This window comes from Zea mays, chromosome 9 (assembly GCF_902167145.1).
Source record: "Zea mays cultivar B73 chromosome 9, Zm-B73-REFERENCE-NAM-5.0, whole genome shotgun sequence".
Classification (NCBI taxonomy): domain Eukaryota; kingdom Viridiplantae; phylum Streptophyta; class Magnoliopsida; order Poales; family Poaceae; genus Zea; species Zea mays.
The window spans coordinates 50,970,323-51,041,994 of NC_050104.1; the positions used below are offsets into that span (position 1 = coordinate 50,970,323).

Here is a 71,672-nt window from a genome sequence, read left to right on the forward strand (position 1 = left end):
CGCCTCGGCAACGAGCACCACCGCCGCGACCGTCGAGCCCACCTCGACGAGAAGGTGCGCCGAGGCTACCACCCCAGGCGTGGGGGACGCTACGACAGCGGGGAGGATCGGAGCCCCTCGCCCGAACCACCCGGTCCGCGAGCTTTCAGCCGGGCCATACGACGGGCGCCGTTCCCGACCCGGTTCCGAACCCCGACTACCATCACCAAGTACTCGGGGAGTCGAAACCGGAACTGTGGCTCGCGGACTACTGGCTGGCTTGCCAGCTGGGTGGGACGGACGATGACAACCTCATCATCCGCAACCTTCCCCTGTTCCTCTCCGACGCCGCCCGAGCCTGGCTGGAGCACCTGCCTCCTGCGCAGATCTCCAACTGGGACGACCTGGTCAAAGCCTTCGTCGGCAACTTCCAGGGCACATACGTGCGCCCTAAGAACTCCTAGGATCTCCGAAGCTGCCGCCAGCAGCCGGGAGAGTCCCTGAGGGACTACATCCGGCGATTTTCGAAGCAGCGCACCGAGCTGCCCAACATCACCGACTCGGATGTCATCGGCGCGTTCCTCGCTGGCACCACTTCCCGCGACCTGGTGAGCAAGCTGGGTCGCAAGACTCCCACCAGGGCGAGCGAGCTGATGGACATCGCCACCAAGTTCACCTCTGGTCTAGAGGCGGTCGAGGCCATCTTCCAGAAGGACAAGCAGCCTCAAGGGCGCCAGCCGGAAGACGTCCCCGAGGCGTCCGCTCAGCACGACACCAAGAAGAAGGGCAAGAAGAAGTCGCAAGCGAAACATGACGCCGCCGACGCAGACCTTGTCGCCGCCGCCGAGCACCGGAACCCTCGGAAGCCTCCCAGAGGCGCCAACCTGTTCGACAAGATGCTCAAGGAGTCGTGCCCCTATCATCAGGGTCCCGTCAAGCACACCCTTGAGGAATGCGTCATGCTTCGGCGCTACTTCCACAAGGCCGGGCCACCGGCGGAAGGTGGCAGAGCCCACAACAACGATAAGAAGGAGGATCACAAGGCAGAGGAGTTCCCCGAGGTTCATGACTGCTTCATGATCTACGGTGGGCAAGTGGCGAACGCCTCGGCTCGGCACCGCAAGAAAGAGCGCCTGGAGGTCTGCTCGGCAAAGGTGGCGGCGCCAGTCTACCTAGACTGGTCCGACAAGCCCATCACCTTCGACCAGGGCGACCACCCCGACCGCGTGCCGAGCCCAGGAAAGTACCCGCTCGTTGTCGATCCCGTCATCGGCAACATCAGGCTCACCAAGGTCCTCATGGACGGAGGCAGCAGCCTCAACATCATCTACGCCGAGACCCTCGGGCTCCTGCAGATCGATCTGTCCTCGATCCGAGCCGGCGCGGCGCCCTTTCACGGGATCATCCCCGGGAAATGCGTCCAACCCCTCGGACAACTCGATCTGCCCGTCTGCTTCGGGACTCCCTCCAACTTCCGAAAGGAAACCCTCACGTTCGAGGTGGTTGGGTTCCGAGGAACCTACCACGCAGTACTGGGGAGACCATGCTGCGCTAAGTTCATGGCCGTCCCCAACTACACCTACCTCAAGCTCAAGATATCGGGCCCCAACGGGGTCATCACCGTCGGCTCCACGTATTGACACGTGTACGAATGCGACGTGGAGTGCGTGGAGTACGCTGAGGCCCTCGCCGAATCCGAGGCCCTCATCGCCGACCTAGAGAGCCTCTCCAAGGAGGCGCCAGATGCGAAGCGCCACGCCGGCAACTTCGAGCCAGCTGAGACGGTTAAGTCCGTCCCTCTCGACCCCAGCAACGACGCCTCCAAGCAGATCCAGATCGGCTCCGAGCTCGACCCCAAATAGGAAGAAGTGCTCATCGACTTTCTCCGTGCGAACGCCGAAGTTTTTGCGTGGAGTTCCTCGGACATGCCTGCCATACCGAGGGATGTCGCCGAGCACTCGCTGGATATCCGAGCTGGAGCCCGACCCGTGAAGCAGCCTCTGCGCCAATTCAACGAAGAAAAGTGCAGAGCCATAGGCGAGGAGATCCACAAGCTGATGGCTGCAGGGTTCATCAAAGAGGTATTCCATCCCGAATGGCTTGCCAACCCTGTGTTGTGAGAAAGAAAGGAGGGAAATGGCGAATGTGTGTAGACAACACTGGTCTAAACAAAGCATGTCCGAAGGTTCCCTACCCTCTGCCTCGCATCGATCAAATCGTGGATTCCACTGCTGGGTGCGAAACCCTGTCTTTCCTCGATGCCTACTCAGGGTATCACCAAATCAGGATGAAAGAGTCCGACCAGCTCGCGACTTCTTTCATCACACCCTTTGGCATGTACTGCTACGTTACCATGCCATTCGGTTTGAGGAATGCGGGTGCGACATACCAAAGGTGCATGAACCACGTGTTCGGAGAACACATTGGTCGAACGGTCGAGGCTTACGTCGATGACATCGTAGTCAAGACGAGGAAAGCCTCCGACCTCCTTTCCGACCTTGAAACGACATTCCGGTGTCTCAAGGCGAAAGGCGTAAAACTCAATCTTGAGAAGTGTGTCTTTGGAGTCCCCCGAGGCATGCTCCTGGGGTTTATCGTCTCCGAGCGGTGCATCGAGGCCAACCCGGAGAAAATCGCGGCCATCACCAACATGGGGCCAATCAAGGACTTGAAAGGAGTACAGAGGGTCATGGGATGCCTTGCGGCTCTGAGCCGTTTCATCTCACGCCTCGGCGAAAGAGGCCTACCTCTGTACCGCCTCTTAAGGAAGACCGAGCGCTTCACTTGGACCTCCGAGGCCGAGGAAGCCCTCGGGAACCTAAAGGCGCTCCTCACAAGCGCGCCCATCTTGGTGCCCCCCACTGCCGGAGAAGCCCTCTTGATCTACGTCGCCGCTACCACTCAGGTGGTCAGCGCCGCGATCGTGGTCGAGAGACGAGAAGAGGGGCACGCATTGCCCGTCCAGAGGCCGGTCTACTTCATCAGTGAAGTACTGTCCGAGACCAAGATCCGCTACCCGCAAATCCAGAAGCTACTGTACGCGGTAATTTTGACGCGGCGAAAGTTGCGACACTACTTCGAGTCTCATCCGGTGACTGTGGTGTCATCCTTCCCCCTGGGAGAGATAATCCAGTGCCGAGAGGCCTCGGGTAGGATTGCAAAGTGGACAGTGGAGATCATGGGTGAGACAATCTCGTTCGCCCCTCGGAAGGCCATCAAGTCCCAAGTCCTAGCAGACTTTGTGGCTGAATGGGTCGACACCCAGCTTCCAGCAGCTCCGATCCAACCGGAACTCTGGACCATGTTTTTCGACGGGTCGTTGATGAAAACAGGAGTGGGCGCGGGCCTGCTCTTCATCTCACCCCTCGGGAAGCACCTCCGCTACGTGCTGCGCCTCCATTTCCCGGCGTCCAACAACGTGGCCGAGTACGAGGCTCTGGTTAACGGGTTGCGCATCGCCATCGAGCTAGGGGTCCGACGCCTCGACGCTCGTGGTGACTCGCAGCTTATCATCGACAAAGTCATGAAGAACTCCCATTGCCGCGACCCGAAGATGGAAGCCTACTGCGATGAGGTTCGGCGCCTGGAGGACAAGTTCTTCGGGCTCGAGCTCAACCACATCGCCCGACGATACAACGAGACTGCAGACGAGCTGGCTAAGATAGCCTCGGGGCAGACAACGGTTCCCCCGGACGTCTTCTCCCGAGACCTACATCAACCCTCAGTCAAGACCGACGACACGCCCGAGCCCGAGAAGCAGCCCGAGGCACCCTCGGCTCAGCCCCAGGCACCCTCGGCCCCCGAGGGTGAGGCACTGCGCGTCGAGGAAGAGCGGAATGGGGTCACGCCTAATCGAAACTGGCAGACCCCGTACCTGCAATATCTCCACCAAGGAGAGCTACCCCTCGACAGAGCCGAAGCTCGACGACTGGCGCGGCGCGCCAAGTCGTTCGTCTTGCTGGGTGACGAGAAGGAGCTCTACCACCGCAGTCCCTCAGGCATCCTCCAGCGATGCATATCCATCGCCGAAGGTCAGGAGTTATTACAAGAAATACACTCGGGGGCTTGCGGTCACCATGCAGCACCTCGAGCCCTCGTTGGAAATGCCTTCCGACAGGGTTTCTACTGGCCAACCGCGGTGGCCGACGCCACTAGGATTGTACGCACCTGCTAAGGGTGCCAATTCTACACAAGGCAGACCCACCTGCCCGCTCAGGCTCTGCAAACAATACCCATCACCTGGCCATTTGTTGTGTGGGGTCTGGACCTCGTCAGTCCCTTGCAGAAGGCACCCGGGGGCTACACGCACCTGCTGGTCGCCATCGACAAATTCTCCAAGTGGATCGAGGTCCGACCCCTAAACAGCATCAGGTCCGAACAGGCGGTGGCGTTCTTCACCAACATCATCCATCGCTTCGGGGTCCCGAACTCCATCATCACCGACAACGGCACCCAGTTCACCGACAGAAAGTTCCTGGACTTCTGCGAGGATCACCACATCCGGGTGGACTGGACCGCCGTAGCTCACCCCATGACGAATGGGCAAGTAGAGCGTGCCAACGACATGATTCTGCAAGGAGTCAAGCCACGGATCTACAAAGACCTCAACAAGTTCGGCAGGCGATGGATGAAGGAACTCCCTTCGGTGGTCTGGAGTCTGAGGACAACGCCGAGCCGAGCCACGGGCTTCACGCCGTTCTTTCTAGTCTATGGGGCCGAGGCCATCTTGCCCACAGACTTAGAATACGATTCCCCGAGGACGAGGGCGTACGATGACCGAAGCAACCGAACCAACCGAGAAGACTCACTGGACCAGCTGGAAGAGGCTCGGGACATGGCCTTACTACACTCGGCGCGGTATCAGCAGTCCCTGCGACGTTACCACGCCCGAGGGGTTCGGTCCCGAGACCTCCAGGTGGGCGACTTGGTGCTTCGGCTACGACAAGACGCCCGAGGGCGCCACAAGCTCACGCCTCCCTGGGAAGGGCCATTCATCATCGCCAAGATTTTGAAGCCCGGAACATACAAGCTAGCCAACAGTCAAGGCAAGGTCTACAGCAACGCTTGGAACATCTGACAGCTACATCGCTTCTACCCTTAAGATGTTTTCAAGTCGTTCATACACCTCGTTTACATACGCCAACAAAGTATAACCATCAAGGAAGGGTCAGCCTTGCCTCGGCAAAGCCCGACCCTCCCTCGGGGGCTAGAAGGGGAGGCACCCCCTCTGCGTCAAAATTTTCCTCGGAAAAAGTCTTTCTGCCAGAACATCTTTCGTGCTTTTCGACTACTTCGAAAGTGGGATCCTGAAAATGACGGAGTACACGTAAGCAGGCAAGGCCGACCGAGCCGAGGGACTCCTACGCCTCCGGGATACGGATACCTCACTCATCACCTTCTGCGATAAGTAACTCACGCTCGGATAAGCGATTCCGCTGGCCGAACAAGTCTTAACGTTCGAAAGCTTTTCTGCCAAAACGATTTTTCGTGCCTTCTCGACTATATCGATAACAGAATCCTACGGACGAGTAAGAGTACACGTAAGCGGCAAGGCCGACCGAGCCGAGGGACTCCTACGCCTCTGGGATACGGATACCTCACTCATCACCTTCCGTGAAAAGTAACTCTCGCTCGGACAAACAATTTTGTTACCGACAAATAATTCCTGATACTCGAAACAAGGGGAAAAGAAACACAGCTTTACAACACGACGACGATATGTTTGGGCCTCGGCGGCCGCAAAAAACATACGCACACTACAGATAAACTGTTCCTGCAGGATCAGACATCAGTGGGGGAGCAACATCACCCTCGGCGTCGACTCCACCTTCGGCGGAATCCGACACGGCCTCGGACGACGACACGGTCGAAGGATCTCCACCTCGAAGGAACCTGTCGGCACCACACCTGGGCCATCGCCGCTAGGGTCTCCTCCGGGAACCCGGCCCAAGCAGACGGCTCGATCGGCTGCTTCGTAGCCTCAGCCAGCTGTCCCCCGAGGACATCAGACCGGCTCATGGCCTCGGCAACCCAACTCCGGCGTCGGTCCTGCTAGTGGATGGCCCGGCCAGGCTCCGACTGACGAAGCTTCTTTTCGAGCCAACTCTGCCTCTGTCCATGCTGACACCGCTGCCTCCGGCTCCGGCTCATCGCAGAGCGGCCAAGGGTTTTCTTTAACTAAGCAAGAGAAGCCTCGGGCAGCAAGGCCGACCGAGCCGAGGGACTCCTACGCCTCCGGGATACGGATACCTCACTCGTCACCTTCCGCACGAGGCAACTCACACTTGGTTAAGCGGTTCAGCTAGCCGACAGGCGAGTCCTAGTGCTCGAAATGAGAAAAAAAACACGGCTTCACGCCAAAATACATAAACGTTCAGGCCCCGACAGCCACGATGAACAGACACCGGCACTCAAGGTGCCATTACAAACGGAACTCCGGTTCCGCCCCCGCGGGTATGAACAACCTCCACATCGGAGAGCCTGCGGGGCGACAAACTCCCGGTGACTCGCCAGTGACCTCTGCAGCAGCAGCGACGGTCCCAGGACGGACGCTGCTGCCGGAAGGCTCTTGTTCGCGTCCCCACTCAAGGGACGAGAACCAGACATTAAAGCCAAAGAGCCGGAGGTCGGTCCGCGGGTAGCGGTGATGGGCTCGTCGGCGGAGAAGCTTTCTCCAGCTGCCACCACATCAGCACCGACGGCGGCATCCACCTGTCCACCAACACCGCACCAGCGAGCGTCGGCCGCCCCAAAGCGCACCGGCAGGTCCTCACTCCCGTCCTCGCCATGAAAGCGAGGATAGAGGACAAAATATTGCACCCTGGCTGGGCAGCAACAGTTCGCCTTCCCCGGCATGGCTGGAGGGCGCCTCCTCCGCAGAGCTGGAGGATGGTTTCCACCCCCAGAAGCTGGAAGAAGAGGTGGCCAGCCGACCCGTGCGGGAGGTAGAGCTCCGGCTCGCCTCGCTCTCCGCCCTAGCAAGGATGATGAAGATCCTTGAAGCTGAGGGCGGGGCAGAGGCCGCAGCCCAACTCGCTTCTCCCCACCATCAAACTGGTGGTCCCCGTCTTGGGTGACCACCGGCGAGGGGATGCAGCCGGGTTGCCTGATGAAAATCCTTGAAGCCGAGCGATGGCTGAAAGGTACCAACTTCCACGAAGTTGCGTTCCTCCAACGACGACAAGACGAAAGCGACATGGGCGCTCCCCATCCGGGGGCTCGGAAGGTGGAAGGGCGCGATGCATGAGGAGAGTACGAAGACATGGTTGCCATCCAAGGGGGTCACCCTCCTTTTAAAGGCGACTCTCCCCACTTGCGTTCTCAGCCGTCGCGGACTGAGTCTTCACCAACATGCTCCAAGGTCTTCCCCCTACGACAAGGGGGCTGGGTCCCACGCGTCATGCAAGCTGGCCTAGGACAGAAGAGGCCAAACCGCCGCGCGCGGTGCGCGTAACTGCCCAGCGGTTACAAGCGCTCCTCCACTTTCGCCCAAACCAGCGGGTGAAAGGGCGGACCGCCATGCAGGCGGCATGCAACCGCACCAAGGGGGCGCACCCTTTCGGCTTCGACGCGTCCAGCATGGAGGCCCAGGCCCACACGTCATGTAACCGGCGCGCCGGTTACTACGTGTGAGAAACTGCACCGCCACTTGTGCCAGTACCGCGCCTTCTCGACTGCGAAACCAATGTCGTGACTCGAGGCAACCCTGCGCATGGCCCGACAGTGCCAACCGAGCACATCGGTCACGGGTCAGTCAGCCGCGGAGAAGGCGCGACAGTCGATATGGCCAAAAGTAGGCCGGCAGTAATGGCGGCGGCAGGCGGGCGGAAGCAGCAGTCAAGTCGTCTGCAGGCTCACGTCCCCTTCTGGGACAGCGAGAGAGCCCTCTCCCACGGTGTGAAGACGACGCGCCCGTGTTCCATTCCTCGAACGGCTCGCACACGCACAACGGCTGCCCCGCGAACCACTCGTCCCATCGCATTAACTCTGCGGTAGGACAGGTGGCACCTTTGGCAGGCGAAGCAGGCGGCGCTTCACCTCCGCCATAATGACCGTGTCAAAAAAAGGTGTGCCACGTCGTTCGATTTCGTATCCTTTTCCTCTTCCTCTTTCTCTCTCGCTACAGGGACCGGGAAAGGGGATACTCCGAAAGGGATCCTTCTCCGCGAAGGAAGCGGGCCCCGAGCCCCCCTACTGATCAGAGGTTCAAAGGCTGGCCCCTTGGAAGGGTTCGACAGTCGCCTCAGAGCACTCGGGCTCCACGCCCACCACTGGTCAGAGGTTCGAAGGCTGGCCCCTCGGATGGGTTCGACAACCGCCTCAAGCCACTCGGGCTCCGCGCCCACTACTGATCAGGGGTTCGTAGGCTGGCCCCCGAAGGGTTCGACAGCCGCCTCAGAGCACGCAGAGCGAGGGATGACTCTGGGTACGTCCGATACATGGCCGAGGCTCGGGCTACGCTCCCGAGGTACCCTAGGACATTTCCGAGATCAGCAGGAGCGATTCTGTAACGGAATCCCATCAGAGGGAGGCATCGAGCCCTCGGACCCTATCAAACGGGACCGGGTCCGGCAAATCACCTGTAGGTACTTTTGGAGCGCGCCTCTGGGCCATTAGCCAACCCTTATCGAACGGGGCACGGGCGTCCACTCGGATCACCCATTAGCAACTCACTGGAGACACCATGTTCGGCGCCCTCCGAGGGCAACATGGCGCTTTCCCCCCCTCCTCCTTGCGGAAAGGCGACACAGGGGCGTATGAAAAATGCCGAGTCTGTCCTTGACCATCCTCTCGCTCTGTGCGGAGGCTCGGGGGCTGCTCTCGCAAACCCGGCTCTGGCCAAACCGTTGACAGCGTCAACATACCGGCCCGAGAACTTGGAACCTGACTGTGCACCCGGGCTACGACCAATTCGCATGAGGGAACAACCAGACTGGCTGAAGCATCACGAAACGCGCTAAGAGCTCGAAGGAGTCAAACCACTCCTCCGAGGCCTCGGGGGCTACACCCGGCGGGTGCGCTCGCGCGCACCCACCGGAACGAAACGCAACCGAGAAAGGCTGGTTCCCTTGCAAAAAAGTGCGACAAAAGCCTCCAAGCGAGTATCAACACTCCCTTCGAGGCTCGGGGGCTACTGTCGGGGACCATAATTAGGGGTACCCCCAAGACTCCTAATCTCAGCTGGTAACCCCCATCAGCACAAAGCTGCAAAGGCCTGATGGGCGCGATTCAGGTCAAGGCTCCGTCCACTAAAGGGACACGATCCCGCCTCGCCCGAGCCCAGCCTCGGGCAAAGGCAACCGACCCAGGAGGATTCACGTCTCGCCCGAGGGTCCCCTCAAGCAACGGACGCACCTTCGGCTCGCCCGAGGCCCAGGCTTCGTGGAGAAGCAACCTTGGCCGGATCGCCACGCCAACCGACCGTATTGCAGGAGCATTTAATGCAAGGGTCGACTGACACCTTATCCTGACGCGCGCTCTTCAGTCGACAGAGCCGAAGTGACCAAAGTCACTTCGCCGCTCCACTGACCGACCTGACAGGAAAACAGCGCCGCCTGCCCTGCTCCGACTGTTGTGCCACTCGACAGAGTGAGGATGACAGCAGCTGAGTCCAGTCTCGGGTGCCATAGGAAGCTCCGCCTCGCCTGACCCCAGAGCTCGGGCTCAACCTCGACGCTGGACGACGGACTCCGCCTCGCCTGACCCCAGGGCTCGGACTCAGCCTCGACGCCGGAAGACGGACTCCACCTCGCTCGAACCCAGGGCTCGGACTCAGCCTCGACTCCGGACGACGGACTCCGCCTCGCCCGACCCTAGGGCTCGGACTCAGCCTCGACGCCGGAAGACGGACTCCGCCTCGCCCAACCCCAGGGCTCGGGCTCTACCTCGACCTCGGGCGACGGTCTCCGCATCGCCCGACCCCAGGGCTCGGACTCAGCCTCGACCTCGGAGGAGCCTCCGCCTCGCCCGACCTCGGGCTCGGACCTGCCACGTCACAGGGGGCGCCATCATTACCCTACCCCTAGCTAGCTCAGGCTACGGGGGACAAGACCGGCGTCCCATCTGGCTCGCCCCGGTAAACAAGTAATGATGGCACCCCGCGTGCTCCATGACGGCGGCGGCTCTCAGCCCCTTACGGAAGCAACGAGACGTCAGCAAGGATCCAACAGCCCCGACAGCTGTACGTCCACAGGGCTCAAGCGCTCCTCCGACGGCCACGACATCACATGAACAGGGCGCCAAAACCTCTCCGACTACCACGACGGCATGTACTTAGGGCTCTGGCTCCTCTCTGCCGGACACGTTAGCACATTGCTACACCCCCCATTGTACACCTGGGCCCTCTCCTTAGGACTATAAAAGGAAGGTCCAGGCCTCTCGTACGAGAAAGTCGGCCGCGCGGGAGAACGGGCCGCCACACAGTCTCTCACGCTCTCGCTCTCTCCCACGTGGACGCTTGTAACCCCCTACTGCAAGCGCACCCGACCTGGGCGCAGGACAACACAAAGGCCGCGGGTTTCCCCTTTGCTGTTTTCCCCCCTTTGTGCTCCGTGTCGCGCCGACCCATCTAGGCTGGGACACGCGGCGACAATTTACTCGTCGGTCCAGGGACCCCCCGGGGTCGAAACGCCGACAGCTCCGGGCTTATATGTATAGGGGTCTGAACTTACTGGGATGTGTTGTCTTCTCTTGCCAAGTGGCGCCCTCGGGCCTGCCCATGCGGTGGGGTCAGGCGCCGTCCCCCGCGTGGCTAGGAGACGTTGCATGGGTGCGGCGTCTTCATGCTGTAGAAGAGGGTACCTCTAATTTAAGGTATCAACCGTGGCCCCCAGGCCCGCCTCAGGGGAGGATGCGAGCCTGCAGGTGGGACCAGAGTCTGCTTGGCGGTTGGACCGCTGCTCCTGCGCGCTTGTTGCTGCAATTACTGTCGGCCCGCCTATGGCCATGCCAACTGCCGTGCCTATTCCCACGGCTGACTGGCCTATGACCATCGTACTTAATGGCGCTGTTGGGCCATGCGCGGGGCTGCCTCGAGTTGTTGCACTGGTTCTGAAAAATATACCTTTTCAGACTCCCGTGACGGCCCCGAGAAGACGTGGCATTGGCGCAAGTGGCGGTGCGGTTTTTTCGCACATGATAACCGGCGTGCCGGTTGCATGACATGTGGGCCTAGGCCCCCGAGTTGGACCGCTAGTTGCAGCGGAGCTGAGGGGGCGTACAGCCGTGGGACGGTTGTACGCTTCTTGCGCGGCGGTTCGCCTCTTTGACCGCTCGATACGACGAAAATGAAGGGGCGCTTAATCATGGGGCAGTTGCATGCCCCTTGCATGGCGGTTCACCTTCCTGACCACTGGTTGCCCCGAAAATGAAGGGGCGCGTAACCGCAGGGCAGTTGCACGCTCCTTCTTAGGATTAGTCTGTATGACATGTGGGGCCTGGCCCCCGTGTCATAGGGTGTACGCCGGGGGAGACTTAACCCATGACGCTTCAGGGGCGCGAGTGGGGGGGTCTGCCTTTAAAAAGGGGTCGATCTCTGGGGCAGTAGACATGCCTCGCTCCGCTTGCGACCATCGCGCCCTTTCGCCTTCCAGGCCTCCAGATGGGGTGCACCGGTGTTCTCTGGAGGGATCCGCGTCAAGGTCGTCCCTTCCGGCGACATCACCGTTGGAGAGCGCGTGCTCATGGTGGAGCCGCTGGTCTTGTTTTCTTCTTGCTGCTGTTGGAGGGGTGCAACCCCATGGGAGTCGGCATCCTTCCACCATAATTCGGCTTCAAGGATTTTCATCACGTAGCCCGGTCGCAACCTCCGGCCGATGGTCATCCACAAGGATGACTACCAGCCTTGTGGTGGAGAGAAGTGAGCCGGGCTCCGGCCTCCCCCTGCCCTCAGATTCAAGGATGTTCATCATCCGCGCTGGGGAGGAGGGTGAGCCGAGTGGGAGCTTCGCCTTCCGCGTGGGCTGGCGGCCTGCTTCTTCCTCCAGCATTCAGGGGAGAAGGGCGTCTGCCAGCCTTGCGGAGGAGGCGAACTCCGGGTTCGCGGGGCCGATCGTCTGTGGCGCCGTTAGCTGCCTCGTGTCTGGCTCCTCGGCCTGGGTGGCTCTTGCGCCGCCTCTAGCGCTGCATCCTGCCGCTGGGGCGGAGCGTGGCTGCCCGTCCAATGCACGGGCGATGGTCGCGCCGTGCGCGGGTCGACCACATCCACAGCTTCTCCTGCGCCACCGGCTGCACTGGGAGGTTGTACAAGATGTCGTACGCTGCGGGGGCAGCGGCGGCGTTCTTGGATGGTCTTGTCCTCACTCCCGCACTGAGGACGAGAGCGAGGACCTCTTCATGCGTGCTGGTGCAGCCGCTGCCCATCGGTGCAGAGGTGGTCACTGCCACTGTTGGGGCTGATGTGGTCGCCTCTGCTAGTGAGGCTGTCCACTGCAGAGGTGGTTGCCTCGGCTGACAAGACCGTCAGTGCCACCTGCCGCCGGACCACCGGCTCTTTGGCTTTACTGGCCTCGCTGCCACCCCCCGTAGGAGGATGAGGGCGAGGACCTATTTGCAGTAGCACTCACCCTGAGGTGATCGCTGCTGCTGGCGAGCCGCTCGGAGCGGAGGTCGTTGTCGCTGCTGGTGCAGAGGTGGTCGCCGCCGTTGGTGGGGCTGTCTGGAGCCAGCTTCCAGCGTGACTCTTGTTGGTGCAGCGTAGGTCATTCCTGCAGAAATGGAGCTAGGGTTCCAGTTGTAAGGGAAATGTAATGACATTTGCTTGAGAGCAGAATGTAATAACATATGTACGCAGGATTTTAGCCTGGGAAGCCAAGTTATGTGTTCGGACCCCCTGGATGGTGGCTTCAAGTACTAAGACACCTGCCGCAGGGTGGTGGAGTATGCAGGCTCACGGTACGGGACCAGGCTGAGCGGCTACATGGTTTCTGAACCCCCCAGGAGACAAGTGCCCGTTTTTCAGAGCCGGACCTCCAGGTTGTTGGATGCACAGGACTATAGTTTTAAATACTAGGACACCCACCACAGAGTGGTGGAGTGTGCAGGATTTTGGGTACGGAACCAGGCTAACCGGCCACACAGGCTCCAGACCGCCCTATGGAACGGACATCCGTTCTTTAGAACCGGCCCCAGGCCTTCCCCTTCATTTGTAAAGTAATAAATATTGTCTTCTAAAATAGCATTTAACACTTATCTGTGTATCGTCTGTTCCTGCTGTGCGAGATGTTGCGGTGTTGAGTCCCCCTGGTACCTGGCCCCCCGCCTGGGATGCAGGCTTGATGTGTCGAGGTTGGATACCAGCGTGATCTGGAAGAGTTGTCAACAATTCTCGGGAGGGAGCCTCTCCGTGACCTGGATCTGTGCACAGCTTTTAGCTAGGAAGCATTAGTAATACACCTCATAGGGTTCTCCGTCTAACATTAGTCGCCCTTTGATATATGCTCGGGACCTGCAGGTTTTAGTCCGGGTGGCCAAGTTGCGTGTCCGAACCCCCTTGGGTCGCGGTTCTAGATACTAGGACACTTGTCGCAGGGCGGTGGAGCATGCAGGCCCACAGTATGGGACCAGGCTGAGCGGCTGCACGGGCTCCAACCCACCCTAGGAGACTAATGTCCGTTTTCTAGCTCCGGTCCCGAGGTTGTCGGACCCACAAGACTTATAACTCCAGATACTAAGTTCCCGTCACGGGGTGGCGGAGCATGCAGGCCCACGGTACAGGACCTGGCTGAGCGGCTACACAGGCTCCAGACCACCCTATGGAACAGGATCCCGTTCTCTAGAGCCGGCCCCCAGGCTGTCGGACCTCCCTACTTTCATATTAGGGGCCCTAAACTGCAAGCCTGGCTGCTCAATTCGGATGTCGCCATGTTAGACAGATGGAAACCGTACGGGTGGGTTAGCTAAAAGGTATTATCTGAAAGACTGCAAGGTAGGACCATGGAGCAGCAAGATGGAACTATCACAAGAGCACAACTGAGGGGGGTAGTTTCTCTTTATAACTTGTCGGGCATGTGTGCAGAGCAATAGTCCGGGTTCATGGGGGCGGACCCCACCGGGTTGTCGTACACGTATGCGTTATCTAGTTACAAAAAGGGAAATATATTCGACCCCTTAGTCTTACTCTATGGATAGAACTTACAGAGATGTTCGGCATCGGGGTAAGGTACTCCTCCAGTCGTAGCTAGATGGTTGTCCCTGGGTCGGTGCTTTCTCGTTACCTCGAAGGGTCCTTCCCAGCTGGGGGAGAGTTGCAGAGCCCTCCTTGGTATGGTACTTGCCATGGGGCTAGGTCCCGACCTAGGGTTCCCGTCTGCATTTGACACGGGAGCCCTCATCCCTGGCTGTGGTCACTTCTGCATGTACCTGCCTGCAGCCCGGACCCATGGGGGATCCGGAAGGGCCTCCGGAGGAAGGCGCGCTTCAGCTCCGTAGACCGGGGAACGCGGGGTCCCTCTAGGGTCCGTCTAGTTGTCTTCACCAGAGTAGGAGCCTCCAGTGAATATATCCTTCAGGTCCCCCTCGGGCGACTGATACCCGAGGTCCCGCTCAGCCGCGGCTACTTCGTCGTCGTCCACCTTTTCCTTGCCGGGGCGGCGGCAAGATGGGGAGCCGTCTTTAAAAGACTGCTCGTGCCACTCGCTGACGCGTTTTGCGAGGTCAATGATCTCGCGACACTCCGCGGTGCTGTGGCGACCGTTCGGGTCCATAGGGCATGAACCGCTGCTACCCCTCTTCGACCGCGGGCGTTTGTTGCGGTCGCCCTGGCCTCCGGTCGTGGCTGCGACCACCAGAGCGGTGGACCGCGGCTTTTGGTAGTCGCAGTCCTTCTTCTTCTTCTTCTTCTTTCTGTCCCGGAGGACGGCCCTCGAGCCACCCGACTGGGCAGCTCCAGTTTGTGGGGCCGAGTGTCATGCACGGCCCTCGTTGGCTTTGGCGCACTTGTCGGCCAGAGCGAAGAGCGTGGGGACAGTTTCCACGTCATGTGTGGCCAACTTCTCCAACATGTTTTCATCTCGCACTCCCTGTCGGAAGGCCGTGATGATAGAAGCATCAGAAATATGAGGTATCGTACCTCGCACCTTAGTGAAGTGGGAGATGAACTTCCGGAGGGTCTCCCCGGGCTCCTGCCTCACCGCATGGAGGTGGGCCTCCACACCGTGCTGCTAGTAAGCACTGGCGAAGTTCGTGACGAACCGCGCATAGAGCTCTTCCCAGGAGTAGATGGATCCTGGGGCTTGGTTCATGAGCCAAGTCCGGGCTGGTCCAGATAGGGCCACATGAAAATATGTTGCCATCACAGCGGTGTTTCCACCCGCTGCCGTGATGGCGGTAACGTACACCTGTAGGAACTCCGATGGGTTTGATGTTCTGTCGTGTTTTTCCGGCAAGTGCGGCTGGAACTTGGGTGGCCAGGACGCCGCGCGGAGATGATCCGCAAGGGCGGCGCAGCCCACACCAGCCAAGGGGACACCCGTCTGGGACCGGGTGCCCATCGGTGTCGACGGTGCAACTGCAGCGAAGTCTTGATCGAGGTCGCATCCATCGATGTTTTGGCGGTGCTCGCGCGCCCTTCCCAAGGAGACCCAGGCATCTTCTCCCGCACGCCTACGGTTGAGCTCCGCCCGGAGGTCGTTGGTCTGTGCGCCCCTTACTGAGGGCGAGCGCACAGATGCTGACGCCTCGTGTTGGCGCTGGGATGACCGCGTCTTCGACCTGGTCGAGGTTGAATGTGCCATACCAAGTAGTCGGTCGACGTTGTCCCACCATTGCTTCATGCCCCCTGGTGAAGCCGTGGAGCTTGGAAGGTGCCGCAACAACTCACTGGCTGCCGACAACGCCCCCGGAGACGCCTTTGATGGAGTCTGGGACGTTTGCGCTGCTGTGTGCTGCCGTGCGGCGTGCACAGCAGGAGTGCCTGGTGCTGGGCGACTGGGAACCTGCGGTGTGGAGGAAGCAGCTTCTCCCTCCACCGCAAAGTCAACCGAAGTCTCGGCGCGGTGCTCAATGATCTGCACCATCATGCTTGGGCAAGGGATCAAGCAAAAACCTAATGCCTAGGCCCCTACCTGGCGTGCCAAATGTCGGAGAGTAGATCTCCGGCCGGGTGGCGGAGTGCACCCGCCCTAAATCCTGAGATGAGGAGGGGCTTAGGCGTTTTGCTTGATCGTTGGAATGAACGGGAAGAACGCAAGAACACACAAGGATTTAGAGTGGTTCGGGCTGCCGGAGCGTAATACCCTACTCCACTGTGGGATGTATTGCTTATGAGCTTGTATGAGCTTGCAAGTCTGAGGTGTGGTCTAAGATTGCGTGTGTGTGTGTGTAACGTCGCATGCCTCCCCTTTTATAGCTGAAGGGGGCATGTACAAAGGGACTAGGCCCCGACATGTGGGCCCAGGGACATAAAGAATATAGTGCTTGGAGCCTACTAATGTCTGTTGCTGAGACAATCTTCTTGTGCCCTGACGCCCGAGATCTGCGTATCCTCGGCGTGCAGGGGAAGCTTCTTGTAGAAGGGAGGATGAGTATAGCGTGCCGCTTGGCACGGGAGTACTGTTTGCCAGCTGACCCAGCAGGCGCGCCGCCTGCTGGATGACCTTGACGCCGCCTGCCAGCGGATGGGACGGGACGCATTAAATGCTGAGAGGGCACGTCGCCCGTCAGCGCAGTGGCAGGCGGCGCGTCCTCTCCTCAATAAATGCAAGGGCTGCACGACTTCTCGTCAGGTTCGGCCCGATAGCTTATGTCATGGGTCACAAGCAGCGGGTCTCCGCCTGAGCGGGAAGTGGAGGGCAAGGCCCGGACACGTGTCAGCACCGGACCCCTGCTCATACCAGAGTCCTCCTCGTTCCGGGACCCTACTGAGGTTTGGACCTACCCGGAGGCTCCGGACTTATATGTATAGGGGTCCAGTGTCCTTCTGTGGGGGCCCGAACTTACTGGGACGTGTTGTCTTCTCTTGCCAGGTGGCGCCCTTGGGCCTGCCCATGCGGTGGGGTCAGGCGCCGTCCCCGCGTGGCTAGGAGACGTTGCATGGGTGCGGCGTCTTCATGCTGTAGAAGAGGGTACCTCTGATTTAGGGTACCGACAACTAATTACTTTCATTCAATTAGCCTTGAATTGTGGTGGGTCATGTATGTATGCTTTTCAAAGCTCTTGGAGAGAAAAGAAAGAGAGTAAAAGTTATTGTCATTGTTTCACAACCATACTTGGCCCTCTATGATCTACTTTTTCTTGCCCTATACAACAAGAATTTAGTGCACTAGAACTATATCTATCCTAATTCACTTGAGTGCTCCTAATTGCTCTTTACAAGCCTTGATTGCCCATGTGTTGGCTTGGTTGATGCCTATGGTCTCTACCTATTTTAAATATGGTCCCCTCTAAGAGTTCCCATACATGTAAGTAGGAGTTCTACTTCTAGTAGGATTCTACCCTTAAGTACAAATAGAATTATACGTCCTAATAACATACATCTATTGGGTACTATTACAATAGGATTTGAGTCACCACATGATAAAAAAATATCTAAAGAAGAAGCAACTCACATAAGGTATATACATAATGTAATGTGTGTTGGGGGCTAAGCCTTGAGCCCGAGGGCCCACTAATTACACTTTCTCTACTTACTTAAATATGAACACCTTTGTGACTTGTAGGGAGATGGGAACCAGTCAACCCACCTTGAGGACTTTTGATAGATGTGTGAAGGCCTCCGACTCACGAAGATCCTAGAGTGTTCAAGTCCAATGTAAGGTCAGAAGCTTCATGAGGAGCTTTTAGGAGTAAGACAAAAGAACCTCCAGGTCGGGACATCACCAAAGCCATCCTAGAGACTTTGGGAGGAAGCATCAAAAGACCATCCCACATACAAGGTAAGGAGAGACCTTCAGTGTGGGACCTTCACTTCCCTGAAAGAAGGGAAGTGTCAGGTAGCTACCTGGCCCATCGCTGACTCAACAAGGGCCCATTTGATAAGATGGTTAGAAGGATAATTCCTATTTAGAACTTACGACTGTAACCATCATAACTATTCTCTAGTATAAGAATATTTTATTGTAGATGGAGAGAATCTTTGTATGAGAAAAATGTGTAATCATCCCCTATACAAAGGCTAGAATACTAATAAAGGAAGAGAGTGAATTGATCAACTAGAGTTGGTACAGACCAGTGATGTGGCAGCACACGCGATTGGTATCGACCAGTGTGGCCACATCGGTAGTTGGTTCTGCCAACAAATCAGTGGTCCGGTTGATCGATTGGCCTAGTCGGTATCAACTGCGTTGGAACTGAACCGGTTTATACTGACTGATTGGTACCAACAATGGCATGAAGACTGGGTTAGTATTGACCTCGACTTGTTGGTACCGACCGCCTCTTACAGACATAGCAACTCTTAATTGATTGATGACATTTTAACCATTTAAAGTTCAAAAATTCAAAAAAAAAACAAAATATTCAAAATAAATTCTAGATCCACCATATAATTATAGGGGAAGTTTGGGGGTCCATTCACACCCTCACTCTCTAATTCACTTGGCTTCTCCTCTATTCGTGGCCACCTACTCTCTACTTCCATATGGTTCCAATGTGGAGTCTAAACTTTGATGTGTTCACTGACTTACTCAATGAGCAATTTCCACAACGTCCTGATACCCTGTCGGTGCAGGGTAGGTCTTCTTTGATGGTCTTTCTCCTCTCCATCTCCATCATCGATGGGAGGATATTCTTGCTCATCCCTGTCCCCTGATTATGCAACCTCTATTTCCATATACATATACTCCTCCTTTGCATCCATATTAACCATTTGTTAATGCTTCTCCTCCTACCACTAAAGCTCCTACCATCGATGCTCCTTCTACTATTGAAGCTCTTACCACTGACGCTTCTCCCTCTCCTCAACCTTTTTCTTATCCATACCTTCCTCCATACACATATGTGTATCCATACAATGCTCCTTATGTATCATATGATGCTCCTCTTCCGTTCCCTCTCCTATTTGGTGCCTCCCCCATATGGTGCTCGTTCTCTATTTCATCCTCTAGCAGACATGATACTGCACCCAAGCAGCAACAACGATGCAACCTCGAACCACTCTACATACTCCATGCTACTCAATTCCAACGATGAAGGGGCTGTACTAAGATGGAGGACAAAAGACTAGTAAGTGCACATATATTTTTATGAATCTAACATAATTTTTTGGTCGATAACAATTTTTTAGTTCATAAAGTTATAAGATCACGCATGGCTACTGCACTCTATGGATCGCATTGAGGGCAACAACATTAAAGGATCAACATTCTAGGGTCAAATAGCTAGTACATACAACTCCATCATGAAACCTCCTCGCCATTCTACCCCAAGAAGCTGAAGGATTGATGGTGGATAAGTAACTGCATGGTCATCCCCTTCAATGACATCTACAACTACTTATATGTGGTCTAGCCGAGCAGAACAATTGACACTATGCTTCCCGAAGTGACAAAGGAGAGCTTCCACAACAAGCCTGGCAAAACCAACTTCAAATTTGAGCACATGTGGCGCGCTCTTCACCATCAGCCCAAGTGGATGCAACACGGTGGTAACTGGTAACAACTCCAACAATGGGAGCAAAAGATCTCGTCTTAACTTGGATATTGATTATAGCTCCATATCACCGAACAATGTTGGTCGAACACACCCTATTGGCACCATAAGGCACATGCTTAATGCATATGGAAGAGCCCAACAAAAAGTAGTAGTAAGTCCCTGTCATGGAGAAGAGCATGTTGTACGAGGCAAGCCAAATAATGACTCAATCAAAATTATTTGAGCAATTCACCAAATTGTTAGATCACTCCACCGCTCACATGAGCGATGACATGAAAAGACCCCTAAGTTGATCTAAAAAAACTTGACCAAGCAATTAACATTAGATGAGAAAAACCATGAAAGATGGAAGAGAAAGATTACAAACTAGATATATTTTATTTTTAAAGGTTTTTACAATTTATTTGTTTTATTTGAATTATATATATTGCATAATTATATAATCAGATGGATTTTATTTTAATAAAACACTATATTTCATTTTACATAAAAGTCTAGAAAATAAAGGTTGATGTGGTTGTAGGGTGCAGGTAAAGACCATGCACTAGAACACTACGATAGATAAAGACTAACCATGGTTGATATTGTGATCGATAACATGACTAATAGATGTCATGATGGTCGATAAGGGCTACTTGCACTAAAACCAGCCTCATATGTTCATTGCATCAGTATGCACGCTAGTTAACATCTGGGCCAACTGTGTGGTATAGGGATGGCAACCTGTCGCGTACTATCATTCCATAACTGTATCTGTCAAAAAAAAGGTCTACCCATCAGATACCCATATCCGCTTGCGGGTATAGAACCTTACCCATACCCACGTAGGTAGTTTTACCCATCGCGTAACCCGTATTTAGTGTTGGGAATTGGGCCGGACCGAGCCAGTATGGCTAGGCCCAATGTCCTTTGGGCCAAATAGGCTTGGACCGAGAAGGCCCAAAATTTTTTTGGGTCGTGCTATGCTAGCCAAAGAGTAGAAACAATGGTTTAACCCGATCCTAAAGCACGTCAGGCCTTCATCAGGTCATGCCAGCCCAAAACTGACCCATATATTTAAATCACATAAATTATAAATATTACAACCACATAAAGTTCATAGCTTACTAAATTAAAGAAATTAAACATTGTGGGCTTCATCAAGCCGGGCTGACCAAAGCCCGACCTATGTGCGGGGATCGTGGCGGGGGCTGAAAAGTCCGACCCATGTTTCCAGCACTACCCTACCCGTTAGGAAAATCTCAAATTCTAATACGTCAATCACTCCAAGTATCATACAGACACACAAAAACAAGCTCAACTTAAAATGTAACAAACCATATAATTACATACTTGATAGTTAAACAAACAATAGCCAGAGAAGGATTTTCTTTTAGCTAAGATATAATTTATTAGATAGTAAGAGTGGTGATGCGGGTACATTTACCCACGGTTACACAAAGTATCCACCGGTACGCATATCCATCTATCCAATCTGTAGAGATTCTTGCCCATTAATGGACCTATGAATAAAGAAATCATTGCATAATCGCTTTCATATATATATCGGGTAAAACCCTTCAGCTATTTGGGTTTTGTGTACCCATTTACTCCATGTCATATACCGTACCGAGAATTTTGTGGTTTTTTTTGTTTTGAAATTCGCAAAGTTTTGGCGTGGGATTTGATGAATTGTGCCTAAACCGTTGAGAGAAACATGTCATCTAAGAGCCGTCGTAATGGCTATGCACGTGCCATATAGTATTCCAGCAGGTAGAAGATCCAGAGACTGCGCGCACGATTCACTAGTCTACACCAGACTGCCCCTACCTGTTTTGTTTAGTAGAGTAGCGGTAAAGATAATTCATAAGCTGGGTAAGGGTTGCCGTAGACGTGGCGTTTGATTGGTTTCGCAGCGATGGCGAATTGGCGATCCCAAATCCCAATCTCTTGCTGAGCGTCAGCAGTGTGTGTACGTGGGGCCCGGCCGTATATAAATGGAATTTGGATGAGCATGGGGCCTCAGTTCCAAGCTGGGGATCGTCACCACTTGCGGTGCGCCCATCGACCACCGCTCCCTCCTTAATTCCGCCTCTCATCTCACCAAGTCACCATCCACCCACCTGCTCGACCCGCCTCCGTCCGCCTCTCTCCATTCAATCACGCCATCGCCACGCCTCCTCCGCTTCTCAGTTCTCCCTCTCTGCGCCCACAAGCGCCAAATCATTTTCACCGGAGGCCATGGCCCCGCTGCCTCCGGGCCCAGAGGTGACCACACTCTGCTCTACTCTTCCCCCACTGCTTGCTTCTTCCTCCCTCTTCTTCCTGACGACTCTCACTGCCTCCTGATGATAGTGCCTTTTTGGTTCATGTTTGATTTGCTTGTTTTCTTCTCTACCATGATTGTTTCTTATTCAGTGCTAGCATCAGCGTGCTTCGTTCTTCTCCTCACTTTGGAGATCTACATACACAGAGGGCCCATGTCTTGCTTTAAGAGGTATCTCGACTTTCAGGGTGTACTTTACGGTGGAATTGAGTGTCCTTTCTCCACTGTGGGGAGCAGACAGGGACAAGCCCTTATTCTCTTTCTGTGTCGAGGAGAGCGACAATAATTTCGGGACTGGGATTTCGAAATTCTAGGCTCCGGTTTATCCAATTTCTAGACGGTTTGGTCGGTTGGATTCTCACGGTAATGGATTCAACTGTAGCCTCGGAAATTTCCATCACTCGATGCAATAGCTAGGCGTAAGCGCGAATGCGCCATAGCGCCTGAAATACTTAATCCTTATCTTTTCCAGGTCGGAGAATTTAGAATCTACCGTGCTCTGCTTTAAGACTAATTCGTGGATTAGGGTTCAAGATAAGAAATTAAAAATAGGGGGTAAGCAAGAAAGCAGTTTGAAACACCGAAAGTTCTAGAAAAGGGCAATCGAAGGGCGATGTGCGGTTAAACCTTGGTGGAATTTTAGGTGTTACTGCACATATTATATAGGAGTATTATATTATATATACTACTTTTTCATCTGGCGCCTACTTCGTACTGCATAGTGCTTCGATAGTGGCAACTGGCAACGGTGTCGGACTCTCGGTCAACGGTCGCCTCTCACCAGGGACTCTCCAAGTCATGCTCACTTTGAGGTTTAGTCAAAAGAGTTGATGCCAACAATGTGTGGTCCATTCGTTTCATGCTTTTTGGTGGCAATTTGGTTGCAGATAGATAGGGAACTGATCATTGCCTTTGCTCTGATTTTTCATTCTTTCCTTTTTAGACAAAAAAAGAAGAAGAAATGCTCCTTGGTCACTCTCAATTATGTTGTTTGTAGATTACCAATTTGCCATTATTCATTCCTTGTATCTGTTTCTGGAAGGTAGTCTGTCTGGGACTCAACTGAACTGTAAAATGCTCCTAAAGGAGGTTGACAAACAAATACAAAGCTTTATCACGAATCGCTCCCACCCAAGGTAGCATAATGAGCTCTTGTTCTGGATTCTGACGAGGGTAACTTTTATGATGACGATTATTTTACCCTCATGAGAGGCTAGGGTTATGGTGGTGGTGGTTGTTGGTTATTGAGATTCTAGGGCCTCCAAACATGCCTAGAGAAACACCTCTTGCTGGGTGGGAAATTTTTTTGTTACAGCCCGGATGCAAACTAGGATTTCTACAGCCCCTCACAAACAGGAGGGTAGGCTCGGCATGCAGCAGCAGCAACAACAACTAGAACACTATCCCGTAACAGCTGGTGGACTTGCACGTGGGACCTATTCTCCAGTTTGTGAGGGGTTGCAAAGATCCCTGTTTGCATGTGGTCTGCAAAGAAAATTTACTGCTGGGCAAAGTGGGTCAGCATCTTGGCGACGGAATCCGGTGACAGCTCATCGGAACCTGGCATCTTCGATATCAAATGTTATGGTGGTGGCTCGTATTGAGGGAGCGCAAGGGGGTCAGACGAGGTCTTGTCCATGACCAGTAAGAAGAAAATGTTTTTTCTTCTTAATTATTGCTAGATTAGATTGATATATCTTCTCTCATATATAGAGAGGCTTACTTGGTCCCTAAGCAAGTGATTGTTATCTCCAATTAACCCTAACACCATTGAGCTATACTGTCAGCCTAAACCCCGTGACATATGTCTACAACAACAACAACAACATAGCCTTAGGATTCTAACAACAACAACAAACCCCATGACATACGTCTCTAACATACACTTTTCCATCTATACTAATGATCTTAGAAGCATGATTAGTTTTGATATCAGCTTGCATCTGCCATGCCACTTAAGGCCATGTTCGTTTTGTGTCAATCCATAGGGATTGAGGGGGATTAAATCCCCTACAAGTCAAAATCCTCTCCAATCCCTTCCAATCCCCCTCAATCCCTATGGTTTTGGGATTAAACGAACATGGCCTAAAGAAAATAAAACATCTATCGAAAGCCTGCATTACATTCTAATTATACTACATAATTTTCACGCGCAAGCTGTTACGGATTCCCTTAGGATTTTGCATGCTTGCTTCTGAATTTGCTGTAAATTAGTGAGGAAACCTGTTGCAATATATGTCGCGAGATGCAACCTACAAAGCTGTATTGTTCAATCTAGTAGTCTAAGGATCCAAGACTTCATCCGTTCCCAAATCCCAACTGATTTTCTAACTGTGCACATTCTTAAATGCTTCAGATGGAGGTAATGAGTGGATGGTTGTGGAAGACTGCGCTCATGGAAGTTCCCAGAAAACATCACAGCCCACCAAAATGGTCAGTCATACTATGGATGCTTGTCACAGCCAACCTCTGGATAATGTGCAGCAGCAGTACCCAGAAGAAAGTTCTCATGCCAGGGTTCAGCGCCTCGGAAATGGATTACATTGATAACGATGGGAAGTTTCTTCTCTCCAATGGCTATGTCTTTGGCTTTGGCTTTGCCACCGTCAGCGTGTCAGACAGCACATACTACGTTCTTGCAGTAGTCCACTTGCCCACCACTTCTATTGTCTGGTCTGCTAATGCTAACTCTCCAGTTTCTCATTCAGACAACTTTGTGTTTGACAAGGATGGCAATGCCTACCTGCAGTCTGGAGGTTCCACGGTGTGGACTGCCAATATCTCCGGCAAGGGGGCCACCTCTATGCAGCTGCTAGACTCGGGCAATCTTGTAGTGTTTGGCAAGGACGGCTCTTCTCCTCTGTGGCAGAGTTTCAGCCATCCAACAGACACACTTCTGTCTGGACAAAGCTTCATCGAGGGGATGAGTTTGTTGAGCCATTCCAATGCACAGAACATGACCTATACACTTGAGATCAAATCTGGGGACATGTTGTTGTATGCAGGCTTTCAGTTGCCCCAACCGTACTGGTCCGCTCTGCAGGATAACAGGGTGATCATCGACAAGAATGGCAACAATAACATATACTCTGCAAACCTGAGTTCAGGTTCCTGGTCGTTTTATGATCAATCAGGGCTTCTTCAATCACAGCTTGTCATTGCACAGCAGCAGGGTGATGCTAACACCACACTGGCTGCTGTCCTCGGTAATGATGGTTTGATTAACTTCTATATGCTCCAGAGTGTGAATGGCAAGAGTGCTCTTCCTATCACAGTTCCACAGGACTCGTGTGACATGCCTGCCCACTGCAAGCCGTACTCCATTTGCAACAGCGGGACAGGGTGCCAGTGTCCTTCAGCCCTCAGCTCCTATGCAAACTGCGACCCTGGCGTCATATCACCATGCAACTCGAAGAACAAGTTTCAGCTTGTTCAACTGGACAGTGCTGTTGGGTATGTCGGCACTAGATTCACACTGCCTGTGCCCAAGACAAACCTCACAGGATGCAGGAATGCCTGCATGGGTAACTGCTCATGCATTGCTGTATTCTTCGACCAGACTTCAGGAAATTGCTTCCTTTTCGACCAGATAGGAAGCTTGCAACAGAAAGATGGAGGTAAGAGTAGCCTTGCATCTTTCATTAAGGTATCAAGCAGTAATGGCGGGTCAGGGCAAGGTGGCAGTAGTGACAATGGTAGGCTCACCATCGTAATTGTTGTCATTATAGTTGGAACTTTGGCTGTCATAGGGGTCCTTGTGTATGTTGGTTTCTGCATTTACCGGAGGAGTCACCATACACCCTCGCAGGATGGTGGTGGTTCGTCAGAAGATGATGGTTTCCTGCACACTATATCAGGAGCACCGACACGGTTCACTTACAGGCAGCTCCAGGATGCGACAAACAACTTCTCAGACAAGCTTGGCCAGGGAGGGTTTGGATCTGTGTATCTTGGTACGCTGCCTGATGGCAGCCGCATCGCTGTAAAGAAGCTAGAGGGCATGGGACAAGGGAAGAAAGAATTCCGTTCTGAGGTGACCATCATTGGCAGCATACATCACATCCATCTTGTTAAACTCCGAGGCTTTTGCGCTGAAGGAGCGCACAGGCTCCTTGCATACGAGTACATGGCAAAGGGGTCTCTAGATAGATGGATTTTCCAAAGGAACGAGGATTCCTCCCTGCTTGACTGGGACACGAGGTTTAGCATCGCCCTTGGAACAGCCAAGGGGTTGGCGTACCTCCACCATGACTGTGAGTCGAAGATCATTCACTGTGACATCAAGCCTGAGAATGTTCTCCTTGACGACAACTTCCTCGCGAAGGTGTCAGACTTCGGCCTCGCCAAGCTGATGACCAGGGAGCAGAGCCATGTGTTCACGACGCTCAAGGGCACTCGGGGCTATCTTGCACCCGAATGGATCACCAACTATGCCATCTCAGAGAAGTGCGACGTGTACAGCTACGGGATGGTTCTCCTCGAGATAATCAGTGGGAGGAAGAGCTATGATCCTGTGGAAGGTTCGGAGAAGGCTCACTTCCCCTCCTACGCTTTTAAGAAGCTGGAAGAAGGTGACCTCCGCGATATCTCCGACTCCAAGCTAAAATACAAGGGCCAGGATAGCCGGATTGAGATGGCAATCAAGGTCGCCTTGTGGTGCATCCAGGAGGACTTCTATCAGAGGCCGTCCATGTCCAAGGTTGTCCAGATGCTGGAAGGCGTCTGCGACGTGCCCCAGCCACCAATGTCTTCGCATATTGGATACCGGCTGTACGCGAATGCCTTCAAATCTAGCAGCGAAGAGGGCACGTCGTCTGGGATGTCAGACTACAATAGTGATGCCTTGCTTTCTGCTGTGCGGCTCTCTGGGCCCAGGTGATATGGTTATGTACATTGCTCTGCTTTAGTTAGCATGGCGAATCGATGATGTCCAATTTTTGGGGAAGGCCATTCGTTTGTTCGTAGTCATGACATATATGTTGAAAGCTTGAGGTGTTTAGTTCGAATTTTCTGAAATGCCCTAAATGGGGCACAATTTCACACCTTAGAAAAGTCAGTTTGCAATTTCACAAAACACCAAAAAAAAATCTATCTCGAAGCTACGACCAGGTGTATATACCAGGATTTGGAAATTGCAATACTGGCTGACTTTGATCATATTCATGCTAGTGTATCCCTACTAATCTAAAAGCCTGTAACATGGGCGTCCATGGTTGCGCCACAATGCCCTGCCCCCATCTGCGACCCCCCCTCCCCTGCGACGGTGACTGATAATTCAAACGGGTTCCCGATCTTTCGATAAGAGCTAGGGTAACTCGATTTGGATAGAGCAAAGAACAACCCTGAACTTGCAAGCAAATCGAAGAATAAGCAAGAACGAGCGTACAAGCAAACAACACATAGACCTTGCGCCAAGCATGAATCTCTCAGTCACAAAATGAGGTTATCAATCGAGTAGAACAGATGCTTAGCTGAGTCACGAGTTTATAAGGAAGAAGCTGCAACTTTCTTTCAACAAAACAAAACCTGGGGTTCAAGGTGATGGCTACAGTAGCATTTATAGGTGGACAAGTGAATTGGCGGTGGAAAGCCTAAAGGGGCGCCCCCTAATGGGCTCTAAAGGAACAACCTACAACCTAGGTTGGATGGCTCGACTTCCCCTAGACTACTCTGATCTGCTTGCTTCGTATCTCACTAGCTCATTTGAAAGTAGACTTTCTGATCTTTCCAACATGTCCTTAATCACCTTCTTTGCATCTCGTATGATGAAGTTATGGTCACATTGATGAGTTTATTGTTGTTGGTTTCGGGAAGAGCGGGGAACATCAGTGCATTGGAACTTGGACTTAATGATGCTTGCTAGCCAATCTTGACCCTCCTTTATCCTTTGTCCGCAACCATCTTCATCCTCTCCATCATTCCTTAAGATGATCATCACAAGACTTTAGTAGCATCCAATCTTGAGGTGAGGTTACATTGTTTGCTAGAAACGATTTTACCTGATAATTAAGTCGACGAGCGCGAGCACGTGTCATTGGTCCTTGCTGCCCATGTATGGTTGTCTCACTTGAAGAAATGTCCTCATCGCTGACCGTGACCCAACATTCTCGCGCCCCTGTCCACGTACGAGATCTCCCCCAGCGAAGCCGACACTGCCTCCTAGTATCGCTACGCCCATGCCTCCCACCATCCTCGTGCCCTCGTCCACGTTTGAGATTCTCCCACGAAGCCGACCACGCCTCCTAGAATCGCCGCGACCGCGCCTCCTGCCATCCTTGCCGCCATCCTCGTGCCCTGTCCACGTCCAAGATCCTCGTGCCCTGTCCACCATCCTCACGCCAGTCCCTGTCCGCCATCCTCGTGCCCTGTCCACCATCCTTGACCCGCAACACATAGGTGTCCTTCCATCCATGCCCTCAGTCCGCGCCCTTTCCCCCCGAGAATCCCTTGCCATCGAAGGCGCGGGCTTTCCATCGATGCCGATCCACACCTCGAAAACTGCTATTTAAGAAACCCAAAGAGAGGCCGCCACCCCACCCCCATCCTCGGATCTTCCCCGCCCTTCGATTCGCACACTTGAGTTCCTCCATCCTTTATGCTCTTGTGATTTCTTTTGGTGGCATTTTTAGTTTCATTTTCATGACTGACTATATATGTCCACCTTATCAGTTTGGACCACTGTCAGTTTTGGAACACAAAATAATATTGATTTCCACCCATAAGGTGCGTCAACTCTTTTCTTGATATTGTTGTTTCACATGGTTATGCTGTTTTGTTTCACCAGTAAGAAATAATATTGATTTGTCACATGGTTATGCTGTTTTGTCAACATATTCTTTACTGTTAGGTAACTAGAATTTGGGTCATTTGGGCTTGTTTAGTAGCCTGCAGTTTTACAAATTATTTTACTACTTCATGACACCACATTGTTCATTGTTTCATGCCTGAAAACCATTTAGTTTTCTCAGAGTTAATCCCAATCGGTGCGGACTCATAATGAATATCTTTCATATTCAATACATTTCATTGTTTGATAGCATGTGGTTGAAGCTCCTTATACTATCCATAGGCTTGTTTAGTAGCCTGCCATTTTTCAGATTTTTGTAGGACATTTCTTGCAATATAAGATTCAACTTATTTTTTATTTTGGTTTTAGTAAAACAACACAATTTCCTTCGCAGTTTAAAACTAATTTGCTCCTAATTGTAAGAAATAATAAGAATGACACAACTTTAGTAGATAACTGAAAGCCCCTATAACTCATTGGATTTTACAGTTTGAATCCTCTAGTAAAAAATGAAAAGATGATGATTAGGTGTGTGGTATAAGACTGGTTTCAATGGTAATTATTCATGGCTACATGTTTTTTAGCAAATGAGCTGTTTTTCACAATTTCATGGTGTTGACACCTTTTTCGGGCGCCAATCACTCAACACGAACTATGGCGGTGCTCTCTGCATAGGGGCGGAATGTCCGCGGCCAGGGACCGGACGGTCCGCGGCTAGGGATCGGATGGTCCGCGGCCTGGCGCAGGGCTAGGGTTTACTGCCTGACGGCCGGACGGTCCTCGCCCTAGGGCCGGACGGTCCGCGCGTGTGTAGGGGCGGCGGAAGTCGCCGGCGGCGCCTGGATCTCGCTCCTAGGAGGGACCCCGCCGGGGAGGAGAGATCCTAGGAGTTGTCTAGGCTCGGCAAGCCGACCTAGACTCCTCTAATCGACGTAGAGTCGAAGAGAAGCGAAGAATTTGGGGATTGGAAGACTAACTTAGAACTAGAATAGAACTACTCCTAAGAATAAATGTAAATTGTATTGACTGAGGGTTCGATTGATTCATTAAATCGGCTGTATTCCTCTGCTTTTATAGAGGAGGGGGGCTGGACCCGTTACCAACAAAATTCTGAGCTAATCCCGAGATTCTCGCCAGTAAACATAGCAAGAAACTCGGAACCCTAATCTGTTCTGCGCTTGCGCGGACCGTCCGGCCTCAGGGCCGGACCGTCCGGTGCTCTTTTTAGTGCTCAACATATGCCCCCTGCCTTTTGGTGGAGCTGAGCAAACCAAAACAACTAACTCGATGTGATTACATCGGTTCTCTTAGGCATCTTGCCACATACTAGGATGGTACTGTTTGAGGAAACGCCCATTCAAAGCCTTGGTAAATCCTTGCCTTGTAATGTTTGTAGTAAATAGGCGTTACCAGACATTACCTGTTTTACTTTATAAGGACCCTCCCAGCTTGGCGATCATTTCCCAAACTTCCGGTCTTTATTCCTTAGAGGCAGGATGGTCTTCCACACCAGGTCCCCTACTTGAAATGACTTTGCTTTGACCTTCTTGTTGTAGGCCCTGGCTACCATGATCTTGTCCTTTTCTATTGCTCCCAAAGCTATCACCCTCTTGTCGGTCACCTCATCAATATTATCCATCATTGAATTATAATAATCAATGACGGTTAGATCATTTTGTCTCGCGAACCTGACAGCATTCAAACTTATTTCCACAGGCAACACTGCTTCCTGATCATAGACAAGCTCAAAAGGAGATACTTTAGTAGCACTACATTTAGATATTCTGTGAGCCCATAAAGCTTCGGACAAAATCTTATGCCAATGCTTAGGATTATCAGATATCTTCTTTTTTATCAAGTTAATCAATGTCCTATTACTAGACTCGGTCTATCCATTGGCCTGAGCATAATATGGAGATGAATTAAGCAACTTAATTCTATATAATTCAGCAAATTCACATACCTCCTTTGACATAAAAGAAGTTCCTTGATCTGTAGTTAAGGTCTGGGGAATGCCGAATCTATGAATAATATGCTCAGTTATGAACTCAATTACCTCCTTGTGTGTCATGTTCTTCAGAGCAACGACTTCAGTCCATTTGGTAAAATAGTCAGTGGAAACTAACACGAACCGATGCCCCTTCGATGATGAAGGATGAATTTCTCCCATAAACTCTAATCCCTATCCTCTGAAAGGCCAAGGCTTGATTATAGGATGTAATTCGGCTGTAGGGACCAACTGTAGGTCGCCGAATTTTTGACACACTTGGCATCCTTTGTAGTACTTGAAACAATCAGCTATCATGTTAGGCCAATAAAAACCAGACCTTCGCAGCAACCACTTCATCTTTGGAGCCGATTGATAGGTACCACAAATTCCTTCATGTATTTCGGCCATGGCTAATATAGCATCATCTGGGCTCAAGCACTTAAGCAGGACGTCGTTGACTGTTTGGTGGTAGAGTTCATCACTCATCAAAACATACTTGAAAGCTGTACGCCGAATGTTCTTATCTATCCTGATATTGAGATTTCATAAATAATTAGTTATGGGCGTCCTCCAATCACTTGCATCGGCTTCATTATTAGACGAATCAATTAGGAGAACTTTCCGGGTAACCCCGGACAGTCCGGAGTCTTTACTCGGACGGTCCGCGACCTGGGGAATTGGCCCTGCACCGATTATTAGATTTTCAATGTTGTGAAATCTCCCTCGCTTTATCCGATAACCTGGTGCATCTTGTGCCAAATTGTTAGCTCTATGATTCTCAACTCTAGAGATATGCCGAATACTGAATTCGTCAAAAGAATGAATTATGCCTCAACATTTTTCAAGGTAACTATTTAGAGTATCATCAAAACATTGATATTCTTCTAACACCTATTGGACGACCAGGTGAGAATCACCAAATGCCTTCACATGTTTTACTCCCATACAATTTAAAAGTTCCAAGCCGAACAAAAGGGCCTCATATTCGGCTTGATTGTTAGTGCAATAGGTTTTCAATCGGCTAGAGAAGTCGAAGGAGACATCACTTGGTGAAACAAGTACGATGCCAATTCCTTGCCCTTCATTGCAAACCGATCCATCAAAATATAAAGTCCAAGGAGTAATAGTGAGGTATGACATGTCTAGTTTATGAGTATCATTAATCCGATGTTCTATGATAAAATCCGCTATGACTTGGCCTCTCATAGATTTCAATAGTTCATAGGCCAAGTCATATTCTGAGTGCATAAGACCACTTACCAATTCTACCACTCATAATTGGGTTATGCAACATGTATTGGATCACATCGGCTTGAACAGAAACAGTGCAATGAATAGACAGTAAATAACATCTACACTTGGTGCATGCATAAAACAAGCATAAGCATAACTTCTCAATAAAAGTGTACCTCGTTTCAGTATCCACCAACCTCCGACTTAGATATGTCACCACATGCTCCTTTCCTTTAGTTTCTTGTGTTAGAATAGCCCCAATGACCTTATCTTCAGCTGCAATGTATAATCGGAATGGTACTCCTGCTTGTGGTGCTTTTAATACGGGAGCCGAAGACAAGTATTTTTTAATGAGATCAAATGCTTCCTGCTGCTCTGCCCCCCCAAGCGAATTCGGCATCATTCTTAAGCCGAAGGATAGGGGTGAAGGCATCAATCTTCCCGGCTAGGTTAGAAATAAACCTTCGTAAATAATTCACCTTGCCGAGAAACTTCTGCACTTTGACCTTACAGGTCGGAGGTCCCACATTCTGAATAGACTTGATTCGGTCAGGGTCTATCTCTATACCATGTTCATGGATGACAAATCCTAAAAACTTACCAGCCGACACTCCAAAAGCACATTTACGTGGGTTCATTTTCAAACCATACCGACGCATCTTATCAAAGGCTTTGCGCAAATCAGCTAAATGAGAACTAAACTCAGCCGATTTTACTACAATATCATCAATGTAGACTTCCATAGTGTTTCCCAACAGCTCGTGAAAGATCAAATTCATAGCCCTCTGATAAGTAGCACCGGCATTTTCATACCAAATGTCATGACAACCCACTCAAATAAACCAATGAAGCCTGGACATATAAAGGTCGTTTTAGACGCATCTTCTTCGGCCATGAAAATTTGATTATATCCGGCATTACCATCAAGAAAGCTAATAATTCTATTCCCTGATGCATTATTGATTAATGTATCGGCTATGGGCATTGGATACTCATCTTTAGTAGTTTCTCTATTTAAATTGCAAAAATCAATGCATACTCTAAGCTTACCTGACTCCTTCTCCACCGACACAATATTGGAGACCCACTCTGCGTATCTGTAAGGTCTAATAAAATTAGCTTCTAGTAGCCGGTGGATTTCGTCCTTGATTCGTGGGAGAAGGTCTGGACGAAATGTTCTAGCTTTCAGCTTGAAAGGTCTGAAACCGGACTTAATGGGCAGCCAATGCTCTACGATCTCTCGGCTTAATCCTGGCATCTCAGTGTAATTCCAAGCAAAGCAATCCGAATATTCCTTCAATAGACCGATCATTTCATTTCTAGGATCGGTCTCCAGGGTCTTGTTTACAAAAGTCGGCCTTGGAGTTTTACCATTTCCTATGTCGATCTACTCCAAAGGATCGGTCGATGTAAACCCCTGTCCTAGTTTATTGAGATCTCTGAATTCCTCTATCATGTCCCCCACAGAGGAATCAGATGATCTTTGTGTGATGACGGACTCTCCGGTCTCGGGGGCTGGATCATTCGTGATACTGTCTTTACGTTGTGGTAGATGTTCGGTCTTAAAGACCGAACTGTTTTGTGAAAGATCGGACCATCCGGCCTCAGAAGTCGAACTGTTCGTGACCAAGGACTCATGAATTTTGTTTGTACTCATCATTTAAACTTTATTTAGGATTTAGCCGATTCTCCATCGGCTCTAACATTATAGGAATGAAACCCTTCTTATCTATACTTATGAACTGGTAATCAGAAAAATCTAATCCTATGAGACATGTAGCAGTCTCATAAGTCCAGAGTACAGGGGTGTCGGCCACAGCGATACAAGCCGATACATCAGCATGTATTTGCTCTACATCATCGCCTACCCATTGTATTAACATTTGATGTAATGTAGAAGGTATACATTGGTTGGCATGAATCCAATCTCTGCCTAGGATTAGACTGTAATTTCCTTCTACATCAGCGTCGAAGAATGCAACAGCAAGGGTCTTAGTCCCGATGGTTAATTCAACGAATGTGACTCCCCTGGCTTTGATCGAACTATCAGTTCCAACACCGCTGAGGGTCATGTTGGTCTTGACAAGTTCGTCATCTTGTTTACCTAATTTTCTGTACAATGAATAACAGAATAAGGCATTAGATTTAAAGCCGCCCCTCCATCTACCAACATTTTAGCAATCAGTATCCCATCAATGTGACAGCGCACGAAGAGAGGCTTTAAATGATTTACTGATTCCTTTGGTTTAGTAAAGGCGGCTTCTTTAGGACCAAAATCAAACTATGCAACAATAGGTTCATCGTCGCTGACAATAGTACAATCGGTGGAAAATGTAATAATATTTACATCCATACCTGGGCGCTCTGGAGAAGCTTTGTAGTCGACTAGGCCTTCTCCCAGTAGGCCGTCCTCCTCCATTGGTGTTGGCACGTCGTCAGAGGCGTCCTGGTGTGGTGCGGACGGTCCGGACTCAGGGGTCGGACGGTCCGCGCCTGGTGCAGATGGTCCGACCTTGTTAGCCAGGTTGTCTGCCATACCTGCAGGGTGCTACACAAGTGTTGTTTTATTTTCTATTTTTGTGGTCGTTTGCTTTTCCTCAACGGCCTTTGGTCTCCATTTCTTTTGCGGTGGCAGGTACTGTGGATGTGTGTCATTGAATATCTTTTCTGTCTCTTTCTCCTGGCTCTCCTTCGCTCTTAGGCACTATAATTTTCGCTTTTGGGATCGTGTCAATCTCGATGGGCGCTATCGAGGCATGGAGTATTTTGGATCGGCTGTTTTGATGTCAGTCGCATCCTCTTCTTTGGTTGTGTTGGCCGATCACCAAAAATCATCGGCCCTTCATTATTTTCCTGTATGATGACATCTGCAGTACCTATTTTGATGATGTCCTTTTTTGTTGTTCTTTCGGTCGCTGTAGGTATATGCCCCCCTGCCGGATTGGTCGGCCTTTGAGGCCGAGTAGTCTGGAAATCTTGTTGGGCCTGTGCCTGGTGACCGGATTGAGCGGCGCTCAATCGGTCTTTTACTGGAGGTGCCAACCTGTTGAATACAGATGTTTGGGGTGCCCCCCAAGTGGGGTACTGTGGCATCCCAAATGGATATGGTGGCATTCCCCACATTTGATTTGGGACATATGGTAGAGGTATGTATGTGTATGGATATGGCATAGGTGGATATGGAGGTGGAGGTGTCCATGCAGGTATATTAGGTCTTAATTGGACAATATGACCTTCCATTTCTTCCAATTGGTGAGGTGGTCCAATCGGTCCTACCTGATGTTGCTCATGAATGGGCGAGCGAGGTTGCTTTGCTGGCCGGTTACTGTAGCCAACCTTCTTTTTCACATACTTGGACAATAATTGATCGAAGGTCGGGTCAGTTTTGACCAGCCGACCAGCTGCTTTAAATGTATTTGTTTTCTACGTACCTATCTCTGGTCGTCGTGGTTTGAAGGTACGCGGTCGTTGCGGGTCTTGAGTATAACTAGACCGTCCGCTGGAATTCTCCAGACCGTCCAGCGTGGTCCTGGACCGTCTGCGCCTATGTGTCGGACCGTTCGAGATGCGCAGCACGGGCTCCTGCTCCTGTCCCTTGGTCTGCGCTTGCCCCCAGTGCCGGAGGTCGTGATGGTCACCTTAAGAGTTTCCCCTCCATTAGGAGTCTTTTCGGCCACCACCTTCCTGCAAGAAATCTTATGATTCCCATCGGCCTCTCTTGCGTTGTCGATGATTATCTCTTTGTCTTTGCCTTTATCGGCTGTGTTTGGCCGAATCAGGACCCTCTTGCCCTCGAAGTCGATCATGTTCTTCGGAAAGGGCTTCGTGTCTACCTGCATTTCCTGAAATTTCAATCATCCTTCGTTAATGGCCGATTGAATCTGTCGACAGAATACATTACAATCATTTGTGGCATGAGAAAATGAATTATGCCACTTGCAGTATGCACGACGTTTTAGCTCGTCGGCGGATGGAACAGTGTGATTTATTTTAATGTTGCCATTTTTGAGTAATTCATCAAATATTTTATCACATTTACCAACATTAAATGTAAACTTAACTTCCTCTTGCTGTTTCTTCTGAACCGACTGCAAGGAAGAACAAGCCAAAGATTTGGTCTGCTTTAGCCAAACCATTTCAGCAGCATATACCTCTGTTGATTCGTCGTCCGAGCTACTTTGGTCGCACTCTACTATATGGACATTGTGACGAATGGTTTTGGCAGTCTCTTTGCTTCGGCTTTCACAAGCCAAAGCTCTCTGGTGTAATTGTGCTAGCATGAAAAACTGGATGCCTTCTAATCTTTCTTTTAAATAATATCTCAGTCCATTAAAGGCTAATCCTGCTAGTTGTTTTTCTGCTAAGTGTATTTGGAAGCATCGGTTTCTTGTATCCCGGAACCTCCGGATGTATTCATTAATCGATTCGTCCTTTCCCTATCGTAGGGCCACTAGGTCTACCAGATCTAATTCATAATCACCAGAAAAGAAGTGATCATGGAATTTTTATTCTAACTCCCCCCATGACAAAATAGAATTAGGTGGTAAAGTGGCGTACCATGCGAACGCGGTTCCTGTTAAAGACAATGAAAATAAACGCACACGAAAAGCTTCTGTGTCGGCCAATTCTCCTAATTGTGCTAAGAACTGGCCTATGTGTTCACGCTTGTTTTTTATTTGGTCACCCGAAAATTTTGCGAAATCGGGTATCCTGGTTCTCTGGGGGTATGGGTGGTGATCAAATCGGCTGTCATAAGGTTTCCGATACGATTGCCCCCAGGCACCATGCTTACTTCGAGCTTATCTCGGAACGCCCCGGCTATTTCTTCCCTCACTATATCGATGGCAGCCGATGCGAGACTGTTGGAACTTGCTCTCCTGGGAAACCCGCGCCGCCCCACCCCCTTTTTATACACAGGACGCGGCGTTTCGGGAAACCCGCAGTCCAACAGTACCGCATCTATCAACGGTCATATCAAAAACCCCCGCGGAACCAATTCGAGCGAGGGCAGCGTCTCCACCATCTAGCGATGTCTTCGGCACGAGATGACTTAGTCGAACTGGTCCCTCGTAGGGCAAATGTTAGGGCGAAGGCGAAGACTCTACCCTTTGCTCCAGCCTTCGTCTATCTCGCTGCACCAACGGAAGCAGAATAACCGGCGAGGTCCACCCTTCGCCTTCTACACTACAAGACGAAGGCCTACGACGACGTCGCCCCGTCCCACGTCCTCACTCGACCTGGAGGCCCACGTGAGATTCGGCCCATTGTAACAGGCCCCACACGGAGAAGTGTGTTACGGGCCCGATTTGTAATAGCTTTTCTATAATGACAGTCTGTAACCCTCCTTTATAGGAATATTCTGGGGATAATCCAGGTGCCTGAGGGTACATGCGTCCTTACGTTGAGACGTTGGGCACTCAGGCACCTATAAATACCCTCGTTCAGTGCCCTTGAGAGGCTAGATTAACAGAGCTATTGCCATCTCGAGCTGAAACCTTGTTTACGTTGCTTTCACTCCCCCGTTGGATCAACTTGCCCAGGAGAGCAAGTTCCAACATAGACCACCGGCTTTCTAGTCAAACATAGGTGGGGTTGGCTGGATATTAGCATGTTGTCTTCCCCCATTGGTTTGAGCTATCTGGTGCATTGCCATTTACTCTATATGGCTCATAGGATTGATCGTTCCTTTCCAGCCTTCTAGGTGGGACCGAAAAGCTTTCCTGGGCTCGGTATTTTGTATTAATGGGCTGATGCATCGCATAGTGTGATGGGAAGTGCTGCTGGGATGGGTGAGGATTCAGGTAACAATCCTCCTCAAAAAAACTCATGCGCGGACTGTCTGGACATGTACCCGGACCGTCTGTGATTATATGCGGACCGTCCATCGCTATATGCGGACGGTCCGACTGGGTAGTTTAAATTCTACGCAATACGATGTGGCTAGGGCACATGTGTTGGTAATTCATTAAAAATGGGCCCATCCGTTGCTGGCCCAGACGGTCCGTGCTCACGTGTGGACGGTCCCGGCATGTGTAGATCGGATGATTTACTGCCGATTTGCGGTTGCTTAGGGTATGTGTCCATCGGCATCCCATAAAGGGGTTGTGACTGGTCACGACAACCTATAGCCGATGTATTACGCGTGTTACCCCTTAATTCAACCTCGTGCAAAGGAAAATTTGCAATACTAGATTTATCAAATGCACGTACTAGTCTCCTATAATCATTTTGCATACCCCCGGCCGGTTCGCCCCCCCGTCACTGCTCCACGCCGTCAGCCCCCTTCCCCTGGCACGTGGGCCCGCACTCACGGCGTCGTCCCCGCGCCGTCCCCCACTGGCGGGCCTAGTGGGCCGCCTGCCCCACGCGCGCGCGCGCCCGCGCTTGCTGGGCCGAAATCCCCCCAGCCAAGTTAGCTGAGAATTCCTTTTCTTTTTCATTTTTCCATTTCTTTTTCCTATTTTTATATAAATATTCATATATTGATATTTTATGCACCAAAAATAGTTTAAATAAATCATAGGGCACAAAAATAATAATGTATAATAATTGGCACACCTCACCAAGTCACCATGATTGATGTATTGTTCCTTATATGTGTTTGTTAGCGGAAGAGGGATCCGATCCTCCAGAATTTATAGCTCCGGAAGAAGGGCAGGAACCCAACCCCTCTAAAATAGATCTTTTGTGCCAGGAAAGCTTCGACGAAGGCAAGTCCATTCTTCCCTTGATGCATAATTTACCTATTCTTTCTACCACTACCTAAGCCGGGATTAAGGGATGGAATATTTGCATTGTGAGCAGAGAGATAGCCCTTATTAACAAACATCTTTTGAGTACAAAATGTGGGATGGGAAAAGGGCAGTTTTTTGACTAAGCGATGTTTTCAAAAAAGTGTATGATGAAGGGTATTCACCCTCATCACCTTGTGAGTGGGATGATCAGGGACTCCCTGGTTTAGGGGAGGGCCTAAGGTGATGGCTCAACTGGTTTAGGTGTGAGCAGAAGGATTGTCCCCTCATATAAGGACCGGTTTGTCATCCTTCACTACCTGTACTCATGATAAATACAACCACTCGAGATTGTGTGGGCAGTCACTCAATCAGAACTCGTACGGTCCAAACCCCAGGGTTATGAAGGCTAGGGAGCACCGAGAGGATAAGGAGGGGGAATGTTTTGTCCGGTTTGGACATGGCGGTGGCCTGACTCCTTCCGGTATAACCGTTAAGGTTAGGACATGTGAGGAAAGAAAGAGATTCGGATTTGGATCTCATTGGCCATGAGATCGCAGAGCCGGACTAGTGGGTAAAGTGTATCCCTCTACGCAGAGTTCAAACCTATTCGAATAGTCCATGTCCACTGGAATGGACGAGTCTGGTGTGGTATGACAATTAGTGTTTTACAACCTCCGTGAATAGGGAAATGTGTGTGTGAGTGTGTTTTTGGAAATGAAAACGATGCCACGGGAGCGGGAAGCTCAGTGGTGGTTGAGTAATGTGTTACTTTTACTTCTTTGGAAAAAACCCTCAAAGTACTGCTTTTCTCTGAGAAAAAGAAGAGTGACTTCAACTCCACCACATAAAGCATGTATTATGTAGGTCCCTTTCTCTTTACGGGAGCGGGATGGGCTTGCGGAATACCTAGTGTATTCACCCAGATTTATTTATGTTTTTCAGCAGCTGAAGACTTCTTTTCTGCTATGCTTGATTGAGGGGGCTGTGTCTGCACCCAGTTCTGCCTATGGCATGGGCTAGTTTATCTTCTACTGCGCTTTGTATTTCTGGCTCTCTCGAGCTTGTACCCTGGTATTGTAATAACTCTTATTCGAACTCTGTACTATTTGAAGTAAGGAATGTGGTTACTAGCCTCCTAGAACTAGTAATTGTATCACATTTGAGTCCCAAACGATCGAGACGCTTTAGGTGGTATCGGAGCCCATAGGACTGGTCGTAGATCGCAGCCCCGACCTTAAAAGTTTGCCTTAACAAAAGAACACCTCTTACCCCTAAGAAAAATCTTCTCCCCTTTTCCCCGATATTAACAGATCCTTCTTTTCTTCTACCAGATGGAAGGCTCTTGGGTCATTAGGACATCCTACTGCTCAGAGGAGGAAGGATTCCCTCATCTCTTGCGAAGTTGCGCGCTTCGCATGGGGATCCGCAAGAAGCCGGAGTATGTCTGGAAAGAATACTGCGAAAACAGAATTGAGAAGTGCTCTATGGCAGTCCACCTAGGAGAAAGCCGAAGTTACCCAAACCACCCTCCTTTCCAAGTCACCTTCACTGGACACCACTTCCCAGACACTTGCCAAAATGTTGCCCGAAAAGCCCTCCGACAGCTATGCCAAAACTACAGCAAAAAGGTTTTTGAAACCCCCCTTTGTTACTTCCCACCTAGCAACAAAAATACCCCTACCTGGAGGAAAAGACTTCAGGCCCTGTCAGGAAGAGATCCTACTGAGGATGACCCCACCATCGTCTACATGGCCGGATATCTCCACACTCTCGATAACCACTATGATGACCTTTCCTCCCACTGCACCCACCTAAACTCCCGGGTGGAAAGCTTAGAGCAGCAGGTCAAGGAACTTAAAAAGGAGAAGGCGTCCCTCCAAGAGAGTCTCGATATAGCAGAAGGCGAAGAGGCCAACACTCGTGAAGCCTACCGAACCCTGAAGATGGATTACGATAAGAAGCTAAAGAAGCTCGCCCCCACAAATAAAATCCAAAAGAAGACCAAGAGCCAAGGATGCCAGACCGAGCGGAAGAAGAAAGTCCCTCCAGCACTACCTCCCTCCAGGATAGAGAATTTGTTCGACGTCGAGGATTTGTCCCTAGCTAGCCTTGATGACCTTCTCAAGGAATTTGGGGACACTTTAGAAAAGGAGTTCAGAAGTACCTTAGAAAGCGCTCACATGTAGTGCGACATGTGGTAGTTGTATGCTTGTAATGAACTGATGTAATGAATAAAATAACTTGGTTGAAAAAATTAGCATATGCATAATAGTAACTCTCTCCCCCTGGCATATGGCTTCGGATAAAACCACGCCTACCGCCTCCGAGATTAGAGCAGGGTTTCCCCTAAGAGCTGAAGGAGAAGCTGGCGGAGAAGGGAGTGAGACCCACCTCCCCGCACCTCCGGAGCTGCCATTAGATTTAGCCCAAGTTCTAGCCAACCAAACCCGAGGTCCTCACTAGAAGTCTAGAGAATCAACTCCCGAATGGTGGAAGACCACAGGACAGGATGGGAGATTTTCTGAGGCTCAAGCCTCCCACATTCGCTGGATCCAGCAATCCCCTCGATGCTGATGACTGGCTGCGCACGATTAAAAGGAAGTTAGAAACCATCGGATGCCCAAAGAATCAGCGTGTTCAATTGGCTGCCCATCAACTTTCCGGGATGGCCCTAGCATGGTGGGATACCTTCAGCGCTGCCGTCAGAGATGCTACTTGGACATAGTTTGAAACTGCTTTCCGAGAGCACCATGTTCCCCAAGGGATCGTTTAGCTCAAGGAAGATGAATCTCGGGAACTAACTCAAGGTGGAAGATCTGTTAGTGAGTACGTGCACAAATTCACAGAATTGGCTCGCTACGTGCCTGACGACGTCAGCACAGAAGCCAAGAAGATGGCCCGCTTTTTGAAAGGGCTCAGACCAGAACTCAAGACCATCCTAGCTAGCCAATATTTCCTCAGCTTCTCGCACCTCTCAAACAAAGCCATACAAGTAGAAAGGGCAAGGGAAGAATAAAAAGGTCACCTCAAGAGGAAATTCCAAGTTCTCCGAGCTCAGCAACAAGACCAGCACCAGAGAACTCGATCCTTTGGGTTCCCACCCAAGGGACCAAGCTTCAATAGACCAGCTAGACCCACTCCGTCGTGTTTCAGTTAGCAGAGTCAGAGCTCCTTTCAGGCTCCCTCGGTTGCAAGCAACCAACCGCCAGCAAATGCCTGTTGGCACTGCGGAGACTCCAGTCACTTCAAGAACAACTGCCCCCAGTTGAAGGCATCAGGACCTGCTTACTCCAACTCGGTGAATGGCCCCAAGAATACCTTAGCACCCGCCCCCAAGGCACCCTCCTCCATCAGCCAGCAGAACAAGACCCAGTATCAAGGAAGGGCATGAGTAAACCACGTCGATGCTCATGAGGCTCAGAAAGCTCCAGGAGTAGTGCTCGGTGAGTTCCTTGTTGAATTTACTCCCGCTACTGTACTTTTTGATTCAAGAGCATCCTATTCTTTTATAGCCACTAGTTTTGTGGAAAAGCATGGCATCCCCTCTACCCACCTAGAAATTCCCTTGGTCACCTGAACCCCAGGGTCAGACCTTCTATGCCAGCTCAAATGCTCCCAAGTCAGAATTCTTTTAAGTGGGGTAGTGTTCTTGACAGACTTAACCGTCTTGCCATCACAAGGGATTGATGTGATCTTAGGAATGGATTGGTTAACCAAGTACAAAGGCATCATAAGTTGCGCAAACAAGACCGTCCTTCTCACGGACCACCAAGGAAAGTCAGTTTCTTGTCAGGCTCAACCACCCGCCAATGATCCAATGGTGTTTAATCTAGCAACAGAAAGCATGTCAGTGGTAGAAGAATTCATGGATGTATTCCCAGAAGAGTTGCCAGGAATGTCGCCAGAAAGAGAAGTGGAGTTCTACATAGATCTGATCCCTGGCACGGCACCCATCGCAAAGAGACCATACCGCATGGCTCCTACCGAGTTAGCAGAATTAAAACTCCAAATCGCGGAGCTTCAACAAAAAGGGTACATCTGTCCCACCTCATCCCCTTGGGGAGCACCAGTCCTTTTCGTCACTAAAAAGGATGGAAGTATGAGGATGTGTATTGATTTTTGATCTTTAAATGAAGTTACAATCAAAAACAAGTATCCACTCCCTCGGATCGACGACCTCTTCGACCAGCTGAGAATCAAGAAAGCAGATATTCAGAAGACTGCATTTGTCACCCGGTACAGACAGTATGAGTTCACAGTAATGCCTTTTGGACTAACGAACGCACCTGCCTTTTTCATGAACCTCATGAATAAGGTATTTATGGAAGAACTGGATAAGTTTGTCGTAGTCTTCATTGACGACATCCTTATCTACTCCAAGAATCGTGAAGATCATGAGCGTCACCTCCGGATCGTCCTCGGAAGACTTAGAGCACATCAACTCTATGCTAAGCTCAGCAAATGTGAATTCTGGTTAGAAAAGATAGCCTTCCTTGGGCATATCTTGACTGCAGAAGGAATAGAAGTAGACCCGTCCAAGGTAGAAGCAGTATCAAAATGGAAGCAGTCATCCAACGTCAGTGAAGTTCGAAGCTTTCTGGGAATGGCAGGATATTACCACCGCTTTATCAAGGGATTCTCCAACATAGCAAGACCTATGACCGAGCTCCTCAAGAAAGACAATAAGTTTGTGTGGACCCCGAAGTGTGAGGAAAGTTTCGAGATCATAAAGAAGAAGCTCACGACCGCGCCCGTTTTGACACTACCAGATATACATCAGTATTTCGTCGTCTTCTGTGATGCTTCAAGGCAAGGCTTAGGGTGTGTTCTGATGCAAAATGAGAAAGTCATTGCTTATGCATCACGCTTACTCAAGCCGCATGAGCAAAATTATCCCACCCACGATTTGGAATTGGCAGCCATAGTGCATGCCCTGAAAATATGGAGGCACTACCTAATTGGGAACAAATGTCACATCTTCACCGATCACAAGAGTCTGAAGTATATCTTCACTCAGCCAGACCTCGACCTCCATCAAAGAAGATGGCTGGAACTGATCAAAGATTATGACCTTGAGATCCATTACCGCCCCGGAAAGGCCAACATGGTAGCTGACGCCCTTAGCCGAAAACCTTTCAGGATAAAGGGACCAACTTTTTAGAAGATTGGAAGAAGGAATCAGCTCAGTTGAATGCATGTCTGGGAAACAACGGTAGCCTAGAAGTCAAGCCAATGCTAGAAGACCTCATATGCAAGGCTCAACGCCTGGACATGGAGACAGCAAGATTTATGGAAAAAGCTCGCAAAGAACAACTTCTAGACCTCAGGACAGATGAAGGAGTCCTTTGGTTCAAGAACCGTCTATGTGTAACAAAAGGAGAGGCACGAGAAGTCCTGCTCGATGAAGCTCACAATTCAGCCTACTCCATCCACCCAGGAACCACCAAAATATACCTAGACCTCAAAACCAGATACTGGTGGAGAGGGATGAAGAAAGAGATAGCACAGTATGTGGCCCGGTGTGACACTTGTCAACGAACTAAAGCCGAGCACCAGAAGCTTGCAGGCCTATTGCAACCCCTTCCAGTGCCCGAATGAAAGTGGGAGGAAATAGGCATGGATTTTGTAACCGGACTGCCCCGGACGCAAAAAGGGAACGACTCTATCTAGGTGATAATAGACCGTCTTACCAAGGTAGCCCACTTCATTCCATTGAAAACTACCTTTGGAGGAGTCACCCTTGCCCGGATTTATCTTAAAGAGATAGTCAGACTCCATGGCATTCCAAGGAAGATAGTGTCAAACAGGGGAACCCAGTTACCTCCAAATTTTGGACGAGCCTTCAACAAGCTATGGTCACCAAGCTAGATTTCAGCACTGCCTATCACCCCCAGTCAGATGGTCAGATAGAAAGGGTCAACATGGTCCTCGAAGATTTATTGAGAGCATGTGTGTTAACGTTCGACAAAAACTGGGAGTCCAGTTTGCCTTATGCAAAGTTCTCGTATAACAACAGCCATCAGGCCAGTATCAAGATGTCACCATTTGAAGCATTGTATGGACAAAAGTGTCAGACCCCTCTAATGTGGTCCAATGTAGGGGAAAAGACACTGGAAGGACCTGCCTTTGTTAAAGAGGCCAAAGAGAAAGTTGCCCTGATCCGCAAAAGATTACTTGAAGCTCAGAATCGGCAGAAAAGTTATGCAGACAACAGGCGGAGAGAACTCAGATTTGAGGAAGGAGACTTCGTTTACCTCAAGGTCTCCCCCATGCGTGGTGTCAAAAGGTTCCAAGTGAAAGGAAAGCTAGCACCGCGATTCGTCGGCCCCTATCCCATCATTGGCAGAGTGGGACCCGCAGCATACCGTCTCGAATTACCAGAATCCATGTATGATATCCACAATGTGTTTCATGTGTCCTAGCTTCGCAAATGCCTACAAGTAACAGAAAGTCACATCGAAGAAGAAACAATACAGATTCAAAAAGATCTTCAGTACCGAGAAAAGCCAATAAAGATTCTTGACTCAGCAGTCCGAAAGACCCGCAACTCAGAAGTGAGACTTTGTAAAGTTCAATGGAGCAGAGAAGGAGAAGAGGAAGCTACCTGGGAAAGTGAGGACTCTTTGAGGAGCCGTCCGTCACTTCTAAGCGCCATGAGCGCAAGAAGTTTAGTAAGATCCCCTTACGCTATCCTCACATTTCTAAACGCACTCTTTTACTTTTCGTCCCACTAGGTAAACCACCAGTTTTTAACAGTGAAGATTATTGTATGTGGAGTGATAAAATGAGGCACCATCTAACTTCACTCCACGCTAGCATTTGGGACATTGTTGAATTTGGAGCGCAGGAACCATCCGTGGGGGATGATGGCTATGACTCGGACGAGGTAGCCCAAATCCGGCACTTCAACTCCCAAGCCACTACTATACTCCTTGCCTCTCTAAGTCGAGAGGAGTATAATAAGGTGCAAGGGTTGAAGAGTGCCAAAGAGATTTGGGACGTGCTCAAGACCGCGCACGAAGGAGATGAGCTGACCAAGATCACCAAGCGGGAAACGATCGAGGGGGAGCTCGGTCGATTTATGCTCAACCAAGGAGAGGAGCCACAAGGCATGTACAAACGGCTAAAACCTTGGTGAACCAAGTGTGCAACCTCGGGAGCACTAAATGGGATGACCATGAAATGGTCAAGGTTATTCTTAGATCACTCGTTTTTCTTAACCCTACTCAAGTTCAATTAATTCGTGGTGATCCTAGATATAAACTAATGTCTCCCGAGGAAGTGATAGGAAAGTTTGTGAGCTTTGAATTGATGATCAAAGGCTCCAAACAAATCATCGAGCGAGGCGCCACCTCCACACCCGAGGTGCAACCCGTCGCATTCAAAGCGACGGAGGAGAAGAAAGAAGAGTCTACATTAAGTAGGCTCCCCATTGACGCCTCCAAACTCGACAATGAGGAGATGGCGCTCATCATCAAGAGCTTCCGCCAAATCCTCAAGCAAAGGAGGGGGAAGGACTACAAGCCCCGCTCCAAGAAAGTTTGCTAGAAGTGTGGTAAGCCCGGTCATTTCATTGCTAAATGTCCATTATCAAGTGATAGTGACAGGGGCGACGACAAGAAGGGAAGAAGGAAGGAGAAGAAGAAGTACTACAAGAAGAAGGGCGACGATGCCCATGTTTGTCGGGAGTGGGACTCCGATGAGAGCTCCACCGACTCCTCCTCCGACGAGGACGCCGCAAACATCGCCGTCAACAAGGGTCTCCTTTTCCCCAACATCGGCCACAAGTGCCTCATGGCAAAGGACGACAAAAAGAAGGTAAATCTAGAGCCTCCACTAAATATGCAACATCTAGTGATGAGGAGAACTCTAGTGGTGATGAGGATAATTTGCTTGCCCTTTTTGCCAACCTCAACATGCAACAAAAAGAAAAGTTAAATGAATTGATAGGAGCTATTCATGAGAAGGATGAACTCTTGGATAGCCAAGAGGACTTCCTTATTAAAGAAAACAAGAAGCATGTTAAGGTTAAAAATGCTTATGCTTAGGAAGTAGAAAAATGTGAAAAATTAACTAGTGAGCTAAGCACTTGCCATGACACTATTTCCAACCTTAGATTTGAGAATGCTAAATTGATTGCTAAGGTTGAGAAGTTAAATGTTTTTGATGATTCTTTTGCCAATCTTAAAAATGATAATGCTAGTTTACTTGCTAACATTGACAAATTAAATGAATCAATTTCTAGCCTTAAAACTGAGAATGATAAGTTAATTGCTAAGGAATGTTTGCAATGATATTGTTTCCAATCTTAGAAATGAAAATGGCATATTACATGCTAAGATTGATGAATCCTCAAGAAGAAATCCTATGAACTCCTCACCGGTAAAAAGCCCAATGTTTCATATTTTAGAGTCTTTGGTAGCAAATGCTTTATTCTTGTTAAAAGAGGTAGAAAATCTAAATTTGCTCCTAAGGTTGTAGAAGGCTTTTTACTTGGTTATGACTCAAACACAAGGGCATATAGAGTCTTTAACAAGTCCACTAGACTAGTTGAAGTCTCTTGTGACATTGTGTTTGATGAGACTAACGGCTCTCAAGTAGAGCAAGTTGATCTTGATGAGCTAGATGATGAAGAGGCTCCGTGCGTCGCGCTAAGGAACATGTCTATTAGGGATGTGTGCCCTAAGGAATCCGAAGAGCCTCCACAAGCACAAGATCAACCATCTTCCTCCATGCAAGCATCTCCACCAACTCAAGATGAGGATCAAGCTCAAGATGATGAAAATGAAGATCAAGATGAGCCACCTCAAGAAGAGGACAATGATCAAGGGGGAGATACTAATGATCAAGACAAGGAAGATGATGAGGGTCCAAGACCGCCACACCCAAGAGTCCACCAAGCAATACAACGAGATCACCCCGTGAACACCATCCTCGGCGATATTCATAAGGGGGTAACCACTCGATCTCGTGTTGCTCATTTTTGTGAACATTACTCCTTTGTGTCTTCTATTGAGCCATACAGGGTGGAAGACACATTAAGGGATTCGGATTGGGTGTTGGCAATGCAAGAGGAACTCAACAACTTCACGAGGAATGAGGTATGACATTTAGTTCCACGTCCTAATCAAAATATTGTAGGAACCAAGTGGGTCTTCCGCAACAAGCAAGATGAGCATGGTGTGGTGACAAGGAACAAAGCCCGACTTGTGGCCAAGGGATATTCACAAGTCGAAGGTTTGGATTTCGGTGAAACCTATGCACCCGTAGCTAGGCTTGAGTCAATTCGTATATTACTTGCCTATGCTACCTACCATGGCTTTATGCTATTTCAAATGGACGTGAAAAGTGCCTTCCTTAATGGACCAATCAAGGAGGAGGTCTATGTTGAGCAACCTCCCGGCTTTGAAGATAGTGAGTACCCTAACCATGTCTATAAACTCTCTAAGGCGCTTTATGGGCTCAAGCAAGCCCCAAGAGCATGGTATGAATGCCTAAGGGATTTTCTTATCGCTAATGGCTTCAAAGTCGGAAAAGCCGATCCTACTCTCTTTACCAAAACTATTGCAAATGATTTGTTTGTATGCCAAATTTATGTTGATGATATCATATTTGGGTCTACTAACAAATCTACATGTGAAGAGTTTAGTAGGATCATGGTTCAAAAATTCGAGATGTCTATGATGGGGGAGTTGAAGTATTTCTTAGGATTTCAAGTGAAGCAACTCCAAGAGGCACCTTCATCAGCCAAATGAAGTACATTCAAGACATACTCACCAAGTTTGGGATGAAGGATGCCAAGCCCATCAAGACACCCATGGGAACCAATGGGCATCTCGACCTCGACACGGGAGGTAAATCCGTAGATCAAAAGGTATATCGGTCGATGATAGGATCTTTACTCTACTTATGTGCATCTCGACCGGATATTATGCTTTCCGTATGCATGTGTGCAAGATTCCAAGCCGATCCTAAGGAAGTTCACCTTAGAGCCGTAAAACGAATATTGAGATATTTAGTTCTTACTCCTAAGTTTGGCCTTTGGTACCCCAAGGGATCCACTTTTGATTTAATTGGATATTCAGATGTTGATTGGGCAGGGTGTAAGATTGATAGAAAGAGCACATCAGGGACTTGCCAGTTCTTGGGAAGATCTCTGGTGTCTTGGGCTTCAAAGAAACAAAATTTTGTAGCTCTTTCTACCGCCAAAGTCGAGTACATTACCGCAGGCCATTGTTGCGCGCAATTGCTTTGGATGAGGCAAACCCTTAGGAACTATGGTTACAAATTAACCAAAGTTCCTCTCCTATGTGATAATGAGAGTGCAATCCGCATGGCGGATAATCCCGTTGAGCACAGCCGCACTAAACACATAGCCATTCGGTATCACTTTTTGAGGGATCACCAACAAAGGGGGGATATCGAGATTGCATATGTTAGCACCAAAGAACAATTAGCCGATATCTTTACCAAACCACTAGGTGAGAAAACTTTTACCAAACTTAGGCATGAACTAAACATTCTTGATTCTAGGAATTTTGATTGATATTTTGCACACATAGCTCATTTATGTACCTTTGATCACATCTCTTTCATGTGCTATGACTAATGTGGTTGTCAAGTGTATTTCATGCTAAGTCATAGATTGAAAGGGAAATGGAATATTCGGCGAAGACAAGGCTTCCACTCCACTCCATCGAATTATTCATCCTTCGCTGTTACTCCGCACGGCTCTCCAATTTGGTATAATCTTCACTCATATATTGTTTGCCAAAGGGGGAGAGAAAGTAAAAGGGCTTATATTTCACTCACAAAGTATCCGTTTTTGGCGATTCATGCCAAAGGGGGAGAAAGTATTAGCCCAAAGCAAAAAGACCGTGCCACCACCAATTAAAAAAAGTAGTCTTTCTTTGTATTAAAGAAGTTTTTTCAATTGGTATCTTATTTTTGATATAATTTCAAATTGGTATAACCTTTTTCAAAATTAATATCCAAAACCCTCTTGAACACCAAGAGGAGAATTTCATTAAGGGGGAGTTTTGTTTTGTCAAAGGAAAAGCATTTGAAACAGGGGGAGAAAATTTCAAATCTTGAAAATGCTTCTTTCAATCTTATTCATATATCTTTGACTATTTGCAAAATATGTTTGAAAAGAATTTTACAAAGAATTTGCAAAAACAAAACTAGTGGTGCAAGCGTGGTCCAACATGTTAAAAGAAATAAAGCAATCCATGCATATCCTATGAATGTATAAATTGGTTTTAATTCTAAGCAACCTTTGCACTTACATTATGCAAACTAGTTCAATTCTGCACTTATATATTTGCTTTGGTTTGTTTTGGCATCAATCACCAAAAAGGGGGAGATTGAAAGGGAAATAGGGTCAAAGCTTTTCCTAAATGATTTTGGTGGTTGAATTGGCCAACACAAATAATTGGACTAACTAGTTTGCTCTAGATTATAACAGGTGCCAAAGGTTCAACACAAACCAATAAAAAGTCCAAGAAAGGGTTCAAATAAAAAGAGCAAAAGACAACCGAAGACTGCCCTGGTCTGGCGCACCGGACTGTCCGGTGCACCAGGGTGGATCAACTCCAACTTGCTAGCTTCGGGTTTTCTAGGAGCCACTCCGCTATAATTCACCGGACTGTCCGGTGTGCCAAGCGGAGTAACGGCTACAGCGCCAACGGTCGACTGCAAAAGTGTACAGTGAACAGTGAACAATGCGGGCTGCGCGCGCAGAGTCAGAGCAGGCGCCAGATGGCGCAACGGACAGTGAACAGGACCTGTCCGGTGCACCACCGGACTGTCCGGTGGCCCCACATGTCAGAGCTCTAACGGTCGAACCCTAACGGTTGGGTGACGTGGCTGGCGCACCGGACTGTCCGGTGCGCCCGTCGACAACAGCCTTCCCCAACGGCCACTTTGGTGGTTGGGGCTATAAATACCCCCTAACCACCAACACTTCAAGGCATCCAAGTTTTCAGCCAACACAATCAATACAAGAGCTAGTGCATTCAATACAAGACACAAATAGAGTGAATCAAAATCTCTTCAAGTCACAATTCCACTCAAAGCAATAGTGACTAGAAGAGAGAGTTTTGCCGTGTTCTTTTGAGCTCTTGCGCTTGGATCGCTTTTCTTCTTCCTCCATTATTGTTCTCAACTCACTTGTAATCAAAGCAAGAGACACCAAGTTGTGGTGGTCCTTGTAGTGGACTAAGTGTCCCATTTGATTGAAAAGAAAAGCTCACACGGTCTAGGTGACCGTTTGAGAGAGGGAAAGGGTTGAAAGAGACCCGGTCTTTGTGACCACCTCAACGGGGAGTAGGTTTGCAAGAACCGAACCTCGGTAAAACAAATCACCGTGTCACACTCTTCATTTGCTTGTGATTTGTTTTCGCCCTGTCTTTCAGACTCGACTTTGTTTCTAACGCTAACCCCGGCTTGTAGTTGTGCTTAAAGTTTATAAATTTCAGATTTGCCAATTTACCCCCCTCTAGGCGACTTTCAAGAAGCCATACCGTTCGTTCGTTTAAATCTGATCTATTGATCTTTATCTGGATAACCGAGAGTAGCGGGAGACATAGAGGGCTCTCAGGCCGTTAATCCGGGATTTTACGGCCTTTGTTGCGTACCGGTTCATATCTAATCTGATCTGTTGAAGGGCGATCCAATGGCCAAGAATCACGCGTACCCCTTCGACGAACACAATAGCTAAAGAGCCCTTGATAAATACAAAAATAAACCCGCAGTCTATGTAGGTGTAAAGATTAATACATTTAGGTCCTAGATTTAATAGATTTGATCATAAACTATTCAATAACAGGAGTTGTCGTCCAGGGTTCTGAGAAAATTATAAAATAAATATATAGAAATGATTTTTGGTATAAAATTCATTCAATAAACTTAGAAAATTCATATCTTATTTTTAACTCTAATTTTAGTGGTTCTCGAACCTACGGATCCATGACGACATATAGAATATTCTTATGATGTTTATTTCCATATTTGGTGTAATGTTATTTGTATTTATTATTTACTTATTTTTATGTATTGCTACGAGTAGAAGCGATGTTATAAGGAATCTGAAGCCCAATTTTGGAGAAACACCTGAGCAGTTGGATTTGCCAATAAAAAGCAAGTTCTGTCCTTGATCACATTGTTTGACTTAATAATATTAACTTTTTATGTTCTCAACATGCAAGCACCGTTATGTTAAAGGGAACATATCTGGTGCAAACTAACCTCTCCGTGCAACCGTACAAACTTCTAAGCTGGACCACATGATGTTGATCCAATGGACACAGGGGCGTGGATAATTTTACACTTAACCACTCGCTGTAAATCACCTTTTTAAATCCCCCCTCCCACTCCCCCTTGCACGGAGTGGTTGGTTTGCACCAGATATGTTCCCTATGTTAAATTGATGGGACCTAATAGTTTATCTAGTCTTGTTTATCCTACACCTTGTATACAAATGAATTACTAGGTAGTCTTTCTATTGCTTTACCTAGTTTTGGGATTCATGTTATATATAAAACTCCGAGAAGTCTAGAATAGATATCGTGTAATAAAACAGTGGCCTTATTGTGTTTTGATTAAACAAGAAATAGATCAAGTCTTCCTACTGCCTTCTGTAGCTGCTTAGGTTCAAGGCCATCAAAATTGTCAGTAACACAAACGATCCAGAAAGACTTCACTGCAAATTTCTCCTTGTCGTTCATACCTGTTTAAACTGTATATAGACTAAAAAAACCAAAAATTCTCTGTACAAAGCTGAATTTCCGATTGGACGAGGTCAAACGATCTCTGTTTAGGCTTTACATACTGCCAGACTGCCGCGACTGAAATAATATTGTACGATTATTTCCGTGCGCACGAGCGTACAAGGAGATCATAAAGAAATTACAGGATATAGAACCCCATCCATATATCTATATACAACAACTAGGTGTTAGTGCTACGACAAATCATTTAGGCTCGCAACAGTCTATGGAGCAGGAAACACTTCAATGGCTTCTCAAGGCGAGGACAAGGCTCAGGAGCAGAAAAGGCATGAGGAATATGATCATCCAAATCGAGCCGTGTGTATAAACGTTGTTTGGGCATGGGAGGGGCCTGAACTTCGACAGCTCCGCTAACAGATCTTCGTGATGCTGAAACAGAAGCGAGAGCTGCATTTCGAAGACGATGGAACCAGATGAATCACTAAGCCACAGATTCCTCTTCGACAAAAAATGAGAGGATCAGAGTCATGCTAACCTCGCTGTAAGCTTGCAGAGGGATTTGATCATTCCGGTTGAGCACATCGAGCAATGATATGTATAGCATGTAGTCACGTGCCTGCACCAGCAAAGAGACAGTCAAACACAAATCAGTCAACTATTACAGTATTACTTGATGCACAGCAGTAAAACAGGGTGCCCTACGATAGGTTTGGTTTCATATATCACGGGCGCTCTCCCACAATACTTCGTAGCACATAAATGGTGTACCATCAAAATATTCATGTAACACTAGTCTCTACTATATAAAGCACTAGTTTCACGGTCGTCTCGTGTCACCCTTCCCATTTAGGGCTTGTTCGGTTAGCTCTCAATTCATATGGATTGAGTGGGATTGAATGGGTTTGAATCCCAAACAAGTCAAACTTCTTAAGAACTTTTTCCAATCTCATCCAATCCATGTGTATTGGGAATAACCGAACAAGGCCTTAATGTAAAAATAAAGTAAAATTATACACAAACGGGGGTTTTAACCTTAGTTGTTGGTTCCAAATTCATACCTATCTAACCAATAGAACACACGAGTAACAGACTAGTGATCATTTAACAGTACAGTTGATATGAATGGAGAGAGAGCAAAGAACTGAGAGCAAACTTGCCTCTCATGTTCAAGCACTTTCAGCATAACCTATATCCAAAAATATATTAGATTTTTTCGTGATTATTTTCATACGTTGGAACTTAGAACCATCTGATACTAGTTTAACCTCTAGATATGGGAAGGCACAAAATTAATCACAAAAAATCTTAAATATAAAATAGGGAGTAAAATCAACTACTACAATAAAGTCTTTTAGTCCTAAGCAAGTTAGATTAGGTTAGAAGTCACAAATCAAGGTTCAGGCCCATAGGTAGCTTTTTTCCACTAGCTCCTATTCAAAGCTAATTTTTTCTATATATTCTATTCTTTTAAGTCTCATTGTACTGCCTTTTTCCATGTTAACTTTGGACTTTTTCTGTCTCTCTTTTCATTACTGTTGCGCCTTAGGATCCCATTACGCATTGGTGTCTCTAAAGGTTTCCATTGGACATGTACAACCATCTCAATCAGTGTTGAACAGAGTTTTCTTCAATTGATGCTACCCTTAGCCTATCACGTATATCATCGTTTTAGACTTGATTCCTCCTTGCATGGCCACAAATCCAACACATAGGGAGTAAAACGTTGGAATAAAACATTCTAACTTACAACAAAAAATGTAACATAGGGTATGTTGTCATATATCACCCACAAAATATGAACTCACGACCCGAATTGTATGGTGAGCAACCAAAAAATAAAAACGTGTACTCTATTTCTATTTGCAGTTGTCTCTATGTACCAAAGCTTGAAGCTGGTATTGTCCACCTCCTTCACCTTCTAACACTTTTATTTAGTCTCTTGCACGTAAAAGTTATTTACATGCCTCCTAGTCGCTATCTCAACTAACCCCCTTAGCTTACCTGTATGCAACCCTACATTCCAACTACCTAAATAGATCCTAATTGGTCCAACTAACTTCTTTACCCTTCACACCTATCGATGATGTGAAGACCATTGCAATTTTTTCACTACACACGGGCACCGATGTAACGAGCAACAATTCGATCTTTACTCACTTGACATTGTACCCAGATTACGACATGACGTGTCGCCAAGGGAAGTTAATGATATGAAACTGAATATGATAGGTAAGGTGGACAACGTGAATAGTTCATTGCAGCAATATGGACTTTTTCCCTTAGTAATTTTGTCCCCAAAGCAGTGGAACAAAAAGCTTCATGTTTCATAAATTTTACTTCATGCATTTTTTTTTTTCAAAAGCACAGGAGAGCGCGCATCATTTAATTAGAGAAGAAAGGGTCCAAAATGGACCGAGGTACAAAGCCCTAAACAGGCCAAATAAAAACACCCACACACACTACATCCTCCCCCAACAAAATTAGGCCATGTGTATATTAAGCGCGACCTCTAGGCCTAGACTCTGAAGATGTTTAGCTCCAGCCTTAATCCAACACCCCATCTCATCAATAAAAACGCATCTGATAGTGCCCAGCGAAGGGTTCTCTCCATTGAAGACTACCTTGTTGCGGTGAATCCATAAACATCAGGCCCCCAAAATGATGACGCTGTTCATACCCTTTCTCTTGCTTTTATGAATCTTCTTACTTACTTTCCGCCACCAATCGGCAAAGGAGATCTCATCTCCAGACGGAGACTTCATGCAAATTTTGATTATGATAGACTTAAATATTTCATATTGCGCGTTACCAGCTACATAAAAAGGTATATATATTGACAGTATATGATTCCGATGATACCAGCTACACCATGGAATACTTTCATAAATATAACTTCCTTATTTCAAATAATACATTTCTACAAAACTACAATTCAAAATACTATGTGATGAAACTACCATCATACCTCAGATATTTATGCAAAACAGTAGAAAATGGAACATGAGCTATAAATTAACAGCTATGGGGCGCAACAACTTAAGATTAATGAACACTATCCATCAAAACTGTAAAAAGCTTCTAATAAATGAATGAGAGTTCCTTTGAGCAACTTCTCACCTTTACTTTCTTAACAAAGCTAAGAGATTCCTGAAACGTGACTGGCTCCCACTTAGACATGGAGCCCAGACAAGTAAAAGCAAGTCCCTTGATTCCCCTCAAAGAGACATAATTCCCAAATTCCTGCAAGGAATAATTTGACAAAGTGAATCTGATATCCCACTACAGAAAAGTATAAAAGCAAATGTATGAACCAAAGGCCAAGGCAATCAGAGACAGACACCCTTTTCTTTCCCCAGGGCCCCAGTCGCTCTCCTGGGCGACTCAGGCGGCACCTCTCCTGCCCTGCTGTCAGGGGGGGCATCCTCTCCAGCCCCTCGCCCTTGTCCTCCAAGGGTGAGAACTCTATACATTTTTTGGATGAGCGATGGTGGCACTATCATGGCCTTCCTCAAGGCGTTGCTATTGGAATTTTTCTAGACATCAATTGATGTCACCTTTGGTGGTTGCCCTTCACTTCTCCATGCATGCTTGACGTGTGGGGATTGGTCTTGTAGCGTGAAGTCAAAGCTGTTGCGTCAAGGGATATGGCTTGGCAACGATAACACAGGATGAAATCTCCTTCATCGACGACTTGGGGTTTCTATTGATGTTTGTGCAGCTGCCAGGGGGAGTGTTTTTTGTTCGAGGTAGGAAATTGGAGTTGTTCTTCATGATGCGCTTGAGCATGGCAACGATGGCCTGTAGCGGCCTCATGCTTTTGGCCCGTCTGCCTAGCATCGATTTGTCTGCAAGCCTTTGAATTTGCGACGAAGTAAAGCTCTTTCGGGTTTGTTGCTTGCTTGTGGTGCGTCTTTGGCTCTCCTAGAGGGTGATCTGCAGTGGTGGAGTCAGAGCTGCTTCATTTTTGGTGCAACGAAGCTCAACAATGATGACATGCCACGATCACTTCTTGGGAGGCCAAGGCTTGTTGTGAGTTTGCGGTGGCATGACAGGGTCCTTGGCTGATGTTCACAGTGGGAAGCAAGAGCTTCTTATTGCTGCTTGTGGTAAGCTCGGCAATGATGACGTTTGGTGGGCTCCATTGGGTGTCCTTTATGTGTATGTGAGTTGCCAGGGTTTGTCATCTGGGTTGACGTGGTGAGTTTTTTCCTGGTTTTCCTTCAAACAAACAGCGTGCCTGTACAGTTTTCGGGCCTAATTCCCTTATAAACCTGATCAAGACCATTCTACTAATTGAAAGGCAAAGCTCCTGCCACTGGGTCAAAAAATGTATGAACCAAATTTGCATGTCAACAAAAATACAAAAATCACAGTCGACCAAACATAATAAAAACAAAATTTCATTTTGGAAGAGTGTAATAAAGGCTAAAGATGATTAAACCCAAAGTTTATCATGGAAACTGAAATCCCATAACTTATAATAGGAAAAACTATCAGTGAAATTGTGAGATGCCAATTGGCCAATAATACAAGAAGAGATAGAAAAACTCTTAATTCGTTCAACCAAGAGATGTAGTATTTTTTTATATCATGGAGACCAGGAGAACATATAAACGGACTTAAAAGAATATGAACCTTAACCATTGCCCTTTTTAGTGGCTAGAGTCTGGAGCTATTCTTTAAATAACCAAAGTAAAAAACCTTGTTTGAGGATCCTACCAATAGGTCTCTGGATTGCACTGATACTCTGACAAGAAGCAACTAGACAGACCTAACACCTAAATTAAGGGACCCCTGGAACAGATATCTCGGTTGAGACTAATTCTGCAAACTAAGGCTACCTAAGCAAACAAGTATGATAGTATAGTATGGCGAACCATTCCTAATCAACCACAAATCATGGCAGAAAACAACCATAAGTACGGACTTGAAGCGTTTCCGGCGGCAAGTAACTAATTAAACTACAAACCAAGATCAGGCCCGAAAGTCACTCCATCCATCTCAATCGGAAAAACGCGTCCTCATTGAAGGACAACCAGGACCGCCAATCTAGATTCAAGAGCAAGAAGGCAGAGCAGCAGACCGCATCTCTACATCACGAGAAGGTTACCCGAAATTGTTGGACAAGAGAGGGTTTTTCACTTCTTCCTCACCTGAGGCGAATAGGCAACGGGGAGGTTGGGCGTCAAGAACTAAGCTTTGCTTCCCCGCCGACAAGCGATCCCCCTCGAGGAATGAAACTGTTGGGGAGACGGAGAGGAGCGGGTGCAGTGTGGACGGATGACAACGTGAGGAGCGGGGCCGAGGTGGCGGTGGCCAGTGCCCAGTGGTGACTCGCTGGAGGAGTGGAGGTGGACTCCACCGGAGTAGGTGCCGAAATAGCGGAGATGCCGTTGTTTGAGGTCGATAATTTGTGGTTTCAGTTTCCACCCTCACACCCCGCTCTCTCTCTCAACCCCCTGGGCCCCCGCTTGTCGTCGCCTTCCCTCGCGCATCTGCTCGCTCTCTCTTCGGCGGGCCCCACCCACCAGCGGCTCCGCCCGTGCGCGTCCGCATCTGTCGCCCGTCAGTGACCATCAGCCCCACAACCGTCTCCAATGCCCCGCGCCTACGTCGCGCCCCGCGCGAAACCACCGCTCCGACCCCTTTGAAGTCTCTGTGCACACTCATTTCTCCCCCCGCCTCACTTCTCTCGTCCCAGCCGCACTCGCCCGAGCTACCCTTGCCCTCGCCCCGAGCTCGCCGGAGCCCCCACCGTCGAGCCGCTCGCGCCCTGGATTCCCCACGACGAGGTCACCCTGCCGTCCCTGATCGTGGTCCGCAACCGCCGCTCGGAGCTCCGCCCTGACCGAGCCTCACTCGAGGTAAACTCACCCACCAGACTTTCTTTTCTCTCTCTCTCCCGTTTTCTCTTCTCCGTCGTGTAGTTGCCGGTGGTGACCGGCGACAGCCTTGCTCCGTCATGCCTGGGTCCTTCGGTCGACCGCCACCACCCCACGTTCCCTAGAGCACCGCTGGATTTCCGCCGGATACTAACACCCCGTCCAATCCATGGACCGACGATACTTACTCCTGGTAGCTCTCTAGGATCATATATTATCCATACAGACCAACACATGTTTTTTATGCACATTTTGTTCTCACTCATGCCCACCCAAGAAAACTACTCAGTCGATCACTCATCCCAAATTTCTCTAAACCAATCATGCTTAACTTAGAGGTTTTTTCGAGATAGGCTTCCAAAAAAGAAGATGCACCTTATTGGTATGGATACTCTATTAATTCTATTAAGCCTTGGCCAGGATATCACCATCACAGGGGCCAGGATATCACAATCCACCCCCTTAGAAGACCGACGTCCTCGTGGAACCCCAATCTACGAACCTTCCCTCTTAGCCACATCTGTGTGTCTAGTGTCGTCACATGTTATGCCATGTGACCACTCGGGGCCCACATGCGCCATATACCCAAACCCCTAACCCACACACATCCGTGAAACCGCGAGGGTTGGCTCTAATACCACTTGCAACACAATGTCCAATCCCTGGACCGACAATACTTACTTCTAGCAGCTCTCTAGGATTATATATTGTCCCCATAGACCAACACGGGTCTTTTGTGTACACTTTGTCCTCAGTCATGCGCACCCGAGAAAACTTACCGGTCGGTCACTCATCCCAAATTGCTCTAAGCCAAACACGCTTAATTTGGAGGTTCTTTCGAGATAGGCTTCCAAAAAACAAGATGCACCTTATTAGTATGGATACACTATTAATTTTATTAAGCTTTGGGCCAGGATATCACCATCCCAGGGGCCAAGATATCACAGAGACCTTCCCCATTCTCATGCATGTGTGGCCGGAGGAGGAAGGTGACCCTCACAACTAGGCCCCGCCTGGCAGCCTCCCCGCGCCGGTCCTCCCTTTTCCCCCTTTCTGAGTCGCTGACGCCCGACCCCACTCGGCAACCACACCAGCCCCCTCCCTTTTTCTTTCCTTGGTCGCCGACTGTAACACCTTAAAACCATCAACTAAAAATAATACATTTAGAATATTAGTGGTAAATATAGTAATGAATTTTTCTTTCAAGTGTTTGATTTTATTTACCTTTAGAATAATTTTTGTTTGCTCATATTTGATTTATGATTGCTTTGTAGATTTTCTTTTATATCAAGAGCCCAAGTAATTAATATGGTAAACATTGGTCCAAAAATTAGTATTTTTAAGTTTGGTATAATTATTATGATTTTTAGAAATATTTAAAATATATTTGTTTATTTCTAATGAAAAAGAAAAAAAAGAAAAACAGACGAAGCCTTAACCGGCCGGCCAAATTCGGCCCACCAGGGCCCAGCCGCCACGCCACCCTCCATCCCTTCCCTCTCTCTCTTACGCGTGGGCCTGCCCCGGCCCCGTGGCTTCTTCCACCTCTGGCCGCGTCGCGCCCCGGCCGAAACCGCACTTCGCCCCCTCGGCTCCAAGAAGTAGTGGAGCATTCAACCGGCGACAGTTTCTCCTCTTCGCTTTCCCCATTCTCTCCCATTAACGGACGCCATCAACGATGCCATCAATGGTAAAGTAATTGGCCGCCACCATTAATGGTCATTGTAAGACCCAAATTGAAATTTGTAGAGATAATATAAAGGGAGAAACAATATCACTTTATCTATGTGTGAATTTGACCTTTTTTACCCTCACATGTGAACACCATATAAAAATAATAATTATAAAATATTTGTCACCCAAAATATTTTGTGCATCATGCTGGTTTTTTTATCTCTTTGTGTGCATTTTGTGACAATACAAAAATAAGGTAAAAGAAATCCTAGAAATTAGAAAGGAGGAGAAATAAAATATTTTGTGGATAAAAATAAATATATATATATAAAAAAACACATACTAATTTTACACTAGAGAAATGAAGTTGAACATTTGGCCAATGGTGAAATTCATAACAAGATCCACATTCAAATTTGAAATTTGAAAATGAAATGGAAGAAAAAAATAAAAGAGAAAAGAATGAAACAAACCTAACCTAAGTGGGCCGACCGTGACCATTCTGGCCCAGCTGACCTTTTCGGCCACGCGGCCCGACCCACGCCCCTTCGCGCGCCTTTGCTCCCACTGACGGATGGGTCGGGATTGTCAGGACTCACCATGGACGAACCGATCACTGGCTGGCGAGGCCCCTGTGTCAGCTCGTTCCTCTCCGCCGCAACAACTCGCGCGGAATTGCCGCCGCGCGTGGATCGTGGTGAAGCTATCGTCTCCCCCCTCCTGGTGCATATATAAGTTGACCGTGCCAGGTCAAGGAATCGGTGACCTCGCCGCCATTATTCCAGAGAAAACACGTTGCCACCATCGGGAGGGCTTAGCACTGAGAGGAGAGAGATCTGCAGCCGCGGTGTCGCGCTTGCTCCATCGGTGGGGTCTCGGTGGCGGGCCAGGGAGTTCCAACGGGTACCCAAGTTGGTGTTCGTAGCCTCGCCGTGCGTGATTGGTGCACGGGGAGTTGGCGATTGCTGATTGGAGCTTCATCGTCGCCTCGGGTCTGCTTCGGTGCGTGGGCAAGCACGTCTCCGTCTCCGACGCCAGTGAGCAATTCCTCCCTTACTCGTGTCTATCTATGCGTTCCCTAGTGCGTAGCCGTGCTAAACGTAGGTTCCGTTGGGCCGAACGGCCGGGCACCGCCACCAACTAATCCATGGTCGCGGTCAGTGGTGGTCAGTACAATAACGACCGCAATCCGAGGCAAAACTTATCTCAATCAATTCGGGTGGCATCGAATTTGGGTCTGCATAGTTATGGGCGCGATTCATCCACTGGCGTGGCGATTTGGATTGCGTCGGCGAGGTCCGCCGGTTGGGGTTGGCTGCGCCGCCCAGTGTGTAGCCGGAGGTTGTGGATGGATGCGTACCGTCAATCTAGCCACCAACGGTCTCGATTAGACCTGGCATACCGATTCGGCCATGTGGCTTTGTTACCGCCGGATCGTGATCGTGTGGTTCGGAGCTGGGCGGGATTTCATAAAGCACGGACCATTGGATCCGGATCCAAGGTCCTAGATCGCATACCCTTTTCATAGAACTCGGGTCTAATCTGGTGCGTTTGTCTTCGATCAGACGGCTCACATGCCGCAATACCCCTTCGCGAGCTCGTTTTTCATAAGACACCCTAGCTTTAACTACAATCAACCCGCGCTCCACTCGCACTGTTTGTTGTGTCTAGGGAATTTTCTGCGCTAGCCCCTGACCTTTCCAAAATTTGAGGCCCAATCCAGAGAGTATTGAAAAATCAGAAATTAATATCAGAAATTAGGTTTTAATGCATAAATAAATGTTAGAACTTGTTTAATTTGTAGAAAATTCATATGAGCTCCAAATTGGTCCATTCCAGTTCCTAAATTTTTGTAATATTATTGTCTAACCATTAGTGTGGGGGACAGATATCCCTCGGGTCCACTAGAAGAGTAAAAGACCTCACGAAAGGCCCAATGGCCCAATAAATCGTAAGGTCATTCTTTCGTGGGCCTGGGGAAGGACAATTAGCAAAACAGGTTGACATGAGGCCGGATTGGTGCAAGCCCGGACGGCCCACAACGTCGAGCGAGCGACCACAACAGAGATCCGACTTTCCCGCGCTGGAGTCCCCATGCAACGGAGCCACGCGAGGATAGGTCGGCAGAACTATAGGGAGATAAGCTAGAACAGTTCACTATCTTTTAGCTACACATTGTTATCATATCCACGTGTATTGCCCCACGGTCGAGTATATAAGGCCTAGGGGGCACCCCTTCAGAACGATCGACCCTATTACCCAGCCACCCACCTCAACTCTCTGCATTCTCAATTCGGAGAGCTCTCTTGTAACCTCATTCACCAAGCATACTCACCAGGACGTAGGGTGTTACGCATCTCTAAGCGGCCCGAACCTGTAAACATTGTCCACTATCCCTCGTGCATCTGGCACGAACCATTTTGCTACAGTCGTCGACATCGTCCTACTCCTAAAAACACCTTGAGGGGCCACCCCGGGTGTGCGGTCGGACCCAAAACACCGACAGCTGGCGCGCCAGGTAGGGGGTGTGTCGACGATCCAAGCTAGCTCAATGGCCGTCACCTTCCACAGCAAGATCACCCTCCGTCCTAGATCCGTATTCTGCTTCGGAACAATCTCATCCGTAGCAGATGAAGAGGGAACTCTACACCGCATTGCAGATCCGCCGGAAAAGAAGTCTCCTCCAACAAACCCCGAAGATATCGGAGAAGTTCCCCGGGAAAAGATCGCCTTCAGAAAGTCAGGGGCCGAGAGCCCCCTGACCCGGAGAACTCCACTGTCTACTTCCCCGACAAAAGAATGGACACAGATCGCGAGGAAGAAGGAGACCAAGGGGAAGCAAATCGTTCTTTCCGTTCCTCCGCCCTCAAAGGAGAACGGAAAGAAGGTCGCCACGACAGAAGCACCATTCTATCCCGACGTCCTCTTCATCGGGAGAGTGGAGTCGCCTCCCGTCTCCGACGACGAGCCAACCGCACCCGGAGAAGAACCACCTCAACGAGAATCCCGCCGACGGAGAAACCGGCGCAGGAACGTTCGACGACATCACGCGGCCGGAGAACAGGATCCGGAGCAACCTGTCTCGCGGGACGAGGTCTCGGAGATAGGAGAAACTCCGGAGGAACGCGTCTTCAGAGAACGAAGGAACTCCCGACGACGTGATCGCCGCCGGGCTCAGGAACAAGCCGAGCAAGATGCAAGGCAACGCCGGGAGAATCCATTCTTCGGGCGCAACCTGAATCCCGACTTCGCCCGAGCCATGAACACGCCGAGCGAAGTTGGAGGAGTACTAGCTCGGATAGCTGATGGAGTCCCTCGGACTCCCGACGCCGAGAGCTACCGACGACTGTTCACCCAGGCAGCCAACCATCTTCTACCGCTTGCTCACCCACCGAACGATCTACGACACGCCATCAACAGTCGTCGAGACGCGCGAAGCTCCATCAATGCTTCGCGTGAACGACGGCACGAGAACGAGATCCGCCGCCGGGAGGAGTACGACAGGGATCATGGCATCCCAGCCCGGAGCCAGGCCACCAGAACTGAGTCGGCAACGGCCTTGACTGGCGGTACCGCCCGGGGACGGTCGAGGAAACACAACAACTACTCCCCTCCCCGGGACAGACATCATCCACGACGACAGGAGGACACGTGTGGAGTGTCCGCTCTTACTCCACGCCTTAGGGCCATCCAATGGCCTCCTAACTTTAAGGTATCCAATGTCGACAAATATAAACCTAAGCAGGATCCAGGGGGCTGGCTAGCCGTCTACACCACCGCTGCTCGAGCTGCCGGGGCGTCCGAAGACGTGATGACCGCGTACTTACCCATTGTCCTCGGGCAAGATGCGTTGCAATGGCTGCGACATCTACCTCGACACTGCATCGACGACTGGGGCGACTTCAGTCGACGCTTCACCGCCAATTTCCAGTCCCTCTCCGACAAACCGGCGCAACCATGGGACCTCAAATCCATCAAGCGCCGGGGGGACGAAACTCTCCGGTCGTACCTTAAAAGGTTCCAGACCATGAGAAATCGTATCCCCGAGGTCACGGAGGCGGCCGTGATCGAGGACTTCTACAGGGGATCCAATGACTCGGCCTTCGTCCGAGCCATATTACAGAAGGCACCGACTACTTCCGAGGAACTATTCCGGGAAGCCGACCTCTACATCACCGTCGACGAGCGAGCCCAGGACCTCATCGGAGGAGGGAAGCCCGCACCGGCAGCACCACGACGCGACGCGAACCAGCAGCCTGACAAACGCTGGGAGAAGAGACCCCGCGAAGAAGTACACGCCGCCGGGCCACCAGCCTCTCACGCCTGAGGAGGACCTTGCGGAGGCGAGCGCACGCTGGACGACATCCTCGTCGCCCAGTGCCCGTACCATAAGGACATGCGCCACACTCTTCGGAACTGCCGGGACTTCAAGCACTCCGTCGGGCACGGCCGACCCTTCCAACCTCTACCTCCTCCTCCGCCGAGGGGAGGACCAGAAGAACCACGACAACCCCATCAGCAGGAGGAGGGAGGAGGAGGAGCTTTCCCGCATGTTGACAGGGAGGTCAACGTCATCTTCGGCGGACACGGGTCGCAGGAGAACAAAAGACAACAAAAGCTCAATGATCGCCAGATACTGGTGGCGACCACCGGACCTCCCGCCCCATACCGGTGGTCGGAGCACCCGATCAGTTTCACTCGGATGGATCAATGGCTCAACTTCGACCACCCTGGCAAATACCCGCTCCTCGTCGATCCGGTGATCCGAGAGAGCAGGTTGAAGAAGGTGCTAGTGGACGGCGGGAGCAACATCAACGTCACCTTCCCCCGGACACTCCAAGGCTTGGGAGTTCACCTCAAAGAGCTCCACGAGTCGGACACTCCCTTCTTCGGCATCGTGCCGATTGAAGGGGAATACCCGCTGGGCCACATCTACATGCCCGTCACCTTCGGAACTCCGGAGAACTACAGGACCGAGTTCCTGAGGTTCGAAGTGGCGAACTTCGACTGCGGGTACAACGCCATCATCGGGAGGCCGGGGTTGGCCAAATTCATGGCCATTCCCCATTACACGTACATGATACTGAAGATGCCAGGACCACAAGGAATCATAACTGTGCGCGCCGACTTCCAAGGCGCCGCAGAGTGTTTCCGAGTGGCCATCCAAGCGGCCCTCACCACCAAGCCGTCGACGACTTCTTCAACACAGGCGAACTCTAAGCCTGAGGAGGACCTTGCAGTACCGGCAAGCAAAGCTCAGGCCGCGACCTCTATGCGGCCGACTGAAGAAACTAAAAGGATCAACCTGGGGTTCGCTGATGAGCGCAAGACTGCCATCATCAGCTCCAGCCTGGACGACAAATAGGAAAGCGCACTCGTCCAGTTTCTGCAAGATAACCGAGATGTATTCGCATGGCAACCTGCGGATATGCCGGGAGTCCCAAGAGAACTGGCCGAGCACAAACTGAAGGTCTATCCCCAGGCAAAGCCGATCCGGCAAAAACTACGTCGTTTCACGCCCGACAAGAGAGAGGCCATTCGCGCCAAGTTAGCTCGCTTGGTCGCGGCTGGATTTATTAGAGAGGTGTTACACCCTGAGTGGTTAGCCAACCCTGTTCTTGTACTCAAAAAGAATAAAGTGGATTAGCGCATGTGCGTCGACTATACTGATCTCAACAAGCACTGTCCAAAGGATCCCTTCGGGCTCCCGAGGAGAGACCAGGTGGTGGACTCCACCGCTGGATGTTCTGTGCTGTCTTTCCTGGATTGCTATTCCGGATACCACCAGATTAGTCTGGCAAAGGAAGACAAGGAAAAAACAGCGTTCATCACTCCGTTTGGTGCTTTCTGTTATACCTCCATGCCGTTTGGCCTCAAAAACGCTGGAGCAACTTATCAGAGAGCTATTCAAACATGCTTAGCCGACCACTGGGGAAAGCGTGTGGAGGCCTACGTAGATGATGTGGTAATCAAGACGGAGAACTCGAAAAACTTCATCGAAGACTTACAGCTGGTTTTCAACAGTCTGAGGCGATATAGATGGAAGCTTAATATCGAAAAATGTGTTTTTGGGGTACCAGCAGGAAAGTTACTCGGGTTTATTGTCAGCCACCGGGGAATTGAGGCTAATCCGAATAAGATTGAAGCTATCATGAAGATGGAAGCACCTCGATCACAAAAGAAGGTTCAGCGACTTACTGGATGTATGGCAGCTCTAAGCAAATTTATATCCAGGCTGGGGGAAAAAGGTTTACCATTTTACAAGCTACTCAAGAAGGTGGATAAGTTTCAGTGGACTTCAGAGGCACAGGAAGCTCTAGATGCACTGAAGAAATTCTTGACAACACCACCAGTACTGAAGCCGCCACGACGAGCTACGTCAACTCAACTAGCTGAAGATCTGCTACTGTATATCTCTTGCACGACTCACGTGGTAAGCACCGCGTTGGTAGTCGAGCGAGCAGAATAAGGACATACCTACCCAGTGCAACATCCTGTTTACTTCATCAGTGAAGTTCTGGGTCCCTCGAAGAAAAAGTACCATCAAGTTCAGAAGCTATTATATGCAGTACTTCTAACTGCCCGCAAGCTACGTCACTACTTTGACGACAACAAAGTCATAGTGGTTACTGGTTTTCCAATAGGGGATATTCTTCACAACAAGGAAGCCATTGGCCGAATAGCCAAGTGGGCCTGCGAATTGGGATCTCATGACATCGAATTTCGACCTCGCACTGCCATTAAAACTCAGGCATTGGTTGACTTCGTATCAGAGTGGACTGAACAGCAAGTACCAGATAACCCAGAGACTGCAGAGGTATGGCGGATGTATTTTGATGGCTCGCTGAAGCTGCAGGGAGCCGGAGCAGGAATTCTCTTCACCGCGCCTGGAGGCGAGCACCTCAAATATGTCCTCTAGTTGCTGTTTCCGGCCTCCAACAATGCAGCCGAGTATGAAGCTCTGATCCATGGATTGAACATCGCCATATCATTGGGCATCAAGAGACTGATGGTATACGGAGACTCTCTGGTAGTCATTAGCCAGATAAACAAGGAGTGAGATTGTTCAAGCGATTCAATGGGAAAGTACTGCACTGCCGTCCGAAAGCTAGAAGATAAATTTGAGGGTCTGGAATTTCATCATGTAGAAAGAGATCGGAACACGGCAGCCGATATGTTGTCCAAGCTAGGATCCAGTCGAACTCAGGTCCCACCTGGAGTCTTTGTACAAGAAATACTACAGCCGAGCATCTCAATGGATCAAGCAGAAGAGTGTAATATTATAAATCAACCCGAGTCAGACTCTGATGACTGGAGAAGGCCAATCATCAGGTATATAAAGAATGAAGAGGAACCAGATGATAAAAATGCAGCTGAGCGCATTGCCAAACAGTCGGCTCACTACACACTCATTGGGGAGACATTATACAGAAGGGGTGCATCAGGCGTCCTCATGAAGTGCATTCTCTCATCTACTGGGAAGCGACTTCTAGAGGAGATCCATACTGGGCAATGTGGTATACACGCAGCATCCAAGACACTAGTCGAGAAGGTCTTCAGGTCAGGATTATATTGGCCAACAACAAAGAATGACGCAGCCGAGTTAGTTCAGAGGTGCGAAGCTTGCCAGTACTTGTCGAAGCAACAACATCTACCAGCACAGCAACTGCAGACCATACCAGTGACTTGGCCCTTTGCGTGCTGGGGACTGGATATGATTGGACCTTTCAAGAAAGCTCAAGGAGGATACACTCATGTACTGGTAGCAATCGACAAATTCACTAAATGGATAGAATTCAAACCCATTGCCTCTTTGACCTCAGCTAAGGCCGTGGAATTCATACAAGACATAATATTCAGATTCGGGATACCAAACAGCATCATAACTGACCTAGGATCCAACTTCACAAGTTCAGAGTTCTTCGACTTTTGCGAGCAAAAAAGCATTCAGATCAAGTATGCTTCTGTAGCACATCCAAGAGCCAACGGGCAGGTTGAGCGAGCCAACGGGATGATACTGGAGGCACTCAGAAAAAAGATCTTCGATAAGAATGAAAAGTTCGCAGGAAAATGGATAAGAGAATTGCCCTATGTCGTCTGGAGCCTAAGAACCCAGCCTAGCCGAGCTCTGCATGGAAACACTCCTTTCTTCATGGTCTATGGGTCAGAGGCAGTATTACCAGCCGACCTCAAGTTCGGAGCGCCAAGGTTGATCTTCGAAAGCATAGCAGAAGTCGAAGCCACCAGGCTGGAGGACATTGATGTACTCGAGGAAGAACGGTTGAACGCAGTAATCCAATCAGCACGATACCAGCAGACTCTAAGGCGCTATCACGACAAGGCCGTGCGGCAGCGATCCTTCTCAGTAGGAGATCTCGTCCTCCGCCGAATTCTAACGGGGGAGGGACGACACAAGTTATCACCCTTATGGGAAGGACCCTTCATAGTAGCAGAAGTCACTCGGCCGGGATCATATCGTCTCACTCAGATGGACGGCACAGAAGTCGGGAACTCCTGGAATATAGAACACCTCAGGAAATTTTATCCCTAGCTGTACTTCAAAAGCTATCGGGACGACAATGTACTCTGTAAAATGGAAATATGTCATCAATAAAAAAGGGCTTCAAAGATACTCAGTTTGTTCATGATTGACTTGCATTCTTACTTAACTCGGGGTGACCACTATGCCCTGCTAAACGGAGCAATCGGCTTAAGTCGCAACGACTTAAGGCGGTGCAACATGCTCACGCTTACTTAACTCGGGGTGACCACTATGCCCTGCTGAGCAATCGGCTTAAGTCGGCAACGACTTAAGGCGGTGCAACATGCTCACGCTTACTTAACTCGGGGTGACCACTATGCCCTACTAACGGAGCAATCGGCTTAAGTCGGCAACGACTTAAGGCGGTGCAACATGCTCGCACTTACTTAACTCGGGGTGACCACTATGCCCTGCTAACGGAGCAATCGACTTAAGTCGGCAACGACTTAAGGCGGTGCAACATGCTCGCGCTTACTTAACTCGGGGTGACCACTATGCCCTGCTAACGGAGCAATCGGCTTAAGTCAGCAACGACTTAAGGCGGTGCAACATGCTCGCGCTTACTTAACTCGGGGTGACCACTATGCCCTGCTAACGGAGCAATCGGCTTAAGTTGGCAACGACTTAAGGCGGTGCAACATGCTCACGCTTACTTAACTCGGGGTGACCACTATGCCCTGCTAACGGAGCAATCGACTTAAGTCGGCAACGACTTAAGGCGGTGCAACATGCTCGCGCTTACTTAACTCGGGGTGACCACTATGCCCTGCTAACGGAGCAATCGGCTAAAGTCAGTAGCGACTTAAGCCGGTGCAACATGCTCGCACCTACACAATTCAGAGTGACCACTAAACCCTATTAGCAGAAGCAATCGACTTAAGTCAGCAGCGACTTAAGGCGAGCTGACGCGCTTATGATTACTCATATAGGGATGACTTCTATATCCCGCAAACAAATTTCAAAACCATCGCACATCATTTTACTACTGCAAATTTATGAACTGATGAATTCTGAAACAATATGAGAATAACAATGTCGTTCAAGTACTGAAATGACGTCCTCTAACAAATGTCTGACCATGCTAACCACGCGCTCAAAGCACGCAAAATGTTTCTCTATTTTGTGATATTTTTCTCAGGAGCAATCGATGAGGAAGGGCGACTCGAGGAATCAGGGGCAGCATTCACGTCAGCCCTTATATCTTCGGGAACAACCACGCCGGGTCTCCTCATCAAGATTCGCCCCGCCCGAATGGCCTTGTCCATGGCTCTGTCGCGCTGGGCTCTGAGGGTAACGAAAGTTTCTTCAGCAACCTTGGCAGCCAGTCGAGTAGTTTCTAACTCCTGGGCGATGGATTTCTTGGAAGCTTGGAGTTCTTTGATGGTAGCGTCCTTCGCTGATATCAACTGCTTGAGCCAGGTCACCTCATCCGTGGATTCCTGCAGCTTACAGCGTTGGTTGTCTAACTCTTCCATGGTGAAGCGATGACTCCTCTCCAGGATGGTCAGCGAGTTGCTAGAATCACGATACAATCTGTCAAGACTGTCGCGGGAAGCAGCAAGGATACGTTTTTCTTCCTGCAAACAAAAGTCAACTCCCTCAAACATCAAGCAAGTAATAGGATCACAACAAGGCAAAGCACAGTTTCATAAGTCACCTTTTCAGAATTAAGCTGAGCATGAAGAGAAGAACTCAGTGCATTGGCGTCATCTAAGGCAGCAGAGTCCTGAGCTAGTTCAGTCTGACTTTGAGAATACTTTTCCTCAAAGTCAGAGCATCGCTGGACCAATTCAGCTTGATCTCGAGAATGTTTTTCCTCAAGAGTGGAAATCTGTCGAGTCATACCTAGCAGGAGACAATCAAACAAAAGGGGTCAGAATGTAAAGCAGTCTACAGTGAAGACAAAGAGAAGCAAAAAAGCACTAACCAGCATTGGTCGCCTCCAAGTCAGAGACACGATGTTGAAGTAACACTGGATTCCAACGCGCAAGAGACAAAGCTCCTTCTGGAACAGAAGTACCTTGTAACCTCAGCTGGCTAGCCATCCCGTCCACCAAAGCCTAATAAGGAGAACAGATGAGTGTAATGACAGCAGTTCATGCGGTTTAAAAATCAAGCTAAAGTATATCACAGTACCTGGAGGTTGGAAAAGAACGAAGGGACCCCCAAATCATGAGAGATCAATTGATGACCGGGCATAAGGCCGCCACCCGAAGCAGCTTGCAACGAACCAGCAGGAACCAACTCAGTGCCATCAACAGAGCCCACAACTTGGTTAGCGGGGACGCTGCCCTCTAAAGCGACCCCCTGGTCCAAAGCTTGGGCTACCACCATGCAACCGGAGTGCAGAGGCGATCCCGCATGAACGTCCATGGAAGTACAAGAGGGAGACCCCGCTCGGACGCCCTCGGGGGCTGGGTCATAGTTTGCACTGCCCACTTGAGCCGGATTATCCCCGGCAGCACCCTCGGGGGCTGGGCAGTGGCTTGCACTTCCCACCCGAACCAAGTCATCCCCGGCAACATCCTCGGGGGCTGGGCAAGTGTCAACACCATCCTTGGGGTCCAAGTTCTCTGCGGTAGCCACCTCTAAGGCTGATGGGCCCTCAATTACTTCCATGGGACCAGGACGATCCAAGTCAGTCTCCTGACCCTCGAGATCGCGCTCTAAGGTCGACGAGGCACGGGATGACCTCAACCCAGCATCAAGCACATCAGCACAAACCTCCATCACACCATCATCTGCTGGCTCTAATAACAAATCCTCTGGAACCATATCCTCAAGAGTCTGATCAAAATTCGCCAGGGACAATTCTTGCAGACCAATGAGAGCAGACAAAGCAGGAGAAGGAACTCCACTACTTTCACCACTAGCGATGAACTGCCGGCTGTTTTTCCGAGTCAAAGGAACTTCATCCTCTTCCTCCTCGTCGTCTACATTAGCAACACAGGCAGCACCCCCATTGGGATCAGCAACAGATGGAGCACACCCATTGGGTTCAGCAACAGATGGAGCACCCACATTGGGATCAGCAGCAGATTGGGTACACCCATTGGGGTCAGCGCCAATAAATTCAGTCACAGGCACTTCTTCAGCAGTAGGAACCGAAGTACCAACGTCCCGATCCAAACTGGATACTCGCCGGAGGCGTATCCTTCTCTTTTTCTGCTCATCAGCAGAAGGATCAGGTTGGTTGGCTCGGCAGGGGCGCCTCGGGCGAGTACTAGCA

At 49.5% G+C, this 71,672-nt stretch overlaps 2 protein-coding genes across 9 annotated transcripts; one reads left to right on the forward strand and one right to left on the reverse strand.

Annotated features, from left to right (window-relative positions):
- The first annotated feature begins 21,575 nt into the window (after positions 1-21,575).
- On the forward strand, positions 21,576-26,913 carry LOC103638367 (G-type lectin S-receptor-like serine/threonine-protein kinase SD2-5). 6 transcript variants are annotated; one of them, XM_008661301.4, is made up of 3 exons: positions 21,576-21,813; positions 22,914-23,007; positions 24,228-26,913. In XM_008661301.4, exon 3 carries the CDS (start codon positions 24,228-24,230, stop codon positions 26,748-26,750), a length of 2,523 nt encoding a protein of 840 aa, XP_008659523.1. In that variant the 5' UTR covers positions 21,576-21,813; positions 22,914-23,007; the 3' UTR covers positions 26,751-26,913. The 6 variants fall into 6 exon arrangements, with proteins under 6 accessions (XP_008659523.1, XP_035818279.1, XP_020399407.1 ...); XM_035962386.1 differs by having other exon boundaries at positions 22,918-23,515; XM_020543818.3 differs by having other exon boundaries at positions 22,918-23,007.
- A 25,400-nt stretch (positions 26,914-52,313) lies between these two features.
- On the reverse strand, positions 52,314-57,808 carry LOC100278162 (uncharacterized). Of its 3 annotated transcripts, none has more exons than XM_035962200.1 (4): positions 57,499-57,808; positions 55,463-56,660; positions 52,881-52,961; positions 52,314-52,792 (listed from the first exon to the last, which is right to left on the reverse strand). In XM_035962200.1, the coding sequence occupies exons 2-4, from the start codon at positions 55,520-55,522 to the stop codon at positions 52,628-52,630; spliced, it is 306 nt and encodes a 101-aa protein (XP_035818093.1). In that variant the 5' UTR covers positions 55,523-56,660; positions 57,499-57,808; the 3' UTR covers positions 52,314-52,627. The 3 variants fall into 3 exon arrangements, with proteins under 3 accessions (XP_035818093.1, NP_001144999.1, NP_001394682.1); NM_001151527.2 differs by having other exon boundaries at positions 52,330-52,792; positions 55,463-55,585; positions 57,499-57,716; NM_001407753.1 differs by lacking the exon at positions 55,463-56,660 and having other exon boundaries at positions 52,330-52,792; positions 57,499-57,716.
- Between the last annotated feature and the right edge of the window lie 13,864 nt (positions 57,809-71,672).

Bases quoted from the DNA above. Each gene is read 5' to 3' on its own strand.
- LOC100278162 (XM_035962200.1), bottom strand. From the start codon at position 55,522: ATGTCTAAGTGGGAGCCAGTCACGTTTCAGGAATCTCTTAGCTTTGTT. The intron at 52,962-55,462 runs GTGAGAAGTTGC...TTGCTGGTGCAG, and splicing joins GCTTTGTTAAGAAAGTAAAG to GCACGTGACTACATGCTATA. The intron at 52,793-52,880 runs GTTAGCATGACT...TTCGAAATGCAG, and splicing joins CTCTGCAAGCTTACAGCGAG to CTCTCGCTTCTGTTTCAGCA.
- LOC103638367 (NM_001326379.1), top strand. From the start codon at position 21,787: ATGGCCCCGCTGCCTCCGGGCCCAGAG. The intron at 21,814-24,227 runs GTGACCACACTC...TAAATGCTTCAG, and splicing joins CGCTGCCTCCGGGCCCAGAG to ATGGAGGTAATGAGTGGATG.